The sequence below is a fragment of the Triticum aestivum genome, chromosome 6B (assembly GCF_018294505.1).
Source record: "Triticum aestivum cultivar Chinese Spring chromosome 6B, IWGSC CS RefSeq v2.1, whole genome shotgun sequence".
Lineage (NCBI taxonomy): Eukaryota > Viridiplantae > Streptophyta > Magnoliopsida > Poales > Poaceae > Triticum > Triticum aestivum.
The window spans coordinates 319,290,765-319,362,853 of NC_057810.1; the positions used below are offsets into that span (position 1 = coordinate 319,290,765).

Below are 72,089 nucleotides of genomic sequence, written 5' to 3' on the forward strand. Positions count from 1 at the left end.
GTTTTGAGGAAGGTATATGGTGGGTGTATGGTATCGGCGAAAGTTGCGCGACACAAGAGAGGCTAGCAATGGTGGAAGGGTGAGAGTGCGTATAATCCATGGACTCAACATTAGTCATAAAGAACTCACATACTTATTGCAAAAAATTATTAGTTATCGAAATGAAGTACTACGCGCATGCTCCTAGGGGGATAGATTGGCAGGAGAATACCATCGCTCGTCCCCGACCGCCACTCATAAGGAAGACAATCAATAAATAAATCATGCTCCAACTTCATCACATAACGGTTCACCATACATGCATGCTACGGGAATCACAAACTTTAACACAAGTATCTCTCAAATTCACAATTACTCTACTAGCATGACTCTAATATCACCATCTTCACATCTCAAAACATAAAGAATCAAACTTCTCATAGTATTCAATGCACTTTTTGTGAAAGTTTTTATTATACCCATCTTGGATGCCCATCATATTAGGACTAATTTTATAACCAAAGCAAATTACCATGATGTTCTAAAAGACTCTCAAAATAATATAAGTGAATCTTGAGAGTTCAACAATTTCTATAAAATAAAACCATCGCCATGCTCTAAAAAGATATAAGTGAAGCACTAGAGCAATATTGTCTAGCTCAAAAGATATAAGTGAAGCACAAAGAGTGTTCTAATAAATCACGATTCATGTGTGTCTCTCCCAAAAGGTGAGTACAGCAAGGATGATTGTGGTGAATTAAAAATCAAAGACTTAAATCATACAAGACGCTCCAAGCAAAACACATATCATGTGGTGAATAAAAATATATCCTCAAGTAAAGTTACCGATAGACGAAGATGAAAGAGGGGGTGCCTTCCGGGGCATCCCCAAGCTTAGGCTTTTGGTTGTCCTTAAATTTTACCTTGGGGTGCCTTGGGCATCCCCAAGCTTAGGCTCTTGCCAGTCCTTATTCCAAAGTCCATCAAATCCTTACCCAATACTTGAAAACTTCACAACACAAAACTTCAACAGAAAATCTTATGAGCTCCGTTAGTATAAGAAATAAATCACCACTTTAAGGTACTATTGTGAACTCATTATTTATTTATATTGGTGTAAAACCTACTGTATTCCAACTTCTATATGGTTCATACCCCCGATACTACTCATAGATTCATCAAAATAAGCAAACAACACGCGAAAAACAGAATCTGTAAAAACAGAATAGTCTGTAGTAATCTGTAACTTTCAAATACTTATGTAACTCCAATAATTCTTAAATAAATTGGTGGACGTGAGGAATTTGTCTATTAATCTTCTGCAAAACGAATAAACCTAAAATCACTCTTCTGTAAAAAATGACAGCTATTCTCGTGAGCGCAAAAGTTTCTGTTTTTTTACAGCAAGATCGCAATGACTTCACCCAAGTCTTCCCAAAGGTTCTACTTGACGCAAACACTAATTAAAACGTAAAACCACATCTAACCAGAGGCCAGATGAATTATTTATTACTAAACAGGATCAAAAAGTAAAGAACAAAAATAAACTTGGGTTGCCTCCCAACAAGCACTATCGTTTAACGCCCCTAGCTAGGCATAGAAACACGAATAGATCTAGGTATTGCCATCTTTGGTATGCAATCCATAAGTGGCTCTCATAATAGATTAATAAGGAAATTAAATTTTCTTCCTAGGAAAGTGTTCCATGCCCTTCCTTAACGAAAATCGTAATCTAATGTTTCCTTCTTTCATATCAATAATTGCACCAATCGTTCTAAGGAAAGGTATACCAAGAATAATAGGACATGTAGGATTGCAATATATATCAAGAACAATGAAATCTATGGGAACATAATTCCTATTTGCAGTAATAAGAACATCATTAATCCTTCCCATAGGTTTCTTAATGGTGGAATCCGCAAGATGTAAATTTAAAGAACAATCATCAAATTCACGGAAACCTAGCACATCACACAAAGTTTTTGGAATCATGGAAAACTAGCACCCAAATCACACAAAGCATAACATTCATAATCTTTAATCTTAATCTTAATAGTAGGTTCCCACTTACCATAAAGTTTTCTAGGGATAGAAACTTCTAGTTCAAGCTTTTCTTCAAAAGATTGCATCATAGCATCAACGATATGTTTAGGAAAAGCTTTGTTTTGATTATAAGCATGAGGAGAATTAACACGGATTGCAACAAGGAAATACAATCTATCAAAGAGCAATTATCATAATTAAATTCCTTGAAATCCAAAATAGCGGGTTCATTGCTACTTAAAGTTTTGACCTCTTCAATCCCACTTTTATCAATTTTTGCATCTAGATCTAAAAACTACAAATCATTGGGACGCCTTTTAACTATAGTTGACTCATCTCCAGTCCCATCTTTATCAAAATTCATATTGGAAAACAAAGATTTAATAGTAGTCACATCAATCACTTTTAGATCTTCATCATTATTATCATGAAAACTAGAAGAACACACTTTTACAAACCAATCTTTTTAGCACGCATCTTACCGGTTCTTTCTTTGCACTCGCCAATAGAAGTTCTCATGGCTTTGAGAGACTCATTTATATCATGCTTAGGTGGAATAGATCTAAGTTTCAAAGAATCAACATCAAGAGAAATTCTATCCATGCTCAATTAATCAATCTTAAGCAATTTTTCCACAATCAAAGCATTGAAATTCTTTTGCGAACACATAAATTCCTTAACACTATTCTCAAAATCAGAGGGCATCTTATTAAAATTTCGATAAGAGTTGTTGTAGGAATTACCATAATTATTAGAGGAATTACTAGGAAACGACCTAGAATTAAAATTGCCTCTATACGCGTTGTTACCAAAATTGTTCCTACCAACAAAATTCACATCCATAGATTCATTATTATTCTCAATCAAAGTGGACAAATGCATATCATTAGGATCAGAAGAAACACTTTTATTAGCAAATAATTCTATAAGTTCATCCATCTTTCCACTCAAAACATTAATCTCTTCAGTCGCATGAACTTTTTTACTAGTGGATCTTTCGGTGTGCCATTGAGAATAATTAACCATAATATTATCTAGGAGTTTAGTAGGCTCTCCTAAAGTGATTTCCATAAAAGTGCCTCCCGCGGCCGAATCTAAAAGATTTCTAGAAGCAAAATTCAATCCGGCATAATTTTTCTTGTAATCATCCACAAATTCAAACCATGTGTAGGGTAATTACGTATCATTAATTTCATCCTCTCCCAAGCTTGTGCAACATGCTCATTATCAAGTTGCTTAAAATTCATAATATCGTTCCTAAGGGAGATGATCTTAGCGGAAGGAAAATACTTAGAGATAAAAGCATCTTTGCACTTATTCCATGAATCAATACTATTTTTAGGCACAGATGAGAACCAAGTTCTAGCATGATCTCTAAGCGAAAACGGAAATAGCTTCAATTTAACAATATCATTATCAACATCTTTCTTCTTTTGCATATCGCACAAATCAACGAAATTGTTTAGATGGGATGCGGCATCTTCACTAGGAAGGCCAGAAAATTGATCTTTCATAACAAGATTCAACAAAGCGACATTAATTTCACAAGATTCAGCATTGGTAGTAGGAGCAATCGGAGTGCTAATAAAATCATTGTTGTTGGTGTTGGAAAAGTCAAACAATTTAGTATTATCTTGAGCCATCGTGACAAGCAATCAATCCAACACACAAGCACACAATAATCAAGCGGAAAGAGGTGAACGGAAGAGGGGCGAAGAAAAAGGCAAAAGTTTTCGAAAATTGTTTTAGAAGTGGGGGAGAGGAAAATGAGAGGCGAGTGGCAAATAATGTAATGCAAGGGAGAAAAGTTTATGGTGGGTACTTGGTATGACTTGACTTGGCGTAGATCTCCTCGGCAATGGCACCAGAAATCCTTCTTGCTACTTCTTGATCTTGCGTTGGTTTTCCCTTGAAGAGGAAAGGGTGATGTAGCAAAGTAGCATAAGTATTTCCCTCGGTTTTGAGAACCAAGGTATCAATCCAGTAGGAGACAACGCACAAGTCACCGAATACCTGCACAAATGATATGTCTCCAACGTATCTACTTTTCCAAACACTTTTGCCCTTGTTTTGGACTCTAACTTGCATGATTTGAATGAAACTAACCCGGACTGACGCTCTTTTCAGCAGAACTGCCATGATGTTGTTTTATGTGTAGAAAAGAAAAGTTCTCGGAATGTCCCCGAAATCCATGGAGGTAGTTTTCAGAATTAATAAGAATGTTTGGCGAAAGAATCAAGGCCAAGGGGCCCACAGGCTGTCCACGAGACAGGGGGCGCCCCCCCTAGGGCGCGCCCTCCTATCTCGTGGGCCCCCTGGACACCTCCCGACCTCAACTCCAACTCCATATATTCCGTCTCGGGGAGAAAAAAATCAAGGAGAGTTTCATCGCGTTTCACGACACGGAGCTGCCGCCAAGCCCTAATCTCTCTCGGGAGGGCTGATCTGGAGTCCGTTTGGGGCTCCGGAGAGGGGGATTCGTCGCCGTCGTCATCACCAACTATCCTCCATCACCAATTTCATGATGCTCACCGCCGTACGTGAGTAATTCCATCGTAGGCTTGCTGGACGGTGATGGGTTGGATGAGATTTACCATGTAATCAAGTTAGTTTTGTTAGGGTTTGATCCCTAGTATCCACTATGTTCTGAGATTGATGTTGCTATGACTTTGCTATGCTTAATGCTTGTCACTAGGGCCCGAGTGCCATGATTTCAGATCTGAACCTATTATGTTTTCATGAATATATGTGTGTTCTTGATCCTATCTTGCAAGTCTATAGTCACCTATTATGTGTTATGATCCGACAACCCCGAAGTGACAATAATCGGGATACTTCTTGGTGATGACCGTAGTTTGAGGAGTTCATGTATTCACTATGTGTTAATGCTTTGTTCCGGTTCTCTATTAAAAGGAGGCCTTAATATCCCTTAGTTTCCGTAAGGACCCCGCTGCAACGGGAGGGTAGGACAAGAGATGTCATACAAGTTCTTCTCCATAAGCACGTATGATTGTTTACGGAATACATGCCTACATTACATTGATGAACTGGAGCTAGTTCTATATCACCCTATGTTATAACTATTGCATGAGGAATCACATCCGGCATAATTATCCATCACTGATCCATTGCCTACGAGCTTTTCATATATTGTTCTTCGCTTATTTACTTTTCCGTTGCTACTGTTACAACTACTACAAAAACCCAAAAACATTTATCTTTACTTTTGCTACCATTACTATTACTATCATACCACTTTTGCTACTAAACACTTTGCTGCAGATACTAAGTTATCCAAGTGTGGTTGAATTGACAACTCAACTGCTAGTACGCAAGAATATTATTTGGCTCCCCTTGTGTCGAATCAATAAATTTGGGTTGAATAGTCCACCCTCGAAAGCTGTTGCGATCCCCTATACTTGTGGGTTATCAAGACTAATTTCTGGCACCATTGCCGAGGAGCATAGCTCTATTCTCTGAGTCACTTGGGATTTATATTTGTTGATCACTATGAAGAACTTGAAAGACGATCGAACTACTATTTTGCCCTCAACTACGAGGGGAGGTAAGGAACTGCCATCTAACCTTGTACTAGATTCTCCTTCTGTTATTAGTAGGCTTGCTACACCTAAACCTACTACTGCTATGAATTCTGATATGTCGCATGTTATTGATGATGCCACTTCGGCTATGCATGATGAAACTACTTCTGTGCGTGATACTACTTTGCCATTAGGTGAATTTCTTGATGAACAACTTGCTAGATTTAGGGGGAATGGAATTACTGAAGATCCTATTATTGATGATAGTGATGATGAAGGTCCCCCCAATGATTATGTATTGCCTGTTGTTCCTAAGGGTTATGTTATGCATGAAATAGCTACTATGGAAATTCTTGCTTGCAATGATAGAAATGATCTTAAGAAATTATTAGCTAAATGGAAGCACCAGTCTATTAATGCTAGAATGAAACCCGATCCTGCTTTTGCTACTTCACCTACCCGTGTTACTAATAAGGATTATGAATTCTCTGTTGATCCTGATATTATTACTTTAGTTGAATCTAATCCTTTTTATGGCCTTGAATCTGAAACTGTTGTGGCACATCTTACCAAGTTGAATGATATAGCCACCCTGTTTACTAATGATGAGAAGTCTTGCTATTTATATATCCTTAAGATATTTCCGTTCTCATTAAAGGGTGATGCTAAGACTTGGTATAATTCTCTTGCTCCTGGTTGTGTGCGTAGTCCCCAGGATATGATTTATTACTTCTCTGCTAAACATTTCCCTGCTCATAAGAAACAAGCTGCCTTGCGGGAAATATATAATTTTGTGCAAATCAAAGAAGAGAGTCTCCCACAAGCTTGGGGGAGGCTTCTCCGGTTACTTAATGCTTTGCCTGATCATCCTCTTAAGAAAAATGAAATACTCGATATCTTTTATAATGGACTAACCGATGCTTCCAAGGACTACTTGGATAGTTGTGTTGGTTGTGTTTTCAGGGAAAGAACAGTCGATGAAGCTGAAATACTATTGAATAATATGTTGACTAATGAAAATAATTGGACCCCTCCCCAGGCAGTTCCTGAAGTAATTCCTGAGCCAATTGAGCCAACTCCTGAGCCTATTCCTAAACCCACTCCAAAGAAGAGAGGTGTTTTATTTCCCAGTCCTGAAGATATGCAAGAGGCAAAGAAATCAATGAAAGAAAAAGGTATTAAAGCTGGAGATGTTAAGAATTTACCTCCTATTGAAGAAATACATGGTCTTAATTTACCGCCTGAAGAATTACATTGTCTTGATAACCCGTCACAGGTAGTAAAAGTAAATTCTCTCTATAGATATGATAAAGTTGAAGTACCCTCTACTAAATTTCCTAGCCCATGCTTAGATGAATTTGATGACTTTATGGCTAGACAAGAAAGTTTTAATGCTTATGTTGGTAGAGAGTTAAAGAATAATGCTTTCGAGATAGGACGCGTAGCTGATAATCTGGCTAGAGTTAAAGATGAACTTCACCGTGTTAGCAAATATGCTTCTATGGTTGCTACTCAAGCTGAGCAAGTACTTAAAGCTCAAAATGATTTGATTGATGAATTGAATAATAAAAATGACTTTGCTGTTAGAGTGGCTACTAGAACTGGTAGAATGACTCAGGAACCTTTGTATCCTGAAGGCCACCCTAAGAGAATCGAGCAAGATTCTCAGAGAAATAATTTAGAGGCGCCTAGCTCTTCTAAAAAGAAGAAGAAGAAAAATGATAGGACTTTGCATGCTTCTAGTGAACCTACTATAGACACACCTGAGAATCCCAATGATATTTCTATTTCTGATGCTGAAACCCAATCAGGTGATGAACATGAACCTAGTGATAATGTTAATGATAATGTTCATGTTGATGCTCAACCTAGCAAAGACAATGATGTAGAGATTGAACCTGTTGTTGATCTTGATAACCCACAATCAAAGAATCAACGTTATGATAAGAGAGATTTTGTTGCTAGGAAGCACAGTAAAGAAAGAGAACCATGGGTTCAGAAACCCATGCCCTTTCCTCCTAAACCATCCAAGTCAAAGGATGATGAGGATTTTGAGCGCTTTGCTTAAATGATTAGACCTATTTTCTTACGTATGCGCTTAACTGATATGCTTAAAGTAAATCCTTATGCTAAGTATATGAAGGATATCATCACAAATAAAAGAAAGATATCGGAAGCTGAAATTTCCACCATGCTTGCTAATTACACTTTTAAGGGTGGAATACCAAAGAAACTTGGAGATCCGGGTGTACCAACTATACCATGCTCTATTAAAAGAAATTATGTTAGAACTGCTTTATGTGATCTTGGAGCCGGTGTTACTGTTATGCCTCTCTCTTTATATCGTAGACTTGAATTGAATAAGTTGACACCTACTGAAATATCTTTACAAATGGCTGATAAATCAACTGCTATACCTGTCGGTATTTGTGAGGATGTGCCTGTTGTGGTTGCAAATGTCACTATCTTAACGGACTTTGTTATTCTTGATATTCCTGAGGACGATAGTATGTCTATTATCCTTGGTAGACCTTTTCTTAATACTGCAGGGGCTGTTATTGATTGCAACAAAGGCAGTGTCACTTTTCATGTTAATGGTAATGAGCATACGGTACATTTTCCGAGGAAACAATCTCAAGTTCATAGCATCAATTCTATTGAAAAAGTTCCAACTATTATTTTTGGAGGTTTTGAATTTCCTCTCCCTACTATCAAGAAAAAGTATGATATTCTTATTGTTGGGGATTTTCATATCCCCGTTGAGGTAACTTAGTGTTATTCAAAATTTCTCTGGTTCCGTGTTATTCGGAATGAGTTTGTTAACAAGACTTGATCAACCTTGTTAGTGGATTCGTTTTGATGATCACGAGATGGATGAAACTAGAAGGCACAACCTTCTGTACCCTCTTTTTACTTTCTGTTATTTAGAATAAATAAAGAAAAAATAGCACCATCCGTCTGTTTTCTGAATTATCCGTGCATTAAAAAATAGTCCGAAAATAAAAGTGCTCCAAATGCCCTGCAAATTTAGTATGATTTTTTCTGGAATATTTGAGGATTTTAGACACTGAAAGCACTGTAGGAGGGGCAAGCACCAGGCCACGAGAGAGGAGGGCGCCCCCTCCCCCTGTAGGGAGCGCCCCCTGTCTCGTGGGCCCCTGGTGGCCCCCCTCCACTTATGCCAGCACCCACACACTTCATCTTCTACCCAAAAAATCCCCATCCAGCTCAAGCCCGAGTTCTAGCTCGTTTTGCTGCGATTTTCGATCTCTTAGCTCAAAGCTCCATTCGCAAAACTGCTTTGGGAGATTGTTGCTTGGTATGTGACTCCTCCATTGGTCCAATTAGTTTTTGTTCTAGTGCTTTATTCATTGCAAATTTTTGCTGCATAGGTGACCATGTTCTTGAGCTTGCATGTTAAATTTTTGAGGTCCCAAGCAATTCCAATGCATGATATAGGCTCTAGGCACTTGTAGGAGTAGTTGCTATCAATCTTGTTTAGTTTTATTCACTTTTATTTTGAAGTTATTAAAATTTCAGAAATTTTCAGAAAAAGAAATATGCTTAGAAGAATGTACCAAGGTGGTTCCTCGGCAAAGAAAGGGCCAAGGATTGCTATACGAGAACAAGATGTTAATTTGCCAAGGGACGCAAATGTACGGGCTTGCGAGTGGCCATCCGATGATTTTATGGTCAAAGCAGGCTTCAAGGGAGAATTTGACGCGTATGTGTGTAATACCGAGCTGCAGGACTTTTACAAGATAAGTGTCCTCAATATTATCAATTGACTGATTCCTTTGTGCGGAGGTTCGAATATATTTCTTCGCATAATTCTCCTAGTGTTATGTTTGATATTTATGATACATCTTATACCATGGATTTAGAGGATTTCACAACTGCTTGCAAACTCCCGCAGTGGGGTAATATTAATGATCCTCCCAAATTTAAAGTTAGAGATTTTCTTGCTAGTATTACTGTGGGAGAATCTAGGGACGTAACACAAGCTACCATAGGGAGCATTCATTTTCCTGCTATACATTACTTTGCTTTCTTTATTGGTAGATGCATTAACAGTAAGGACGAAGTATGTCACATGTGTGCCCCTGATCTTTGTGTCCTCAAGAGTGCTGTGTCAGGTTATAGAAGTTATAACTTGGGGGCAATAGTTGCACGTAGGTTGCATAATAATAGTAGAAGGGGAGATTTCTTTGGAGGAATTTATGCAACCCGTGTGGCTAATTTTCTTAATATAGCTCCACGAGAGGGTGATCTGATTGTACCTCCTGTTTATTTGGATAAAGAAGCTATGTTTGATCATCATTTTCTTGAGAGGAATGAACAATTCCTCCATTATCGACTAACCTATAACAGACGCAACGTCGTCCCTGTTACTCTTCCTGCTCCCTACCTTTTTGATTATCAGACAAAAGGAAGATATGTTGTCACCAGGTAAGAAGCCACTGAATATGAGAGGGGAATGGAGGCAGCTCGCCAACACGCTGCTGCTCAGGAGGCGGTCGCCTCTTCATCCCAGTACTACCCCAGTTTCACTTATGGATATCAGCCAGGCGGTCGCTGGTATTAGACCAACTTAGGCCAAAAGCCTAAGCTTGGGGGAGTACGTGTTTCTCACCGACTTTACATTCATGTTCACACACTAGTCGTCGGTGCTCACACTCTTTCATTGTATTATCCATGCTAGTTTAAATTTCTTTTTCTAGTTTTCTTCTTGTGTGTTTGATAAACTTTAAGAAAAACCAAAAAAAAATTAGTTAGTTCAATTTCCTTGCCTGTAGTAGAAAGTAAAATGAAAACCCAAAAAGATTTCTTGTTCTTCTTTTACTTGTTGGGAGCTTTCCCGTGTAAATAGTTTTTTTTCTTTTCTTTCTTTTGGGGGTCGAGAAGACCATATTGAAAATGCCTAGTGGCTCTTATATGCATGATCGTTTATTTAATTTAGAGCCCATATTACTTGTCTTCTCTCTTTAGTTGAATGCTTGCAGATTCCAGCTTAGTCCAATGCACGTGCACTCTTATTATTATACATATCGTTCGGTCGTGCAAGTGAAAGGCAATAATGATGATATATGATGGACTTATTGGGATGAGAAAAGCTGGTATGAACTCGACCTCTCTTGTTTTTGTAAATATGATGAGTTCATCGTTCCTGAGTCAGCTATTATGAAGTAAACATATTTGCAATGACATTTAGAGATTATAGTTGCTTGTGCCATGCTTGATTAGCTATGAGTTATAATGGTCTACCTTGCGTGCCAACATGCTATTAGAATGATTATGATGTGATATGATGGGATGGTATCCTCCTTTGAATGTATTAAGTGACTAGACTTGGCACATGTTCACGCATGTAGTTGAATCAAACCAACATAGCCTTCATGATATTTATGTTCATGGTAGATTATATCCTAATCATGCTTGTACTCGGTGTAAATTAATTTTAATGCATGTTTACGACTGTTGTCGCTCTCTCAGTTGGTCGCTTCCCAGTCTTTTGCTAGCCTTCACCTGTACTAAGCGGGAATACTGCTTGTGCATCCCAACTCCTTAAACCCCAAAGTTGTTCCATATGAGTCCACTATACCTTCCTATATGCGGTATTTACCTGCCGTTCCAAGTAAATTTGTATGTGCCAAACTCCAAACCTTCAAATGAAATTATGTTTTGTATGCTCGAGCAGCTCATGTTTCAACTAGGGCTGCCTATATCTTCCATGCTAGGTGGGTTATTCTCAAGAGGAGTGGACTGCGCTCCTCATTCACGAGAAAGGGCCGGTAACCGGGATGCCCAGTCCCATGATCCAAAAAGATCAAAGCAAATCAAAATAATTAAACAAAACTCCCCCAGGGCTGTTGTATGTTGGAGGCACTCGTTGTTTCGAGCAAGCCATGGATTGATGCTTGTTGGTGGTTGGGGGAGTATAACCTTTACCATTCTGTTTGGGAACTGCCTATAATGCATGTAGTATGGAAGATACAGCCATCTCATAGTTGTTGCGTTGACAGCAAAGTATGCCGCTCAAAATGTTATTCAATCTCTATTTTAAAATCGAGCTTTGGCACCTCTACAAATCCCTGCTTCCCTCTGCGAAGGGCCTATCATTTACTTTTATGTTGAGTCATCACCCTTCTTATTAAAAAGCACCCGCTGGAGAGCACATTGTCATTTGCATTCATTATTATTGGTTTATATTGGGTATGACTTGACTGGATCTCTTTTACCATGAATTACAATGTTTAGTCAGTCCTTAATCTTTAAAGGTGCTCTGCATTTATGTTTTGCGGTCTCAGAAAGGGCTAGCGAGATACCATTTTGTTATATCATGTTATGATTATTTTGAGAAAGTGTTGTCATCTGAGTTTTATTATTATGGCTCGCTAGCTGATTATGCTATTGATATGAGTAATTGTGAGACCTATGTGTTATTATTAGTATGGTTAGTTCGTAATATTTGCTGAAACTTGAATGCTGGGTTTTCATGTTACAACAACAAGAGCAAACAAAGTTTGTAAAAGTTTTTCTTTATCACTTTCATTTTATCAACTGAATTGCTTGAGGACAAGCAAAGGTTTAAGCTTGGGGGAGTTGATACGTCTCCAACGTATCTACTTTTCCAAACACTTTTGCCCTTGTTTTGGACTCTAACTTGCTTGATTTGAATGAAACTAACCTGGATTGACGCTATTTTCAACAGAACTGCCATGATGTTGTTTTATGTGTAGAAAAGAAAAGTTCTCGGAATGTCCTGGAAATCCATGGAGGCACTTTTCAGAATTAATAAGATTTTTTGGTGAAAGAATCAAGGCCAGGGGGCCCACAGGCTGTCCACGAGCAGGGGGGCGCCCCCCCCCTAGGGCGTGCCCTCCTATCTCGTGGGCCCCCTGGACACCTCCCGACCTCAACTCCAACTCCATATATTCCGTCTCGGGGAGAAAAAAATCAAGGAGAAAGTTTCATCGTGTTTCACGATACGGAGCCGCTGCCAAGCCCTAATCTCTCTCGGGAGGGCTGATCTGGAGTCCGTTCGGGGCTCCGGAGAGGGGGATTCATCGCCGTCGTCATCACCAACCATCCTCCATCACCAATTTCATGATGCTCACTGCCGTATGTGAGTAATTCCATCATAGGCTTGCTGGACGGTGATGGGTTGGATGAGATTTACCATGTAATCAAGTTAGTTTTGTTAGGGTTTGATCCCTAGTATCCACTATGTTCTGAGATTGATGTTGCTATGACTTTGCTATGCTTAATGCTTGTCACTAGGGCCCTAGTGCCATGATTTCAGATCTGAACCTATTGTGTTTTCATGAATATATGTGTGTTCTTGATCCTATCTTGCAAGTTTATAGTCACCTATTATGTGTTATGATCTGACAACCCCGAAGTGACAATAATCGGGATACTTCTTGGTGATGACCGTAGTTTGAGGAGTTCATGTATTCACTATGTGTTAATGCTTTGTTCCAGTTCTCTATTAAAAGGAGGCCTTAATATCCCTTAGTTTCCGTAAGGACCCCGCTGCAACGGGAGGGTAGGACAAAAGATGTCATACAAGTTCTTCTCCATAAGCACGTATGATTGTTTATGGAATACATGCCTACATTACATTGATGAACTGAAGATAGTTCTATATCACCCTATGTTATAACTATTGCATGAGGAATCACATCCGGCATAATTATCCATCACTGATCCATTGCCTACGAGCTTTTCATATATTGTTCTTCGCTTATTTACTTTTCTGTTGCTACTGTTACAACTACTACAAAAACCCAAAAACATTTATCTTTACTTTTGCTACCGTTACTATTACTATCATACCACTTTTGCTACTAAACACTTTGCTGCAGATACTAAGTTATCCAGGTGTGGTTGAATTGTCAACTCAACTGCTAATACTCAAGAATATTCTTTGGCTCCCCTTATGTTGAATCAATAAATTTGGGTTGAATACTCTACCCTCGAAAGCTGTTGCGATCCCCTATACTTGTGGGTTATCAACAAACAATATGGAACTTGCAACCAACGTGATAAAGGGGTTGTCAATCCCTTCACGGTCACTCGCAAAAGTGAGATCTGATAGATTTAGATAAACGGTAAAGTAAATATTTTTGGCTTGTAGATTGGAAAGTAAAGATTGAAAAATAGTAGATCGGAAACTAGCAAGATGTAAACGAGATTCTATAATATGGAAAAGAGACCCGGGGGCCATAGGTTTCACTAGTGGCTTCTCTCGAGATAGCATGTATTACGGTGGGTGAACAAATTACTGCCGAGCAATTGATAGAAAAGCGCATAATTATGATGACATCTAAGGCAATGATTAGGAACATAGGCATCACGTCCGTGTCAAGTAGACCGATTCCTGCTTGCATCTGCTAATATTACTCCACACATCGACTGCTATCCAACATGCATCTAGAGTATTAAGTTCATAAAGAATGGAGTAACGCATTAAGCAAGATGAGATGATGTAGAGGAATTAACTCAAGCAATATGATGAAAACCCCATCTTGTTATCCTCGATGACAATAATACAATACGTGCTTTGCTGCCCCTACTGTCACTGGGAAAGGACACCGCGAGATTGAACCCAAAGCTTAGCACTTCTCCCATTGCAAGATAGATCAATCTAGTAGGCCAAACGAAACCGATAATTCGAAGAGACTTGCGAAGATATCAAATCATGCATACAAGAATTTAGAGAAGAACCAAATAATATTCATAGATAATCTTGATCATAAATCCACAATTCATCGGATCTCAGCAAACACACCACAAAAGAGTATTACATCGAATAGATCTCCAAGAACATCGAGGAGAACTTTGTATTGAGAATCAAAGAGAGAGAAGAATCCATCTAGCTAATAACTATGGACCCGAAGGTCTGTGGTAAACTACTCACGCTTCATCGGAGAGGTAATGGTGTTGATGTAGAAGCCCTCTGTGGTCGAATCCCCCTCCGGCAGATTGCCGGAAAAGGCCCCAAGATGGGATCTCACGGGTACAGAAGGTTGCGGCAGTGGAAAAGTGTTTTCGTGGCTCCCCCTGATGTTTGTAGGGTATAAGAGTATATATAGGCGAAGGAACTAGGTCAGGGGAGCTACGAGGGGCCCACGAGGGTGTGGGGCGCGCCTACCCCCCTAGGCACGCCCTCCTGCCTCGTGGCCGACTTGTTGCCTCTCCGACTTCATCTCCAAGTCTTCTGGTTTGCTTTCGGTCCAAGAAAGATCATAGCGAAGATTTCATTCCGTTTGGACTCCTTTTCTGCAAAACTCTAAAATAGGAAAAAAAAACAGAAACTAGCACTAGGCCCTGCTACGTCTTGAGCCTGCGTTGGTTTTCCTTGAAGAGGAAAGGGTGATGCAGCAATAGTAGCGTAAGTATTTCCCTCAGTTTTTGAGAACCAAGGTATCAATCCAGTAGGAGGCTCCTCAAAAGTCCAACACACCTACACAAACAAACAAAGAACTCGCAACCAACGCAATAAAGGGGATGTCAATCCCTTCACGGCCACTTGCGAAAGTGAGATCTGATAGAGATAGTATGATAAGATAAATATATTTTTGGTATTTTATAATATAGATTAGAAAAGTAAAGATGCAAATAAAAGTAGATGGAAAACTTATATGATAAAAGATAGACCCGGGGGCCATAGGTTTCACTAGTGGCTTCTCTCAAGATAGCATAAGTATTACGGTGGGTGAACAAATTACTGTCAAGTAATTCATAGAAAAGCGAATAATTATGAGATTATCTAGCTATGATCATGTATATAGGCATCACATCCGCGACAAGTAGACTGACTCCTGCCTGCATCTACTACATCACACCGCAAAAAGAGTTACATCGAATAGATCTCCACAAGAGAGGGGGAGAACATGGTATTGAGATCCAAAAACAGAGAAGAAGCCATCTAGCTAATAACTATGGACCCGAAGGTCTGTGGTAAACTACTCACAACTCATCAGAGGAGCTATGGTGTTGATGTAGAAGTCCTCCGTGGCCGATTCCCCCTCTGGCGGAACGCTGACGAAGGCTCCAAGATGGGATCTCGCGGATACAGAAGGTTACGGCGGTGGAAATTGTTTTTCGTTGGCTCCCGGATGTTTTCGGGGTACGTGGGTATATATAGGAGGAAGAAGTAGGTCGGTGGCCGCCCGAGGAGCCCACGAGATATGGGGCACGCCATGTAGGGGTGGGCGCGCCCTCCACCCTCGTGGCCGCCTCGACTGCTTCTTGGCTTGCACTCCAAGTCCTCTCTATCACGTTTGTTCCAAAGTTCACGCTCCCGAAGGTTTCATTCCGTTTGGACTCCGTTTGATATTCCTTTTCTTCGAAATACTGAAATAGTCAAAAAACAGCAATACGGGCTGGGCCTCCGATTAGTAGGTTAGTCCCAAAAATGATATAAATGTGTAGAATAAAGCCCATAAACATCCAAAAGGGGTAATATAATAGCATGGAACAATAAAAAATTATAGATACGTTGGAGACGTATCAGGCCCTCGGTTAATAGGTTAGTCCCAACAATAATATAAAAGAGCATATTAAAGCCCATTAAACATCCAAAACAGATAATATAATAGCATGGAACAATCAAACATTATAGATACGTTGGAGATGTATCAGTTCACGGGGTCGTCATTGATGTTCGAGGGACTCCAAGTACGGTCTACACAGACTCGTCTACTTTCGGTGCACCCCGGAGTTGGTAACGATCGTTGATCCAAAACCGATATGCACCTTCATATTATTCTTGGGTGTTCGTAGGGCGATTTTTTTGTTTTCTATTATGTTTCCCAATACCGACCTGCCTGGACATCCGGCCCCTCCTGGATATCTGGCTCGACGTATCTGGAGAAGCGAAGTTCGGGCCACCCCAGCTCGGACATCCGGCCATAGGCCCAAACATCCGTCTCTTCGCGAGCCGCCGAACATTCGGCACATGCCTATGCGTAGAGATCGGGCCAAAGGCCCATGTACCCCCTCACTTCGTCTCAACTTGTACTAGCACTATATATAGACTACCTCTCCTTCTCCTAGGGTTAGCAAAGTTTAGAGCTCATTGAGATAGAGCTTTGCTCATCCACTTACCACTCCCATGGAGTTCAAGACCTCCATGTGAGAAGATCCCCCAAGTGGATTCAAGACCCCTTCATGGGAAGATCCTCCTAGGATTCAAGACTTCTCTCCTTCAAGGATTAGGATGAACTATCTAATCTTTGTATCCTCTTGTGTTGGTTTTGGATATTTGTATTTCCTTATGTGTAAGTGGATTTAGCATATGTTTGATTGGATCTTGTCTACTTGAGAGTTCTTCTTGTGTTCCTCCCTCCAAGTTTGAACATATCGACCATTAGGGTTCCACCCTACATCACCAAGTTACCGTAATAAGACATACGCCAACCTGTATGCAATCCCCTCACTCGCGCTATGGTTGAGATAAAAGATGGTGGCCCGCACCCATCAAACCAAAGTTAAGACGGGGAGGCATAAAGGCTGTGGCGGCTTTGACCAGGCGACGTCCCCAGAAGGCAGGCATCCGACCTCCCTCAAGCCATCAAGACAATAACACTACAGCCGGGCTCCAGGAAGACAACACAACTAAGGAGCCCACTCGAGATCTCACGATCCTCACAGCGACCTCCGCCATGCTCTAGGGCTACTGACAGGGTCCTGTATCTGGGGTGGCTAATGCCAAGGAGCCTGGCCTCATCAATTACAAGGGGGGCCAACGGGCCCACGACATGGCACTAACCCTAGGAGGCCAGACGACCTTCTTGATGCCCAAGACTAGAGGCGGCAGCGCTCCCGAGATCGCATCCAACATGTAAACCCTAGGCCTCCCCTGTCTATATAAAGGGAGGTCTAGGGTTCCTCTTGATCATGTACCTTCAGATAGGAGAACTCTCGGTAGCAACATCATACACCATTGTAACCCCTCACACGAGGTATCCCTCCACTATGAATAACCAAAACCAGTAGGACTTAGGGTATTACTCTCCGGAGGCCCGAACCTAGATAAACCCCTCGTGTGACCTTTGGTCCATGACTTCCATCTACGCTTGGACCCCTACCGAGGGATCTGACGGAAATATGCTCCATCACTTGGAACGCACAAAAATGGAACATAAATGGGATTCGTGCAACGAAGGAATGAGCACAAAATGTGTTACCACGGGAAATGCTCATGTTGCACGAATACAAGAGAGACTCTAGTACGATTGCTCAATGGGTGAGATACGTACTTGTGCACAATCTATGAGAGACAAAACATGTCATTCTTCTATCCCAAGTATGATATGTATGTATGATCCGAGATGATCTATGTTATGCAATGTGGCCTGATGCTATTGCTTAGAAGCTCTTTGCATTCTTTTTTATTTTGCTTAAAACTTGTTCTCCTTCTTTTTTGTATGATGCTTTTCCACGTACGCGAAATGCAGAATCCAATATAGCAATGATGCATGCTCGGGGAACTTATGACACAATAGTGAAAAGGAGATATGAGCATGCTATGAAGCTATGCGGCGTATGTATCACTAAAGTGCACAAGTAACATAGCCCGACAATTCTCAAGTGGAGAGGCTACGGTTGTCTTCGAGCGCTCTAGCCGGACCGTTCGGGAGGGGGTCCGAATCGTCCGGGCTTCGTCCAGATCATCCAGGGGAAGGTCCGGATCATCCGGGTAAGTGCAGACTTGTCCCGTCCGCTCTCCGTCTTCACGTTCTTCTTTCTCCATCTCTTGGCCTTGATCCTTAGCTTCTCCATGGCTGGCTTCTTGATACCTGAGTACGCAAAATGTCTCCGATTGAGGTAGTAGCCATGTTCCATGTGATCCGAGAGGGAGTTGAACAAGGAGGGAGTTCACTTTGGTTTTGATAGCTCTTGCACAAGACCTTATCATCGGTCCACCTGGTGCCTTGTGTGATGATGACATGTCCATGGGGATGACTGGAGGAAGCTCCGCATCACACAGACTTTTGGCCAAGATATTTATTGTGCAATAAGATTTGCCAGACATCACCCTCAGTAAGTAGTTTGAACAACTATTTACTGATTAATGCATCATTTTTTACCCGAAGGCCATGAATACCTACACCACTTTGGTCTTTTGGCCTACAAAATCACACTCCATTTGGTTAAATTTTTATCGCTGTCTCTTTGCCAAAAGAATCTGCACCTGAAATAGTCCAACCTTTGCAGGTCCCCTTTTAAAAGTAAAAAAAACGAGAATATAGAAAACTATATTGTGAGGACAGAGTTGATAAAAAACCAACCGTCCTTCAACGGAGAGAAACTTGCATTTCCAACTACTCAGCCGCTTCTCTAAACGCTCTTTTACATGTTTTCATTCCGCATTACTGAGACACAGATAATTAACCGGAATTCCAAAGTACTTAACTGGCAATTGGCATGTGTGCAATTAAACGGGCCAGCGTATTCAACAGTCATCGTTCATGCAAGTTTATATAGCAAAAATGATATATAAATTCAATAATATAATTTTTGGTGACATGCATTAATATTTTCCGTATGTGGTTAAACTTTATAAAAAGAGGGATGATACGCGCCGGCGCGCCGGTCCATACTTTGGGCCGGTCGCATCCCAACCCTACAATGCGAGCTGCGCGGCCGTCAGATTTCACCTGAAAAAATGATTCATCCAACTCATCCTGCGCCCTTCTTGCACCTCCTGAATCTCACGAGCCGTTGACCAAAACTACAGACCGGTCCCCGCCGCGACGCCGCTCCTCGCCGGTGGCAGCGCTGCGCCTCCAGCTCGCGGTCGCCATGGTCGCCGTCGCTGGCCGGGTCGCCACTGCTCGCCGGCTTGCCGCCCTCGCTACCAGGTTGCATCAAACCTCCTCCCCACCCCCACCCCCTTCCCCCGGGACCGCCGTTCCAGCACCCCCGGTGACCTTGCAGCGTGTCTCACCGCCGTCGCCGTTGTAGCTGCAGCGGTGACCCGTCACGGCTCTAAAAAAACTTTCCTTTTCACAGCTTTGGAATTGCTAGTTCCAGCAAAACAAGATATTATTTGAAGCAAAATTTCTCACAGGCTGCATCAAAAATTGACTCACCGATACCAGCAAAAATGAAAAAAATGCTAACATCTCTAGAAAACACGGGCTCCAGCAAAAAAAGATGCTGGTTGAAGCAAAACTGCTCGCCGGTTGTATCAAAAATTTCTTGTCGATCCCAACGAAGAAAAAATGTTGCCGTACTCTCATCCATGGAAATCGCATGTTCCAGCAAAAATGGCTAATGGTTCCAGCAAAACAATGGCTGGTTGAAGCAAAAAGAAAAATGCTTGATGGTTCCAGCAAAATCACCGGCGTGGATGTAGCACCGCGGCGTCAGACGTAGTATCGTGCGGCGCCGGTTGTAGCTTCGGCGACCAATGGTTGTAGCATCCACAAATGCCAGTTCCAGCATCAGCCATGGTGGCCTATAGCAAACCGCCACCGCATGTCCCAGCACCCTACATGGCCGGTTCCAACAAATTGGGGCCGCCGTTCCAGCATCTGCTGGTGCCTGATGTAGCACCGCGGTGTCCGCGCATCTTCTTCAACACCGGTGGTGCCACCGCCGTGTCGCCGGTCGAGGTCGTTGCAGCTCCGGTGACCAGCAGTTGTCGCATCCGCCACCACCGGTTCCAACATCTTGCCGGCAGCGGCGCCAGCACACAGGGATCCCAGGCGGAAAAATTGCGGCAGTGAATGACGGGCATGCTACTGCCTGCAGCAAGGAGGAGGAGGAGATGGGCAGCCGCGTTGGTGAGCGGAGGAACAGAGGGGCAGCCATGCGATTGGTGAGCAGAGAAACGAGTGGGATGGTGTGTATCGAGAAATTGGGGGAGAAAAGGAAATCGTCCCTGGCTGGATAAGACCGACGTGTCGGTGCAAGGGCCCCATGTACGAGGACGTGATCCACACACGTGGGCACGACGTGCCGAGCGCGCGTTCGACCGGCGCAAAGAGTTGGCCGGTTCGCCGGCAGTAAACGCTTCCCTTATAAAAAAAGTACGATGGGGATTAAATAATACTCCCTCCGTTTTAAAATAGATGACCTGTTTTGTACTAGGTCATCTATTTTGAAAAGGAGGGAGTACTACTGTAGTACTCCCTCCGTTCCAAAATAGATGATCCAACTTTGTACTAACTTTAGTATAAAGTTGAGTTATCTATTTTGAAACGGAGGGAGTAGTACGCGTGGTCGCATCGTTAACCAATAGCGGCAAAAACGACACATTTGACCCATGAACAAAAAGAATTCACAAAGTAAACTCTCATTGAAAATCTTTCACACATCTGATCTTTTTGTGTAGCGTCTGACAACTAGGCGTCACACTACATTGTGCAACGCCTAACTGACAGGCGTTACACATCTGGCCAGCATCGCACTCCAAACTGCCTGAAAATTGCTAAGTCGTTGCAGAGCCTAAGAGCTAGGCGCTGCACAGTACAGTGCAGAGCCTAAGAGTTAGGCACTGCACTAGTAGCCGCTTGAAGATGTAGTGCAACGCCTAGACACTAGGCGCGACACTATATAGTGTAACGCCTAGGTCTTAGGAGTTACACACTGACTTAGCAATTTTCAGTCAGTCCGAAGTGCGACGCTGGCCAGACGTGTAACGTCTGTCAGTCAGGCGTTGCACAGTGTAGTATGATGTCTAGTTGTCGGACGCTACACAGAAGGGTCAGCTGTGTGAAATTTTTTCACGAACAGTTCAGTTTGTGAAATACTTTCTTCTCGAGGTCAAATGCGTATATTTTGCCACCAATAGCTCCCCTTTGACACTCCTCCCCACGCTATCCCATCCTGTGCTTGCACGGCTCGCCACTGGGAAGGAGGCGACCACGCGCCTCCGCCCACGCGCCTCCGCCCCCACCATGGACCCGCAGGAGGATGGCTTCTTCTACTCACACCATGGCGCGTGCCATGCCGATTCCAGGTTCTCATGCCCACGCCACTTCTTATTTATTTATTATTCTCCTGTTTATATACCTGAAATAAATTAGGTTCCGGTCCCGGACCTTCCGGTTAGAGGCCAGTTCAATCAAAACTGGTAACAGCTTTTTGCTCGATCTGAGGAGTTCTGGAGGGAAATGGGATTCGCCGATTCTGCAATGCTAATTTCATGATGCAAACCGGCAGCTTCAGTAGTCGAGTTCGGTGGATATCTGCAGCGTTGGCAATGCCACTATTTTGTTAGATGCCGCGTTGGGTTTATCCGAAGTTAAATTTTACACAACGCTTATACTCGAAGAAGTCATCTTTGTGCATAGGATTTATGGCCACTAGGATAAGACATGCTTGAGTGAAAATATTTTCCATTAGTAAAGTGATGATGGAGATCCACAGTACAAATTTCAACATATGTGAATGCTTCTCTTGTAGCCTTGACGTGTTGATGTGATTTTATAGAAAACAATTGCTACTCATACATCTAAATATTGTATCTGCTGACAACAACTGTTCCTTCTTTTGTTCACAGTCAAGGGACGGAATGTAAAGCCCAGAGTTCGGTTACCGCTCGCAAGGTTCACAAGGCTGACCGTGAGAGAATGCGACGAGACAAATTGAATGAGCAGTTTATGGAATTGGGAACCACACTTGGTATGATGCAGCAGCTTGTCTCATGCAGAAAACTTCATTATTGCCACTCATAGGACATTTAGGCATTTTTTCTTCGCTCTGGCTGCTTCTGTTTATTCTGATGGAACATATATAGTGTGAAGTTGCAGTTCGCATAGAGAAAGAAATATACTTTAAAACTATATTCTATGAGCAGTTACTTTAAAGCAGTTGAGTTGAAGGGTTTACATATTTATCCTTCTACTGCTAACAACAACACCAATGTTTCACGTAACTACCATCCAATTGCAGGTATGCAAAGCTCACGATCTCTGCAATTTTTTTTTTCAATTCTTAGCATTTCTACTATTCCAGCTCAGCAAGGAAAATGTGTTTGAAATTTGGGAAGCTACTTGACCTGATAAAACCTACGAGGCCCTAGTAATTGTGGACGACTGGAGATTCGTTTCTTCTTGACCGCTTTGAGGTTCAATCCCTTTTGACACATTCGACCTGATGACTGTTTGGGTTTATGTGATATAATTTCTTAGCAGGATGGGTTTGAGGGATGTCATGGTTGGTCTAGTATTTGTAATCCTGTCTTCCCCTAATTGTGTCACTCCCCTCCTTTGAAGAACTGGCCTGTTCCTTCTCCCGGCCAATCTTTTCTTAATTTTGGTTTTTTTATTCAACCATCTGTAGTAACTTTTACGTTTATAAAATATAGAATCATCAATAGTATCCATTTGATATCAGGAAAGGCCTCAATTCTTGTTTGGATGGAATACCAACACCTATTATCCTCTGGTTGCTATAAATTGGCTGCTTTCTGGCATGAACTTAACCCTGATTGGTGCAGCAGTTCTGTTATCCTAGCCAGCTGAATTCTTGGGTGTACCCTTGTACATACAATATAGATATTTACTCCCTCTGATGAGGAACAATAGATGAGAGAAAAAGAAGAAGAGAGAAAAACACATGCCAGATCTGTTTGGGTACTTCTAGATACTTCCACTCTAGTGTAGTATTTCTTTTCTTTTCTTTTCTATCCTACCTACTGTTTTCTAGAGTCTTCTAGTTGTGATTAGCTATGAGTAGAATAGTGAAACTTAAATAATGTTTTCTAGAGTATTCCAGCTATAAGTAGAAGTATGCGAAGGCTTCCGAAAGCCCTATAAATAGAGGTCCTCACCTCTACTTTGAACCGAGACTATGTACTCACTACCTATAATAGAACTTCTTGTTCTTATCTAAGATCTTGGAGTAGATCTTGTGCTCTAGGAGTTCTGGATTGAACTCTTGCTGCCATATGGGCCTACATTCGCCTCTAGAGCGATATCTAGCGCAGCACGTTGAAGTTGTTCCTTCAACACTTGTGCTGCACACATTGTAGCAGCAAGGTGGAGTTGCTCTTCCACAACCTTTGTGCTGCTTCAGGTGGCATCAGAGCCTCGTTGACCCATACTAGTTCTTGCTGTCCTCTTTGAGAGCAAGCTGCAGCAAGCAATGGAGCAATTGGAGAAGAGGATGGATGTTGCAGAACAACAAATCAAAGAGCTGCGTGAAGATCTTAATCAGAGATTTGACCAGCTGGTTGAGATGATAAGAAAGGGTGTCCCCCTGCTACAAATGAAGGAGATTCATCTAAAGAAGAAGATGTTCATCTAAGGAGAGGTAATCTTGGAGCAAGACCGCCACAACAACATGTTGTTCAACGTGCTTCAAGGAGGCCAATTTATGTTGAAGCTTTTGAAGGTGAAGAATATGATGATGCCTTTGAAGAACCAGATCTCTACGCATATCGGAGAGTACCCAACCCTACATATACAAGAGATACATACAAGGTGAAAGCTGAGATCTCAACTTTTAATGGAAATGTCGATATTGAAGGGTGCCTAGATTGGTTATATGAAGTGGAGACTTTCTAGGTCATGGAGGTTTCGGAAGGTCGTAGAGTTCCTTTGGTCGCATACAAGCTGAAAGGAGGAGCCGGTGCATGGTGGCATCGTGTTCAAGAAGAGCGCAGGCTGAGAGGAGAACCTCATGTGAGAACTTGGCGGCAAATGAAAAGTCTCTTGAAAGGGAGATTTTTGCCCGCTGATTATGACCAGATCCTGTTTATCCAATTTCAAAATTGTGCTCAAGGAAATAGGGCTGTTTCAGATTACACGGAGTTTCTAAGGCTACAAGTGAGGTGCAACCTTGCTGAAACTGAAGATCAACAAGTTGCAAGGTACATCAATGGTCTCAACCATGCTATTCAAGATCGATTGATGATACAACAAATCTGGTCCATTGATCAAGCACAAGCTCTAGCCTTAAAGGCCGAGAGGTTTGTGAGGACAAGAAAGGCAACTAAGGCTCCATATCCTCCATATCCTCATGCTGAAGGCTCGTCTAGGAGTCAGCCTAATAGAGTGGAAGAAAAGACTGCTCCACCAAAGGCAAAACGACCCATCCAGAAGCAAACTAGAAGCAAGGGTAAGTCCAATGAAGGCCCAAAATGCTATAAATGTGGTGAAGAGGGACACATATCCAGCGGTTGCCCACTAAGGAAATTTGTCAACACAACTATCCATGATGCTGAAGGCGATGAGGAAGAATACGAATCTGAAGATGTAGAGGGACAAGAGGTTTGTCAAGAAGAAGGTTGTCGTGGTATTTCCTCGACATATGCCAAGGGATGGCTTATCATGTGTGGGGACAGGAGTGCGTTGCCGGGCTCTAGAAGCGGGAGTAGGCAAGACCTCAAACGACGCCGGGTCTTACCCAGGTTCGGGGCTCTCCGTGGAGATAACACCCCTAATCCTGCTCTGCGGGGTCTCCGCATCACTATGATCAAATAGCGTGGCTACAAGGGCGCTCCTTGAGCTGTTTGGCTAGAGGAGGAAGAAGGCAAGCTAGCTCTACTCCTTCCCTAGCTATGTGGGTGTGTGGTGGCTAGAATGGTGAACCCTTTGCATGGGTGAGCCTGGGGGGTTTATATAGGCCTACCCCCCAGGGGTACGATGGTAATCCAGCTGGTTGTAGGACCCAGCCGTCAGTGTCTCTGGGCTCCGGCTTCTCCGCCGACAGCTGGGGCCCGCCGCCTGGTGGGTCCTGCCGACTGCCGTGAACTCGGCCAACAGGCAGGGCCCGTCGCCTGCGAGCCAGGAGGACTATGCCGCACTGTAGCCTCGCCTATGATGACAGTAGCTTGGTCGGGGAGCGTATGGCTATAGTGCCGCCGCCTGGCGGGCGATCACTGTAGCCACATCCCGTCACTTCTGGTTAATGGTGCACAGACTCCAAGGGGAGGGACGGCCGCCTGCTAGGAGTCGGCCTCCCCTTGTGGCCGCCTGCTCTGGCCTTGCCGCCTTCTGGTGATACGCGGACAGGTGGGGCCCGCCGTCTGCGGGCCACACCGCCCGCCCGTTGTGGGAGCATGGCCCTGTCTGACGTAGGCGACGTCATGGGCCGTGTGGCGACAGTGCCGTGGCAGGCGAGGGGTGTCCGCTTGGTACGCCCGCATTGTGGCCACGTTCCATCCTGGATTCGGGGGGGGGGGGCAGGTTGCACTGTTGCCATGCCTTGTCTTGTCGTAGCAAGTGGGTGCAAACTTTGAGGGGGCGAGGGGCCGCCTGGTAAGAGTCGGCCCATGCCCTCGCCGCCTTCTGGGGTGCGCCGCCTTCTTGGGGTCCGCCTCCTTCTAGGAGGCGGCCTGTTGGTACCAGTCGGCCCCGTGGGCCGGCCTTGCGACCAGTCGGGCCGAGGGGCTTGGCCAGCCCCGATGTCTTAAACTGTTGAGGTGTGGATGAGGCTACCCAGGGTCTATCCCCCCGTCAAAGGTGAAGAGGTGGTATGTGTGATTCAGCGTCTCCTATGTTTCATACCACAACCTGATGACACACAACAGAGAAAAATATTTGAGACCAAACACACAGTGAATGGCAAGGTATGCAAATTAGTGATTGATAGCTGCAGTTGCGAGAATCTTATCTCCCAGAAGTTGGTGAACCATTTAAAGCTTGATACTCATGATCATCCAAACCCCTACACTATTGGGTGGATCAAGAAAGGAGTGAATATGAGGATCATCAGACAATGCAATCTGCCACTTTCTTTGGGCAAGCATTTATCACTCAAATGTGTTGTGTGGCTTAGTTGATATGGACGCTAGCCATGTTCTTGTTGGGAGACCTTGGCAATTCGATGTGGATACTACATACAAGGGCAAGGAAAATTCTTACTATTTCATTTGGAACAAGAGAAAGATCATTATTTTACCAAACAAAACTGAAGATAATACCTCTAAGGAGGAGGGGAAAACTATGTGAACCATCTCTCATACCTCTCATGAGTTTATGGAAGACTTGAAGGAGGCAGATTATGCTGCACTTGTTGTAAAAGGAGAAGAGCACCTGACTGTTGAAATTCCAGCAAAGGTACATGGTTTATTGGCAGAATTTCAGAACATACTTGGAGAGCCACAAGGCCTACCACCGATGAGAGGAATTCAACATAGGATTGACTTAATTTCGGGAGCAAGTCTTCCTAATCTTCCACACTATCGAATGAGCCCAAAAGAGCATGATATATTGAAGGAGAAAGTGGAGGAATTGCTGCAAAAGGGGCACATTCGAGAAAGTATTAGCCCATGTGCTGTACCAGCCTTGCTCGCGCCAAAGAAAGATGAGTCTTGGCGCATGTGTACGGATAGTAGAGCCATTAACAAGATCAGCGTAAGGTATAGATTCCCTATTCCCCGTCTGGATGATATGTTGGATCAGCTTAGTGGAGCAAGAGTGTTCACAAAGCTGGATTTAGGAAGTGGATATCATCAAATCCGTATCAGACCCGGGGATGAATGAAAAACAGCCTTCAAGACAAAAGAAGTGTTGTTTGAATGGCTAGTCATGCCATTTGGGCTCTCAAATGCACCAAGTACCTTTATGCACTTGATGAATCAAGTCCTTCGACCCTTCTTATCCCACTGTTGTGGTCTATTTCGATGACATCTTGATCTATAGCAAAGATGAGGATGAACACTTTGATCACATTCGAAAGGTGCTAGAAGTACTAAGGGAAAATGAGCTCTAGTCAACTTAAAGAAATGTGTTTTCTTGCAAACACAACTTCTTTTCCTAGGATTCATCATAGCATGTGACGGTACTCGTGTTGATGATTCTAAGGTTGAAGCAATCCGAGAATGGCCAACTCCGAAGACCATTTCTGAGGTAAGTTTTCATGGCCTTGCAACTTTCTATAGGACATTTGTGAAGAATTTCAGCACTATCATGGCACCAATTACTGAGTGCCTGAAAGGAAAGTTTCAATGGACAGAGCGGCTGAAGCTAGTTTCACTGAGATTAAGCAAAAACTCCTACATGCTCCTGTCTTGGTGCTACCTAATTTCAACAAGACTTTTGAGTTGGAGTGTGATGCAAGTGGAGTAGGCATTGGAGCTATCCTATCTCAAGAAAGGAAGCCCATTGCTTTCTTTAGTGAGAAGTTAAGGGAAGCTAGGCATAAATGGAGTACCTATCAACAAGAATTGTATGCCGTTTTCAGTGATTGAAAACTTGGGAAGTCTATTTGCTGCCTAAAGAGTTCATTGTTTATAGTGACCATCAATCCTTGAAGCATTTTAGAAATCAAAAGCATGTTGACCGCATGTAGCAAGATGGGCAGCATATCTGGAGAGGTTTAACTATCTCATCGTGCATAAATCTGGAACAACTAACTGAGTGGCCGATGCTTTGAGTCGCCGTGCATGCCTCTTGACTTCTTTTGAGGCTGAACTTCCAGGCATGGATCAAATACAGGAGTTGTATGAGGATGACAAAGACTTTGGCCATGTTTGGGTAAAGCACACAAGGGGCCAACCATTAGGTGATGACTATTTGGTGCAAGATGGCTATCTCTTCAAAAATGATCGTTTGTGCATTCCAAGAAGTTCTCTACGTGACAAACTGGTTAGAGAACTCCATTCAAGTGATCTTAGTGGCCATGTTGGACGGGACAACACTATCGCTAACCTGGAAGCTCGCTACTTTTGGCCACAACTAATGAGAGATGCCGAAAAGTTTATTCAGCGATGCCCCATACGTCAAACCTGCAAAGGCCAAGTCCAGAACACGGGGTCATACATGCCTTTGCATGTTCCTGTTGCTCCATGGGAGGACATCTCTATGGACTTCGTCTTGGGCTTGCCAACAACAAGACGAGGAAGTGATGCTGTGTTTCTGGTTGTGGATAGATTTTCTAAGTCCCATGCCGCAAGACAACGGATGCTCATCATGTGGCAAACCTATTCTTTCGAGAAGTGGTCAAACTTGATGGAGTTCCAAGGTCCATCGTCTAGACCGTGATAGCAAGTTTCCTGCTGCATTTTGGCTCACTTTGTGGAAGCAATTCAACACTGAATTAAAATTTTCTAGCACTGCTCATCCACAAAGAGATGGGTAAACGGAAGTGGTGAACAAGTTTTTGGGTAATCTAATCCGTTGCATTTGTGGAGAAAGAAAGGGACAATGGGATATGGCTTTATCTCTTGCAGAGTTCTCCTACAATAACTCCAAAGCATAGATCCATAGGAAGGGGTCCTTTTTCCATTGTCTACACTAAAGTTCCAACACACGCTGTGGACCTGGTGAAGCTACAATCAAAGGGAAACTCAAAATCAGCATTGTCCTTTGCTGATAATTATACTGAGTTATTTGAAGAGATTCGTGGTGCTTTGGAAGCACAAAATCAGAAATATAAACAACTTGCTGATTGCAAAAGGAGGCCAAAATCATTCAAAGTTGGTGATAAGGTGATGGTCTACCTCCGAAAAGAGAGGTTGCCTTTAGGTGTTAAGGGGAAGCTTAGGCAACGAAGGTATGTGCCCTTCTCTATCGTAAGGAAGATAAATGATAATGCTTATGTGATAGATCTTCCGAGCGACATGGGCATATCCAACACTTTCAATGTTGCTGACTTGACTCTACCATCCAGAAGAAGCGTTCTATGACGATAACTTGAGGGCGAGTTCCAAACAACCAGGGGAGAATGATGATGAACAATAGATGAGAGAAAAAGAAGAGAGAAAAACACATGCCAGATCTGTTTGGGTACTTCTAGATACTTCCACTATAGTGTAGTATTTCTTTTCTTTTCTTTTCTATCCTACTTACTGATTTCTAGAGTCTTCTAGTTGTGAGTAGCTATGAGTAGAATGGTGAAACTTAAATAATGTTTTCTAGAGTATTCCAGCTATAAGTAGAAGTATGTGAAGGCTTCCCAAAGCCCTATAAATAGAGGTCCTCACCTCTATTTTGAACCGAGACTATGTACCCACTACCTATAATAGAACTTGCTGTTCTTATCTAAGATCTTGGAGTAGATCTTGTGCTCTAGGAGTTCTGGATTGAACTCGTGCTGCCATATGGGCCTACATTCGCCTCTAGAGCGATATCTAACGCATCACGTTGAAGTTGTTCCTTCAACACTTGTGCTGTACACATTGTAGCAGCAAGGTGGAGTTGCTCCTCCACAACCTTTGTGCTGCTTCACCTCCGTAAAGAAATATAAGAATGATCTAGATCACTAAAGTAGTGATCTAGATCACTAAAGTAGTGATCTAAATGCTCTTATATCTCTTTACAAAGGGAGTACTTACCGTGTTTCCTAGAAACTATGCAGTATTGCAGTCTAAAGTGTGGGCTATTTGATGAGCGCGAGTTATAGGTGGGTTGGACAAGACATTTAACTTCTGACTGGCATGTATGATCTACCCATGCATGCTTGAAATATCTTATGATATGTGGATGTTAATCAAGTATAATAATATAATCTAGCATGTTACAATTTGAGTTGTTACTTAGTGGAAAGGATCAAACTGTAGGCCACCCATAGAATTTCCTAGTCATATTTATATCATTAAATAGTAAGCAAAAACAAAGGACTGTGCAGGGTTGTTACATAATTTCACAGGGTGGGTAACACATGAGCCGTCTCAAGAAGGTGACGATGCTTGCGCTCAGCCACACAATTGAGCGTGAGCACCATGACAAGAGGACCATGCAAGAGTACTCTGCTCAGCAAGGACACAACGCAACATCTTGGAGATGTACTCGGAAGCAGACTGAGCAAGAAACACATGAATAAGCCTGGAGAATTGAGTGTGAAGCATGGCAGCAAAACACTTGTAGATAGATAGAACCTCACTATGAGAAGACAAAAAAGAAAGCCAAGTGTAGCGAGAGAAGTTATCTGTAAAAATAATATAGTATCGATGCCCCCCTTTCAAAGCGAAGGGAGCCTTACCCCATGCACCTTAATGAACTAAATCAAAAGGATGCCAAGACACCGACTCACTAGTATGATAATGTAATCGAACCTGTTTGCCAACCCTACAACCCTGACACTCTTAAGGGACATCTCCTGAGACAGACCCCAGAAGGCCTCGACGAACTAAAGACGACAAGCGAGAACAACAAAAATGACTGAGTCGATGATGCCAATGTTGGAAGGAGCCAGTAGCGGAAGTGACGAAAGCAAAGGGACTAGCGATAGTGCTAGCTGCGGAAGGAACATGAAGCCGGTCTAACTTCCAAAAACCTTGAGAGTCACCGGCGGCGAGGGCCAGCCCGAACCAAAGCATGAGTGGGACAATTCTGAACAGAACAAGAATCAACGTCAACAATGACGCGTCAACCAGAGTCAGTAAGCTGACCAACAGAAAACAAGTTCATGGCAGGGAACAGAAAAATAAGTGGTAAGAGCATCTTGACTAACAAACAAAAGACTAGGTGGACGAATCAGATGACATATGAAAGGAAGCTTCAGAAGCCAGAACCCATGGGGATGTACCTGACAGCTTAGATGGTGGTCGCTTAGTGCCAGAAGCAGCAGTCACATAACCTGTAGCACCCATCGAGAAACGAACCTGAAGTGGCAAGCATACGCTAAAGTCTCAATATTCTGCTCGGTCAATGAGACAATTGAGGGTGTCGGAGTAGGATCACGAGTCCTAGAAGATATGCACTCCTTGTTGTGCATGTGGTGCTTCTTCTTGAAACAATCAGACGAGCTGACCATGCCTGTTGCAGTAGCCGCAATGCGTATGAGCGTGACCCTCACCACCAATAGTAGGCATGGGCGGCGGAGCACTGGAGCGTGAAAGAGCCGGTGCAGCAGATGGCATAGCAAGAGCTCAAGCAGCGAGCACAGAGGGAACCTCAAGTAAACCAACACGATGAAGGCAAGTGTCCGCAACACGAATCTCAGAAAGCGCCTCCATAAGAGAAACACGACCATGAACTAACAACCACATCACGAGCATCATCATCAAACTACTAAGTGTAAGCAGACAGGTCATCACCGTAAGTGTGAAGAACCTCTTGATGGTTCAAGGCCTGCTGGTCATAAGCATCAACCGCAACATCACCAACAACCTTAGCTGCATTCTTATCAGCCTGAGAAGCAGACGCGACAAGAGACGTTGACGTCGGCGGGGTAGGAGACATAGGAAGAACCGGGAGCGGTGGACCGGAAACCTCACTAGAAAGAATGTGATACGGGGTAAGCCTTGTAGGTGGCTCATTCTTCACAAATTGGAGATGGATACACGAAGAACACGGAACAAAACCACAAGAAAACACAAGACACAAACACTAATTGGACAATATCCACACCGAGTATCCCCTAAATCACAAGCCAATACAAGAGATGCATCTAGATTCAAGAACAACAAAGGAAATAAAGATAGCTAGGGTAGTTCTTCCCCAATCTCTAAGAGATTGAAGGTCTTGATAATCCAAAGGGATTCTACTCCCTTAGGGGGTCTTGCTAACCATGGAAGGTTCCTCTAAGAGAAGATACAAGGAGAAAAGCTCTCTCAAGATCTAATTTATGCTTTGCTAACCCCGACGAGGAGGTTGGGGAGAGAGGGGATACATGGCCCAAGGCCTGATCTCCACGCAGGTAGGGGCGGCCGGATGTCCTGGTTGGTGGCGAGATAGTCCGGGTTGCTAGCCGGACAGTCCAGCTGTTGGCACGGTCTTTGCTTCGAGCTGGCTTAGGTTTTGGGCACCCAACAACCTCCAGGGGCCGAACGAAAGGTCAGAGGGCCTCGATGTCCGGCTTCGGTTTTTGGGTAGTGATGTTACAGGTGCTTCATGTCGGATGTCCGGGTTGGAAGCCGAACATCTGTTGAAGTTGGGGCAGCCTTTGTCCTTCTCTGTCGTGCGCTTCTGCCTCTGCTTCCACGCTTCTCTCGCAGATGATCCAGGCGTACTCTTGTGCTTGTGCTTCTCCTCGACTCGCGTGAAGCTCGGCTCAAACCTATGCATGCACGAGAGGAAGCGGTCAAGTAGTATATCATCCAAGAAGGAACCAAGTAGACACACATAAATGATGGAATTCATCTTAGGATATGTGATGCGTGGGTTCCTTGGCAATGGAGCCAAAGCCATGGTAATGACCCTAGGGTGCTCTGCCCTAGAGACGAAGGCCACTCATATGAACGCGCATAAAAGGCAACGAACTCAGTGTAGTTAGTACCATAAAAAATCACTGGACAACGAGGGATACCGACATAGCCCGTATTAGTCTAGTTTTACTTCCTTGTACCCCAAGTCCCTTGTACTATACATTCGTCCCTTGTGCTATGCAATACAGACAAGTTGCTCTTCTAATACTATCAACCCCTGGCGTTGTGGCAATACAACCAAGTTTAGGGAGCTATTCATCGCGTACAACTCTCGACTTGCCCGAATGTCTTGTCGTTGCGCTGGACCCAGGATGGCTAGTACACTTCCATGACTTGCTACAACAATCTCTTCCATGGAGCGATGGCATAGGTTTCTTGGAAATTTAGTTGGAAGTCTTGCCCTCTGCACCTAGGAAAAGTTCTTATTGGGCTCACCTGCTTACCGGGTGTTCCTTCTCGCAGACCCTTTGGTAGGAGGTGCTATCCTAGATCCAATCGACCCCTGCTGCCGTTGAGTCCTCAGATTGGTGGCAGCAGGCCGCTCTCTCCACCCCTACCACTGTGAGAAAGGGCACCTCCATGGTGGTCGATCATGTCTTGCTGGATTTGGAATCAGTCCTGTGCATTTCTATACAATTTCAGTGGCCTTTTTGATCATGGTTGTCTTATGTAGGATTTACTAGCACAAGTGCCCGTGCGTTGCAATGGGATAATAAGTATTGATGTATCATGTTGCGGAATAAACACTGTAAATGATCATTCCCTAAAATTAAGGCATGCACTGAAAAAAATATAGATTACAAACTAAAAAGAACCCAATTTTTTGGATTTTTGGTGCATACGAATGAGGGTATGGTAACCCTTCAAACTATGCCCAAATGTACTTCAAACTATGATAACCCAAATGTTTGGATTTTTGGTGCATATGGATGTGTTTTGGAAGAAGAGGGTGCCAATCCGAATTAAATCTTCAAGGCGATTGATAGCATGGGAAGATGCCACTTGGTAGTGTCTTCATCGTCCGTCTTCGACGTATAATCATGGTAGAGTAGTGAGATCATTAGATGGAGAGGATTACGACAGTGTGGCAGATGGAACAGGAGGATCCAGGGGAGGGGTGTTGCGGATGAAAAACATTATCCATTTGTCAGCTGCTGGAACCTCAATCTCTATGTATAAAATCAATAAATCTCAGATTAGATGTCTCCTCTATCTCTCTCTTAGTATAAATCGCAACAGGCAGTATATGTATCAAAGGGCAGTTCTCTCACCCAATCTCTTACTCTCTATTAAATCCCCACAAAGAGCTCTCTCTGTTAAAAACAAACAACCAGCAGCAAACTTTCTCTGTAAAAAGTCCCCATGTGATCTACCTGGTCACCGCCAATCCGTCCCTCGCAGATGCATGGATTCACCTCCTCCCATCGGATGGCTCTTCCCCATCAGCAGGTTAACTCCTCCCCACCAACCAAGATGCGTTTCTCCACCTCTTCTCCACCAAGCAATCCACGAACACAAGATAATGGCTAGTGGCGGCAGTCGGATGGACCCAGCTCGCGCCGCCCCGACGCATTGAACACGAGCAATGGCGCTGCGCTAGCCACACATGTTCCGACGTGCTTCCAATGACATCAAAGGATTATGGAGGTGGTGCTTCTCGGCCGATGGATCTGACGACTACGGCTGCCAGTCCTGGATGATACGCTGCTCATGTAAACGTCCTTCTGGTTGGTCATGCTGTACTTGTCGTTGATAAATTCCTTGGTCAGGATTGGAGAGCTCAACGCCCCGCGATGCATCGATGGCGCTGGCTCCGGGCGCAAGCTCACGGGCCTTCGACCTCATCCTGCACGTCCACAACGACCACGCCGGCGAGCCGTGCCATGGCGGGGGTGATGCCGTCCTCTCCTAAGTGGGCGTTCCCCTTGTGCATGGGCGCACGCCCAGCATCCAGCTTGCGGGCTCTATTTTTATTAGCGATATTTGAGAAAACGAGACGTAAAAATCTGAAGTAAACGTGCCGCGCACAAGAATCGATCCTTCTTTTAAATCTCATCCGTCAATCTTTATGGTTAACACAAAATTAACGGATATAAAGGGGTGACGGAAGGAGTACTAAGAAATCTTCCTACTTTTGTTATTATGTATAGATATAGATGTGGCCTTATTTTGCATTGTCGTTGATCTATGCCTATTCTCTTGCTGCCAAGCTTTTTTCGCCACCGGTTTCTTGTGCTATGATCTTTGCGATATGCTTCTTCTATTCCTCTTTTGGCTTGACTGAACAGGTATTTGAAGACTCCGTGCGTCGACGATACTATCAAGACGTGGATTATGGATCAGTGTTATACTTCTTCGAATGCAATGCTATTGCATAAGCTTTGCATTTGAGAGGGGTGTTAAGGAGTATTAGTATTGGTCTGGGTTTCCATATTAGTCTAGATTTCCTTGTAATATATATTCACCCCTTGGGCTATGCAGCACAAACAAGATGCTCCTCTAACACAATCAACCCCTGGAGTTGTGGCAATACATCCAAGTCTAGAGAGCTAATCGTCGGGTACAACTTTCGACTTCCCCATATGTCTTGTAGTGGCGGTGGACCCAGGACGGCCAGTACACTTCCGTGACTTGCTACAACAAATTCTTCCATGGAGCGGTGGCTTAGGTGTCTCGGGAATTTAGTTGGAAGTCTTGTCCCGCACACCAGGTGAAGTTCTTACCGGGATCACCTTTTACCCTGTGTTCCTTTTCGCGGACTCTTTATTATGAGGTGCTATCCTGGACGCCGGTGAGTCCTTCTCAGATTAGTGGCAGCAGGCCGTTCTATCCACCCCTACCGCTGTGAGAATGGGCACCTCCATGGTGGTCATAATCGCGGCTTGCTGGATTTGAAAGCAGCACAACGTGGTCATCTGCGACGGTGCACAACCCAACATCGCCAGTCTCTTCGACATGGTCCGGGCCGAAGCTCGATCGTGGGTGAACGTGGGGCCTCTAGGTCTTGCAGCTATTATTCCTTCAGAATCTAGCTCGTAGGGTGTTGTGTTGTAATCCTGGCTGTTGCCCTTCATTGAGACACAAAGCTCTTACGTTTTCTTGATTTTTTTTCAAGGGCTCCTTGCATCTATTTGATTACAATTACTGAAGCGTTTGCTTTCTTTCTGCGTGTTTGTGGGGATGGGGGTGCTGTGTTTTTCACATGATCTCATGTTTGCAACATGTTCAAATATGCAGACCCAGATCGGCCCAGGCATGATAAGGCTACTATTCTTGGTGATACAGTTCAGATGCTCAAGGATTTGACTTCTCAAGTAAACAAGCTTAAAGCTGAATACTCTTCTCTCTTTGAAGAAGAATGTGAGGTAACCTATGAAGCATATCAGCCGCAGAAAAGTTCAACTTCTAATTTGCCTTTCTTTTTCTGGTTATTGTAGTTGACTAAAGAAAAAAATGAGCTTTGGAGTGAAAAAGCTTCGCTGAAGTCTGATGTTGATAATTTGAACAACCACTATCAGCAACGTATTCAAATGTTATACCCGTGGACTACAATGGAGCCTTCTGTACTCATTGGGGCACCTCCATCATATCCCTTCTCGCTACAAGTTCCTATACCCGCTGGTGCTGTAACTATGCATCCACAGCTTCAGCCATGCCCTTTCTTCCAAAATCAAACTTTAGGAGCCATCTCGAATCCATGTACTCACATGGCATACAGTCAATCCTGTCATGCTCCTAGTGATCAACCATCTAGCCAGTTCAGTACTCCAGTTCCGCTTTCAAGTAGTAATCGATCTCACTCTCCTGCACAAGACTGTAGAAGCAAGTCACCTTCACTTCAGCAAGCAAGCTGTGGAGGGAGAAATGATGATTTTGGTGATGTTGCAACTGACTTGGAACTAAAAACTCCTGGTTCCTCAGCTCCTTCACATTCAGAGATCACTAACAAGGTAAGAGCCAACCATTACTCAGGTTCACCATACACAATTAGTGAAATCTTTTGTGACAGTTCAAATAATTGATTCATTGAATTTCTACAGAAAATAGAGTCCTACAAATAGATTCTTTTTTGTTTTACCCTTTTTGTGTAAATTAGATAAAAGAGCAAAAACACATAGTTTTCTAAAAGACACTTCTCGGTATTACAGGATTCCTCTTCTGACTTGAAAAGGAAGGAAAAGCAATGCATAAAGTTAATTAACGGTAGTACTCTTATTGAAGACCGCAGTTCAAGCAGATGTTCTTCTATTGCCCCCCCCCCCCCCCCCCCCCCCCCAATTCCTCTTCTGTACTTGCCGAAGACCAGTGATTGAGAGTACTGTACGTAGACAAGGATAGATGAAGTATAGTTGATACCATTTTTTTAGTCAAGATGCGTGCTGATATCTGTCCACATTACAAAGCTTATCTACATAGGAACATGGATCCTAGTTCCTATCAGGTTGAAATCATCTATGTGTACTGAAATGCTCTCCACGATAAGATTTCATGCATGGCTCATGTCTTTTGCGATTTGTCAAATAGATATCTGTAGCCACATGGGTTATGTTCGCACACGAACACAAGTCACCGTGTACCCTCTGACGCTGGGGTGATGCACCGCAGCTCACGTCGAAGGAGACCCGGCCGGAAGCGCGGTACACAAGCAGTCCGACGGGCGTTTTTGTAGACCCGAAACCCCACACACCCGGAAGAGACCCCATCAGGGCGTGCGGCTGCTATGGGCTGCCCTAGGTCGACCTGATCGCCCTTAGGGCCTCGTGGATCGTTGCCCTCCTTCACGAAGAACGAGGAAAAAGAAGAACAAGGAAGAGAGATAAAGGTAAAGGTAGAAGATGATAGATTGATTTGTTCGATTGTGTGCTGTTTAATTGTCCGTCACCTCTTGTCTATATAACATGCGGATGGACTTCCCGTACAAGAAAAGGATTTGCCTTGCCGTCCAAATCATCAAAATCTAACCAAATTCGGACTTCTCATGACCTTCGGCACAGATCATCCGGCCAAGCCCAGTTTTCTGACAGCAGGTCACTACTTGGGCTGTAACTTTTTCATACAAACTCGTACTAAGATGATTTTCATATCAAAATCAACTGTTTCGACAAGACGCACAACATTGCCGTTGAACACTTTTCGATTTGAAGTCATCTTGAGGGTGTTTTGAGCTGTTTTGTAACATCTGAAGCAGAAAAAAGTTGTCCGGACGTGCGGATCCTTGCTCGGATGGCCTTTACCCGGATCATCCGGGTCTACACCCAGATCATTTGGCTTCACCTTTTAGCTTATGTTGTTTGGGTTGTTTATTTGGCCTCCGGCCGGATGATCTGGCCATGCAGTGCTGCGGCGCACATTTTCGGCTGTAACTTTCACATACGGTCTCGGATGGGGACGATTTTTATATGAAAATTGTCCGTTTCGACAAGACAAAGAATTTTCATGTTTAAACCTTTTGCATCCGAGGCCATTTTTCATTATGTTTCATGCCATATCTCCAAAATCATCATATCTTTTGTATCTGAGCTCCGTTTTGGACCATCTTTATATCTATTTCGATCATCTTGAAAAGAGTCATCCAATGGTGACATGAAATCGTAATTTTAATCTCATCTTGTTACAACCTCAAATCACTCTTTGCGATCATGCCATTTTCGAGTGTCAACACATGCCCTCCTGTTTTCGGTAAAGCTAGCGTGCCAAAAAACAACTTGTACCGTGTTGGTTCTAAGGACGATGTCAACACTCCATCGATCACTTTGAATGTGCTTAGGGCAATAAATATATACCGGCCATTATTTGTTTGAATCCTTGATGCTAACTTGGGTGAAACCTTCTCAACTTCATTAACAATCCGATGATAAAGTTCCATAGATATGTATCTCAAGGTTATCCTTTGAACCATATTGTTCACTCTTTTGCTAGGGTTTTGCAGATAATGAACAATAAATTTTGCTACAATCCTTATTTTCGCCTGCATAAAAATTTTCATTAGTGGCCAAAGCGGCGGACTTTGGTTCGGCCTTACCTCTGTTGACTAGACTAAGCATCGGCTGTTGATAGAAATGCAATACACAATCATTAACATAATAGCCGGACGCTTGCTGTGCCAACTCTCTCGAATTGTCATGTCTAGACATATGAACAATTTTAAAGCAACCCAAGGTAAATTTTGCATCTAAATATACCTCAAGATAAACTATAAGTGATTCGTCAAAACATTGATAACCCTTGGATATTTGTTGCACTACTCATAATGGATCACCAAAATCCTCAATATGTATAGAACCTATGACAACCAAAAGCTCCAAACCGAATAAAAGTTCATATTCGACATTGATTATTGTGCAAACATATTTTAAGCGGCACGAGGCTTCACAAAATAGCACCATATGGAGGTATATAAACAACACTGACATCGTGGCCATTGTTATGAATTTAACCATTGAAAATAATCTTCGTAGTACTAGAAAGACAAGGATAATATCAATGAACATGTACCTTGTTTCGGTCTCTAATTGAACTAAGGACGATGTTAGGATACTACATCGGCAATGCTTTGACATATTCTTAGGGCGATAGATAAATATCGGCCATCACCATGAGGTCCATGTAGAATTCACCCAACAAAGTATGTACAACCGAAATAAACAAATGAAATAGCAATAAATATTTCGACCCCTTTGTATTAGCAACGAAAATATAACTAACCAGATGTATAATGATTTGGTAATACCCTCTCATGATATAGAAAATTATGTTGTATCCATGGATCAAAATAAATCCATGGAGGGTAATTGATCATACATAGGGATGAATTCCATGGCAAAGGCATCTGGCATGGTTGAAGAAAATGGATGATGTGCTAACCGAAGATTTTGATATTGTGATGCACACCTTCAGCTTGTTTGTTGCTTCCATCCTTATTGTACTTGTTGCAATAGAAGCATGCACATTATTTTTGTTTTGATTGATCCTCTTGAGAACCCATGCCACGTTCTTCTTTCTTAGCTCTTGTGCACTAAGATTTTGTAATTCCTTCTTTTGCCAATATGATAAGCCGGGTGGGCATCTTGGCTGTGATTCTGTTTTGACCAATGGCAATTTTTTTGGCCTTGTGCACTCTCAACTTCTTTTCTTCAGATTTGTCACTTTGATTCTCAACAGTTGATTGTTTCATCTCATTGCCTTTAGTAGCTAATGTCAACACTTTAATGTGCTCTTTTCATTTGATTTGTTGATTGCTTCATCTCATTGCCTTTAGTAGCTAATGTCAACACTTTAATGTGCTCTTTTTCATTTGATTTGTTGATTGCTTCATGTCATTGCCTTTAGTAGCTAATGTCAACACTTTAATGGGCTCTTTTTCATTTGATATCAAATCTGAAGTAGCACTCTTACGACCATATCTTTTAACGAGGTAAACTTGTTTGACCACCTCTTTCTTCTTCCTTGAGCTCCAGATCGATTCCTTATGATTGAAATGGTCTTTAACATGCGATTGTTCAAATGTTGATCTTCTCGGAGCTGCATAATATTTGTGAGATGGTCTAAAATAAAATGGAGAATGTGCCCTTGTATCATACCTGTCCCACGATGGATATGGATCTGCATGAGCATAGGGAGGCATCCACGACATTGGCATTAGCGGTCCATAATTAGGATATGAATATGTTGCATTAAAATTCCCACTTTGCCAATACCGATCCTCATATTTGCGCCTTGGGGGTGATCTTGGTTTCTTTGCATAATTTGGCCGATAAGCATTCTTCTCTGCACTCTTCTTTTGATATTTATCCAATAGTTCAGCAAAAGCTGATTTTTGAGCTCTTACACTTGCGCTTATTTCGGTCTTTGTTTTTTTTGGTTTGCTTTCATTGATCATTGGATTTTCTTGTTGCCCCCCAGTCCTCGGCGTCTTCATGGTAGCTTCGATGGAATTCCCGCCCTCAAGATTATGTTCATTATGCTCTTCAATAACTTCTTTACTTGAAAGCTTGATCCCGTCACATGCAGTTTTTACCTTCTTTTGGAATGGATCAACTTGAAGCAGTCGATGAAAAACTTTTTTTCCATCAAGACCAATCGGAATAGGCTCGTCATCTCTAGGTGTTTAAACAAATTTCAATTGTCATTTTCCAATGACCGATTTAACTATTTGATGAAACATGTTGCATTCCTCAAAACTATGCTTGAACGAATGCAACTTACAATACATTCGTCCTTGGATAGATGGCTTTTCATGGTGATCAAGAACTCTAATGTAATTATTTTTCAGCAACAAATCAAATATTTGATCACACATGCTTGAATTGAAGGTATGCTTCTCATTTTGTAGCCGATCTTGGTGTGAGAACGGCTTTCTAGGTAAGCAAACGAATGGTTTAGAATATCCTCATTCGGCTATGCATTGTGTTTTGCATTCTGTCCCTGATGTTTTTGGATAAGATATTATACTAGCATCAGTTTTCTTAATAAAATTTAACCTTGGCTTTGAATTTCTGAAATGAAAATAGTTAGAACACATATGTCTCAACTGAGACCAAGTGTAAGCCAAGTAAGAAACAAGCAAAGCTACCCACTTTGAATTTCTGAAATGAAAATAGTTAGAACACATATGTCTCAACCGAGACCAAGTGTAAGCCAAGTAAGAAACAAGCAAAGCTACCCACTTAGATATAAACTTCACATAAATCAATGGGAATTTTTTTGGCTGCAATAATAAGTCACTATCGATCTCTTCGAATGGTACAATGTGTTGATTGATATGCTTTGTAACAATTTTATTGCTAACAAGTAAATTACCCTTCATCATTGGTCCTTCCAAATTACTTATAAGATTTTTCCTAATAGATGCATCAACAATAAGTTGTGACCAAATCTGAAAATAGGTAAATCACTTGGTAGACATACCTTTTCAAACACGTTGGGAAAACATGATGGTTGCGTTACTTGAACGATATGTTGTTCCTCTTTCGAATAGCTCCCCAACACCTTGTCGTCCTCTTTTTTTAAAACATATTCGACATATGTAATATTTGATTTGGTCTTTTCAATAATCGAATTAACTTTGTTATTCGAATCACCACTTTTTTTGATAATTCTATCCACACCCAATGCTTTCTCTTTTTGACACAATCTAGCTTGTATTGCAGCAGAATTAATAGGCTTTCCCTCGTTTATTAATTCATGTAGAACAAATCGCATTCGTCCCAAAAAGACGTAAGATTTTTCTTAATGACCCAATTTTGATAGAATTGCCCCCTGACACTTTTGGACTCTTTCGGTAACGAGATGTCGTCGAAATTCTGTAATTGTGCAGGGAAAACATTGTATGCTATGATACTAGATAAATACACATGTGATCCTATAGAATTTTCACTTATTCAGCTATTAGCGTGAAGGTGCGAAGCCGAATTATGAATACGTATAGTTGCATATGGTGCCAAAAAATTAGTAGCATGAGGTGTAGCATATGATGATTGAGGGTAATTGGCTGCATAACTAGTAGTAGCATGGCCAATTCCCCTATCCACTGACATGTTTGGATTAACATATTGCAAGTTAGTTGCCGACGAATAAAAAAGTGAAACACTTTGTTGCATAATATCAGAAGTTCCATGTGAGGTGTTTCAACTTGATTAACCGAACTCATCATGTTGTTCATCGGCATATGGATTTGTGGGGTTGCCGATGCATGGGAGTTGGAATACATATGTTGCATGTTGCTAAAATTATATGAGGTAGAAGCATGAAGATTTTGTTGCATCGGCTCTTGCACATAATTAGATGCATGATTGATAAAGCTAAGGCTAGCTGATACATTATGCTCATTAGATAATCTAGCAACAACATATGCATTATTTGCATCTACATATGTGAACTGGGTATTCATATTACCTTTGTAGATTGCAAACCCTAGATGACGATCTCTTCGTAGCAAGAACGGGCTGGAGACCGTTCAAAGCTTCGCCCCCAATATAGTCGTAAAAAGTGTGTTTGCACACGAACACGTCACCGTGTACCCTCGACACCGGGGGTGATGCATCGCAACTCACATCGAAGGAGACCCGCCGGAAGCGCGATACACAAGCAATCTGGTTATGGGCTACCCTAAGTCGACCTGATCGCCCCTAGGACCTCGTGGATCGCTGCCCTCCTTCACAAAGAACGAGGAAGAAGAAGAACAAGTGAGAGAGATAAAGGTAAAGGTAAAAGATGATAGATTGATTTGTTCGATTGTGTGTTGTTTAATCGGCTATCACCTCTTGTCTATATAAGAGGCGGATGGACTTCCCGTACAAGAAAAGGACTTGCCATGTCGTTCAAATCATCAAAATCTAACCAAATTCATACTTGTCACGCCCTCCGGCCCGAATGATCCGGCCAAGCCCAGTTTTCTAACAGCAGGTCACTAATCGGGCTGTAACTTTTGCATACGAATTTGGATTAAGATGATTATATCAAAATGAACCGCTTCGACGAGACACACAGTTTTGCTATTGAACACTTTTCGATTTGAAGTCATCTTGAGGGTGTTTCGAGCTGTTTTCTAACATCTGCAGCGGAAAAAAGTTGTACGGACGTGGATCCTTGCCCAGATGGCCTTTACCCGGATCATCCGGGTCTACATCCAGATCATCCGGGTTCACCTTTTAGCTTCTGTTGTTTGGGTCGTTTATTCGGCCTCCGGCCGGATGATCCGGCCATGCAGTGCTGCGGCGCGTAGTTTTAGCTGTAACTTTCACTTACCATCTGATGGGGATGCTTTTTATATCAAAATCATCCGTTTCGACGAGATGAAGAACTTTCATGTTGAAACTTTGTCCATCGGAGGCCATTTTCACTATGTTTCATGCCATTTTATAATCTGATGTCAAACACCAGTTTCTCCAAAATTGTCATACCTTTTGCATCTGAGCTCCATTTTGGACCATCGTTATATCTATTTCGATCATCTTGAAATGATTCATCCAAACTTCATCTTGTTACAGCCTCAAATCACTATTTGCGATCATGCCATTTTCGAGCGTCAACAGGTTAGCATCATTCTCCAGTTTATACGCTTGTCGATTTTTATATGAATATCTATGCTGAATTACTTGTGATTTGTGTGAAGGACACCAATATAACGTATGGTCTGGGGACCTCCCAACCAGAATGAAACGTTCGCTCAAGGAGGGAGGTTCTAAGAGCATCTTCGATATAAGATACAGATTTAGAAATGTAAAACAGGAGATGTAAAAATTTACATCTTCAAAATGTGCTTTCTACACCTCCAAAAAGGAGGCAACTCTAACAGATGATGTATATTGAAGATGTAAAAGAGCAACTCCAATAGGTAATGCAAACCGAAAATATAAAAACCAGCCGCATGCCGCACAACATTCAAATAGCAATACAATTTCATAATTTTACCAACAAAAGTGCATCATCAATCAAAGTTTAAAATCCTACAACCAAAAGTGCATTGTCTCAAATAGAGTTCTTGGTCTAACAAATTAAAATGCACATAAACATCACTCAATTTTCGTCCTCTCCATTGTCACTAGTGACATTGTTGACGGTGGTATGACCATCATCATCAACGACTTCTTTGTCGATGTTTTCATCGTTGCCACGAACTCCAGCAGAAGCACCTTCATTGCCACCTACCATGCCACTTATGTTGCCGCCAAAGCCACCTCCCATGCCACTCATGTTGCCTCCAAAGCCACCTCCGATGCCCCTCATGTTGCCGCCGAAGCCACCTCCCATGCTTCTCATGTTGCTGCCAAAGCCACCTCCCATGCCGCTCATGTTACCACCGAAGCCACCTCCCATGCCGGCCATGTTGCCACCAAAGCCACCGCCCATGCCATCGAAGTCACCATCCATGTGGCCACCAAAGCCACCTCCCATGTTTCCACCAAATGCACCATTCATGGCAGCTCCCATCATGTTCATGTAGCCACCCATTCCATCTCCCATTCCTCCGCCCATGGCACCTCCATTCCTCCCATCATCATGCTTTTCATGAACATTTGCTTCTTCATGAGCATTTTATCGTGACAAAGTTCGACATACGCCTTTGCCTTGGGATCAAGAGTAGATGTGTCCATGAACATAAACTTGAGTGCCTTCTCCTCGACCATCTTCATCTCCTCGGTCGCCGCCTTTCTCTCCTCAACCGCCGCCAACCTCTCCTTGGATGCGCCCTTTTCTCCTTGGCCTCTGCCCTCCACCGCTCGGCTTCACCACCCTCCTCCATTTCTTTGAGCTTTAACAATTTTTTCTTTGGCATACTCTTTCCTCGCCGTGACAATGGCCAAATCCTTCCTTGAGATCATTGTCTCCAGCCTTATTTCCCTTCACTTTCTTAGTTCCATCGGGCCTATATATTTAGTCGCCGAGTGAGGAGTGGGGCTCTTAGTTCCACAACCATCCTTCGGTTGCTTATGCAAGCAAACAAGTTTGGACTGAGGGACCCTTAGAGAAATCCACTATATATAAATCACCCTTTATGTTTCCCTCGAAGACGAAGGAATTGTCAGTGGCCATAAAGACAATGCATTTGGATATAGAGAATAGAACTAGCATGCCTAGATCACAAAGCTTGCCAACTGACATGAGATTGAATCCAAGAGACTGAACAAGTAAAATATCATCAATGGACTTGTCTTTGGATAAAGCAATTTTACCTAACCCAATTACCTTTCCTTTATTGTTGTCGCCAAAAGTAATATACTTCAGAGATGAAGCAGTTAAGTTGAGGTCGATAAACAACGACTTGTCTCCGGTCATATGACTAGTGCATCCACTATCCATTATCCATTCGGTACACCCAGAGACATAGTCCTGCAAAAGAATTAGGCTTTCTTAACCACCCACATCTTTGCAGGTGGCTTCAAAACAAAAGAGCGAGCAGGACATGATTTCGTTCAGTAACCATAATTGTTACTCAAGGAAGTGCGAGCATAATCGAAAGAATAGGCATTGAAATTCTTCCCAGACGAATGAGTATAGTGGTTGAATGAGGTATGCATGTACTCATTCTGTCGAACTTCTCTACGGAAGTAACGAGCATTTTTTGCCTGCATGGTTAGTAAGGTAGTAACAGGTAATGCATCGATAGTTTTCCTGGGCACCCAGATAGCTTTCTTTGGGGGGCCATTCCTGTTGTTTGGTCCAACACAGCGAGCAATGGCCTCACCACATTGGAATTTGAACAACTTATAGTTATCCAGAGAATCATCATAAGAATATTCGGGGATGGGAGAGTCATATCCCGAAAGCAAAGATGGATCAAGCGTTTTGTTCTTGGCAGGCACCCACACAGTGCGAGGATATTGATCAGGTTCCTAGTAGGAGCCATTTTCATTCAATTTCCTTTTGAAACCGATACCTTCTTTCCTGGGATTCTTGTGAAGAATAGTTTTCTTCAGAACATCACAAAGGGTTTGATGCCCTTTGAGAGACTTAAACATTCTTGTCTGAATGAGATCCTTCAACCTAGCATTTTCATCAGACACAGAACCATTTTCCTCGATAGAGGGGTTAACATTCACAGAAGATTCAACATTTGACTTAGCATTACTACGCTCAAGGCATTTTAAGCAGGGTGGTACGAACACTTCAGGTTTATTTTTGAGTTGTTTGGTGAGATGAGAATTTTCTCTGGTTAAATCCTCATGAGCCTCTCTCAGCGACTCGAATTCCTATTTCCTTTTCAGGTAATCATAAGTCAATCTCTTGTGATCTGCCGAGAGAAAATCATGACGATTTGACAATTCATCCATTTGTGACATGAGAATGGAATGCTCTTCTGTCAACGACTGCTTTTTCTCCATCTCCTCAACCAACAACACTTCAGATTTCCTGAAGGTTTTCTCAATTTTGTCAAGAGTGTTTTGTTGAATATTAGCAATTTTGATCAATTTAGCATGGTCATCCTCACCCGAAGAATATTGATCACTCGAGTGAACCTTGTGATGTTTGGAGGATACCTTTTCTTTCGAGGCTTTGGCCATGAAGCAGTACATAGGAGATTCATCGTTGCTTGACGGATTCCCAAAAAGTTTGTCGCAGTGGAGGAGCCACATGCTATACCAGCCATGCCGGAGTCAGAATCTTCATCGGACTCATCAGCTTCTTCGGAGTCAGATGATTCTTCTTCATCGGAGTCCATTTCTTTGCCGATGTATGCCTTGGCCTTGCGAGAGGTATTCTTGCGGTTGGAGGAGGATTTGGAAGGATTCCTTGAGGAAGATCTTGATGAAGACTTGGAGGCGGAGCTGTCCTTCTTCTTGAAGAACTTCTTTGTTTTCTTCTCATCATCAGAGTCATAGTTCTTGCTCTTGCCTTTGCCATGGTCGTTTCCTGAATCATATCTTCCACTGGCACGGATTTCAGCTTATGAGAGAGGGTAGTCCGCCCTTGGCTTTTTGCACTTGAAGCAGGTGTAATCTTCGGTAGGTTTTGATGAAGTTCTTTAACCGCCAAAGTTGCTGGATCCTTTTTTTGCTGGAACTGGTTCTTCCTATGAAGGCGCTAGAATCTTTTCGTGATTAATGCGAGATCTTTGTTGATCCTTTCTGGGCCATCTGAATCTTCTTTGGCATTTCCTTCTGAGGAAGAATCAACTACAACCTTGAGAGCATGACTTTTGCGGTGACTTGAGCCATATAGATCTCTCTTCTCTTCTTGTTCCTCATGAGTGTTTAGTCTTTCCATGATATCAGCAGAGTCGAGATGTTTGAAATCAGCTCATTCCTTTATCATCAGAACTAGAGTGTCGAATCAACTGTCAAGAGATCGGAGCAGTTTCTTAACAACTTCATGAACAGTAATGTCTTTGGCGCCAAGACCTTGTAGCTCGTTTGCAAAGTCACTAAGACGATCGAAAGTTTGCTGGCAGCTTTCATTTCCTATGCACTTGAACCGATTGAACTTCACCCGAAGAGTATCAATGCGAGCTTCTTTTTGAGTTGAAACACTCTCATTGATCTTCTCGAGAATGTCCCACAATTCCTTTGCAGTTTCACACTGATGATAGTGAAGAAATTGAGCACGAGAGAGATGACCACCAATGTCATCTTTGGCTTGAGCATCTAACTGAATAAGTCTCTTCTCACGGTCAGTGGGGACCTGGGGTACTTCAATCGTGAGTCCATTCTACACCATATTCCACATATCATCATGATATGGGGCTAACCCAGTGTAGGCCGATCTTTCACGATTGGAGTGGGTTCCCTCGAAGAACATGATGAACATGGGGAAGAACAGAGAGAAATCACAAGGGGAAACACTCAAGAACAAGTCCAATCACACATCCACTAGACAATCAAACACACAAGACCCACAAGGTACATGAACAACAAAAGGAAAGATACAAGGTAAATTTCATCCCAAATCCAAAGGAGATGGGGGCTTGATGATCTAGATAGATCCTTCCCCGAAGGGGTCTTGATATCCCTCGGGATCTTCTCCTAGGAGGTCTTGGCCTCCAATGGAGTAGTCTCTCTTTCTCGAGAGGAGAAGGTAGGAGCAAAGCTCACATACAAATGAGCTATCATATTTGCTAACCCTAGAAAGGATGAGGGGGAGGTCTGTTTATAGTCTAAGCCACGAAGGGGTAAGTGGGAGAGGGATACAAGGCCAAAGGCCCGGCTGCGCACACAGGTAGCGGACGTCCGGTCCTTACCTGTAGTCCGGTCGCTCGCGGAGGTCCGGACGTCCGGTAGGGCTCGGGCTTCCGCTAATTACGTTCTGTTGAAGTGGCACCGGATGTCCGGAGACGTCGGACGTTCGGTGGCTGGAGGGTGTCGGACGTCCGGCGGCTAGCGGTCGCCCGGTAGCTATGGAGTTAGGGCTGGGCCTTCTGGCTGGTGCGGCTTCCAGGCGTCGAACGTCCGGTCCCGACCGGTTGTCCGGTGGCTTCCAGGTACCGGATGTCCGGTGGCGTCCGGACGTTCGGTGGCTGTAGCTTGTAGCAGCTCCGTTTCTTCCGTCTTCTCTTCCACGCTTCCCTCACGGATGGTGTAGGTGTTCCTTGGTGCTTGCTGTGATGCCCCCGATTCAATCATACACTAATCATACACGCAAACATGTACGATCAAGATCAAGGACCCACAGGAAGATATCACAACACAACTCTTAAAATAAAATAAGTCATACAAGCATCGTAATACAAGCCAGGGGCCTCGAGGGCTCGAATACAAGTGCTCGATCATAGACGAGTCAGCGGAAACAACAATATCTGAGTACAGACATAAGTTAAACAAGTTTGCCTTAAGAAGGCTAGCACAAACTGGGATACAGATCGAAAGAGGTGTAGGCCTCTTGCCTAGGATCCTCCTAAACTACTCCTGGTCGTCGACAGCGGCCTGCACGTAGTAGTAGGCACCTCCAATATAGTAGGAGTCGTCGTCGACGGTGGCGTCTGGATCCTGGGCTCCAATGTCTGGTTGCGGCAACCAGAAAGAAAGGAAAGAGGGAAAAGGGAGAGCAAAGCAACCGTGAGTACTCATCCAAAGTACTCGCAAGCAAGGATCTACACTACATATGCATGGGTATATGTGTAAACAGGCAATATCGATGGACTGAACTGCAGAATGCCAGAATAAGAGGAGGATAGCTAGTCCTATCGAAGACTACGCTTCTGGCAGCCTCCATCTTGCAGCATGTAGAAGAGAGTAGATTGAAGTCCTCCAAGTAGCATCACATAGCATAATCCTACTCCGCGATCCTCCCCTCGTCGTCCTGTGGGAAAGCGATCACCGGGTTGTCTCTGGAACTTGTCTGGGTGTGTTTTATTAAGTATCCGGTTCTAGTTGTCATAAGGTCAATGTACAACTCCGGGTCGTCCTTTTACCGAGGGACACGGCTATTCGAATAGATAAACTTCCCTGCAGGGGTGCACCACATAACCCAACACGCTCGATCCCCTTTGGCCGCACACACTTTCCTGGGTCATGCCCGGCCTTGGAAGATCAACACGTCGCAGCCCCACATAGGCACAACATAGAGGTCAGCACGCCGGTCTAAATCCTATGCGTGCAGGGGTCTGGGCCCATCGCCCATTGCACACCTGCATGTTGCAAGGGCGGCCGGAAGCAGACCTAGCCCCCTTAATACAAGAGCAGGCTTACGGTCCAATCCGGCACGCGCCGCTTAGTCGCTGACGTCACGAAGGCTTCGGCTGATACCACGACGTCGAGTGCCCATAACTGTTCCCGCGTAGTTGGTTAGTGCGTATAGGCTAGTGGCCAGACTCAGATCAAATACCAAGAACTTGTTAAGCATGTTATTTTAAAGTAACCGCGAACGCCGACCAGGGCCAGGCCCACCTCTCTCCTAGGTGGTCTCAACCTGCCCTGTCACTCCGCCACAAAGTAACAGTCGGGGGCCGTCGGGAACCCAGGCCCACCTCTATCGGGATGGAGCCACCTGCCCCTTCAGCCCCCATCCCCGAACAGTATCATAAGTAAAGTAACAGTATAAAGTACATAGCATATGCCCGTTATCACCTCCCGAAGTGATCACGGCCCAGTAGTATAGCATGGCAGACGAACAAGAGTGTAGGGCCACTGATGGAACACTAGCATCCTATACTAAGCATTAGGATAGCAGGTAAGGGTAACAACTGTAGCAACAATGACAGGCTATGCAGCAGAATATGATTAACCGAAGGCAGTAACATGCTACACTACTCTAATGCAAGCAGTAGAGAGAAGAATAGGCGATATCTGGTGATCAAGGGGGGGGGGGGGCTTGCCTGGTTGCTCTGGCAAGGAGGGGTCGTCAACTCCATAGTCGAACTGGGCAGCAGCAGTGCCGGTCTCGTAGTCTACTAGAGAGATGAGGGGGAAGAAATAATAAATACAATCAAAACTTAAGCATGACGATGCATGACATGACAAAGAGCGGTGCTAGGTATGCCCTAACGCGGTAGTAGGTGTTACCGACGAAAGGGGGAAACATCTGGGAAAGTATCCCCGGTGTTTCGCGTTTTCGTACAAATGAACCGGAGGTGAAATGTTGCAGGTTCTCTATGCTAGGGACGCGTGGCGGATGAACGGGCTGCGTAACCGGATTCGTCTCATCGTTCTGAGCAACTTTCATGTAGGAAGAATTTTCACCGAGTTACGGATTATTTTATATTAATTTTTAAAGTTTTAAATCATTTTCTAATTTATTATTAATTCAAAATTAAATAGTAAATTCTAAATGTACCCAGCCCTGTGTACACTGATGTGTACCAGAGGCTGACAGGTGGGCCAGGGGGTCCCAGTTGACCAGTCAACGTTTGACTGGTCAACAGGGGGCGGGCCCCCTGTCATTGGCTGTTACATTAACTAACTAGTTAATTTAGTCTAACTAGGTTATTAGGGTGATAGATTTTAATTAGTTTAACAAAACCTAATTAATTAAGTTAATTAATTTAATTAACTAATTAATTAATATTTTTAATTACTTATTATCATTTTTTATTCTTTTTTTATATAACATCGTTCTGGGGGGGGGGGGGGTTGGGCCCCGGCTGTCATTGGGCCAGGGGCCTTAACGGGCGCCAGGTGCTGGGTGCAGCCCGAACGCACGGGACGGGGCGGACCCGATTGCGGCCAGCGGGCGCGGTGGAGGTTCGCGGCCACGGCGAGGCCACGGAGGAGCGCGAGGCGCCGGCCGGCGACAGGGCCGTGGCCAGGGCCGCGAGCGCGGCCACGGCGCGGCTGGTCGTGGCCACAGGCGCGGCGGGTGCGGAGATGGCCGCTGTCGTCGCGGGTGCTCGGCGAGCGGGGTAGCGAGGAGCTGGGCGTGACCAGGCGGAGGCGAGCGGAGGCGTGGCCCTGGGCGCGAATGGGCGAGGCCGGCAGGAAGCAGGCCGGCGCGAGGGCGCGCACAAGCGCGGCCAGGGCACGGCCAGGAGCAGGGGAGAAGGGCAGGCCGAGGCCTCACCGCGGGTGTAGGGATTCGGGCAGCGGTGTGTGAGGACGATGCCGGGGACGACGTGCAACGGGGAAGCAGTCTGGTGGGGAGGTTCGTTCCGACGAGGCGGCTCCGACAGGGTCCGGGCGGCAGTGGTGGCGTACAGCGACGGCGTCGATGAAGGGGGCGTCGGGCTCGTTGCCCCATCCCGGTCCAGATCGGATCGGGGAAGAGAAGCGAGAGGGGAGGCGTGCCGGAGACGGCCGGCGAGGAGGAGGCCTGGCGACGCCGGCGTGGCGGCGCCGGCGATGGGTGCCGGGGTCGAGGTCGAGAGGCGGCGCGTCATGGGGAGGAGACGAGGTCGAGGCGGCATTGGGCGACGGGGGAGCGGTGGCGGCTCGGTGACGAGGGGGCGACGGAGTGGAGAAGAGGATGGGTCAGTCCGGCGGGGAGGCGGCGCCGTCGGGGTGGCTTCGGGCGGCGGCGTCGTGGTCGGGGCGGTTGCCCCGATCTGGATCGTGGGGGAGTGGGGAACGAGGGGGAAGGAAGAGCGAGTGTGGGGAGAGTGGGGGTGTCGGTGGGTTAGGGTTTGGCCTGGGAAGGCCATATAGGGGACGGGGTGGGCCGGCCTGGTAGGCCGATGGCTGGGCTGAGGCCTAGTTGGGGGGGGGGGTTGTTTTATTTTATATTTCCTATTGTTTTCTATTTGTTTCCTGTTTTAATTTTAGTTCCACATTATTATTATTATTATTAGTAAAATATGACAATAGCTCCTAAAATAACGCTTCAAATTAACCCTCTGCCACAAAAGTTTTAACCCAAAATAAAATAGTTTAGTATTTTATAAAATACCAAAGGCATTTAAATAATGTTTTGGCTACCGTTTAAATCATTTTAGTGCATTTATACATTATATAAAGATGTGGATTCTTCATCATAATCACCTATGCACTAACTGGCACAACTCGAACATTTTGGTTTTAATATTTGAAAACTTTTGATGTTTGGCTTTATTTCGAATTTGAATTTGTATCGGCTTCGAACTAATGCGAGATTAGCAATAGTAATCGAGGTGACGTGGCATCTTTTGCAGCGGTTCACTGTAGCTTAATTATCCGGGCATCACAATTCTTCTCCACTACAAGAAATCTTGTCCCGAGATTTAAGAGGTTGTGCATGGGGGAAAGTTCTGGTTACGAAATTCTAACGAGTCTTCTCGGTCTGGGTTGCTCTTCTCGAAGAGGTCGATCCATTACGTTGATGTCTTCATTTCTCTGCTTCAGGTCATCCTGATGAAGTCAACATCTTTTCTTCGGGAACTCCATCGTACTTACGAAAGAATAAAGGGTGGGTATTCCGGGAGAACGGACCTCTGCAAGATTGTCTATCTGGTAGATAACATCGGGGGAGGTGGCAGAAAGTAACTCTCAAATTGAAACTTAATAATATATTAAGAGCAAAGTATGAAGGTCACATGAGAAGTTCCGAGCGGTCACGCAATCGCTCGTTGCCTGAAACGGAGTGTGGAAAGGGGTTCAAAGCAACGAGAATAAGTATTGCATTTGATACCAGAATAGATCACTAGGAAGGTGACCCGTCAATTACATACGTAGTCAGGCTCGAGGAATTTTTTTGGCAACAGGGTGTACAGGAGAGTCAGGTTTTGATCCTGTGGAACTGTGGGTTATGGGCCCACCATGTGGGTTAAAATAAGGAAGGGCGTTGACATCTTGCACGGTCATGATAGCAAGGCATGCCAGAGAATAACCGGTCAGTTATGTTGACTGCATCGTTGGTACCAAGGGCGAGGGACAAAGAGAATCATCTTCCTGCTCGTCAAGGTTGTCAGAATCGCGATTTTGAATCGGATCGGAGCTCTGATGGTAGGATCACAAATCATAGAATCTTCACTATCAGGATCGTAAAAACGTAGATTCTATGAACTAAAATCGTAGAATCAGAGGGGTTAGTTTGGATCGTAAAGTCGCAGAATCGTATAACAGAATCGCGATTCTGACAACCTTGCTGCTCGTTGAATGAGGCGGACCAATAGGCAAAGTTCTCGTCCATCGGTGGTTACCCGAATGTCATCAACAATAGTAAGAGGGTCTTAATGACAAAATGACACAGTGAGGTGTTTACATAAGAAGTGAATTATTACTGCTTAGATCATATAGATCACAAGAAAGATTAAACAAAACAATGGAAAGGAAAAGGTGTTTAAACACATAATTCAGGGGTATATCCTTTCCAAGGTCAAACAGAGCATGATATCCATGGCAAGATATAAGTAGAAAACCCTTTAGATGAGGGGAGAGAAAATTTCATGACATTATCCATACAACGGTGTTTCGATAATTGATAAGGAAATTTTTGCATTGTGCTTCAAATGCTCTTATTGAAGATCGGAGTACCACAGACATGCTTCGAGATAGCATTGATATGGTCTTCAAGCAAGGTCGGACTTTGGATACACAAAGGATCCATCAGGAACAACTTGTAGAATAAGTCTTACAATTTCCTCATGGAAGAACGGCTAACCTTGCTAAAGAAATTATAATGATAGGTCCTCCAGCCAGGGGGTGCTAGGCATGACATCATATTACCGGGTCATCAAAGGACCAACATCATAACTCCTGGAAAGTTGTCCCAACCATCCTATCTGACCGAGATTCAGATCCGATTGGTGTCATGATACCTCAGACTCAGGATGCCTAAGAAGAAAAATGCGCGACACAAATTGACGAGAAAACATCGTAAAATTCTCGGAAATGAACTATGGAAGCGAGTTCCGAAACAAGAGTTCATCAGTAAACCAAGGAGAGGATGAGGAGGTGGCTGATGGTCTCAACGACAATTCATTGAGATTTCCAAAAGATGGATCTCCACAATTATGTGAACAAGGAGATAACATTTAATAGATCAAATGATATAATGATGTATGCTCGAGGGAAACATACACAATTAATCACTGGTTGAAAAGTGCACCCGAAATATGGGCTTAGGTAGCAGGATCAATGTTAGAATGGTGATTCAATAACCAATGGTCTAAGAATGAAATGTCGACCATTAACTTCAAAGCAATAGGGTTGCTAGAAGTACAGAATCCAAGCAGCATGGTTCACGTGTTGGTATCCCGGTTAGAATCAACACGGGGACGAAGAAAGAATGGTGAGGGTGAGAAGTATCACAATACCAAGAATTCCTTAAGAGGTGGAGCAGTCCTCACAACATCCTTGACATAAAAGATGGTAATACTCCAAGGTAAAGAAGAACAACACAAAACACGAACAAGTTTGTGTTGGAGGGAAGGCAGTAGAGTGGTCGATGATATCACTAATCATCGAGGGCAAGGATGGTATTTCTCATCCTGAATTCAATCAATATCCTGGAAGAGCTCATAAGGTTGATGATGATCACGACACATTTGTCGAGAGATTTCATGAAGATGTAATCAATCAGCGACGACATCAGGTCAAAGGAATGATGAAGCGAAGGGTTATTGGAACCATGGGTACGACACAAGCTCAGAATCTAGTTTGTGGTTCAAAGTGAAACGATAAGACGAGGAAATTGACGTAAGCTTAGCTTATTGTCGAAAGATGTGCTCCGGTAATAAGGAACAGGTGGCACAATTAAATTTTAGCACGATAATGATATAGCCAATCAGGTTAAGAATGACTTGAAGAATTATTAAACTCATATGCCACGAAAATTTCTTAGAGTTATTGAGTCGGAGTGCGGAAATGATGCACTTATCAGTGTTCTCGGTTGACAACAACCCAGAACCCGGGTAAATTGGAATCGGTGAGAAATAACAGTTGATGAAGAACCCATAAGAAGTTATGCAGTTCCATGATATTCTTGATATACCAGAATGTAATACTCGACGGTAGATCAAAGTAAAGGTTGGACAGGTGCAATGACATGCAGAAGACAATTGCTTAAACTTGTCCGAGAAATGGGATCAAAGAAGAACGATATGGTCGGAAACCATGATTGAAAAGGATCAATTCACAGATACCAGATGATGTTATCAAGGAAATAGTACAAGCAGTTTCCATGATAGGATCTACATCATGTCCATGGGCATGAACACAAAGTTCAAGGTCGACTCCCACTTCTTCAATGTATAACCTTCCATTCACCTCCCACTTTCGAAGAAGTTGTTGTGTTGAAATTTTATCTAGCAAAATACCAAAAGAGTATGACTCGCGAAAACTTTCGAGTTCATACATATTAAGGAAGGCATAGGTTCAACCTGTCAGGGTATTGTGGAAACGTATACCACAAGCTTCAATAGTAAATACCACCAGCTCGAAAACAGAGCATGGTTGAGAAAGTAGAGGATACAATTTACCAAAGGCTTTATATATCCATGGAAAGGCTCACAAGGTCATTTGAATATGAAGGACACTGCCGGATAATAATCCAACAAGAGGTCTGGTGGTCTACAACGGAGCTGATGTGAGTATCGGTACTCGCTCAGAGGAAGAAAGAATGCAGATGCATCAGATTCAAGAATCACCTGATTAGTCTGATGTTTAAATAGAAAGAAATTATGGTTTCCAAAACGAAGGATCAGAAGCAGACGCTCTGATCAAGGATGGATAAGTTGAAAACACTTAGTTGGACAATCAATAAAGATTTGAATTGCCGAGAACCAACTCATGTCCGGAATGACGTCTAAGTCTGAAGGATGAATTCTAGGATCTGATTGAGGATCGTGAGCATTCGAAACTTATTGAATCAATGGACTCAAAATGATAGTGACAAAGGATGCCAATAAGTTTACTTATGGGATTAACCATAATGCAGCAAGCGAGAATTTCAAGAGCAATAAGCTACTAAGGATTTTCGGAAGGTTGAATAGTATTTCGAAGACCTTTCTGAAACACATGAACAACTAGGAATGAGCGGATACTTGGTAAGTGTGAGGAATTATTTCCAGGTGTATTCATGAGGAAAAGGAGCTGCAAGCCAGCAGACACAAAGGATCCCCAGAATATCTGAAGTATTTCAGGGTATCTTGTAATAATAAGATCAAATTGGAAATGAAGTTATGGACGACAGGTGTATGTAGCTTTCCATAAGGATTTATTGGTGGTATGGAATTGCAACCGCAAAGGGCACAAGGGTCTCGGGGAAACATCGGAGAGTATCTTTAAAATTTTCTGGTGCAGCAGGCGATCATCTGGCCTGAAGGGGCTCTCCGGGAGCAAGTATTTTCGAGAACCTAAAGTTAGATTTTTAGAAAATCACTTAACCCGAATAGAAGAGAGTCCTAGAGTATAGACGAGGAGTAAAAGATCCTAATTCCACCCAATGGCGACGTGGGCCCGTAAGCCGCACAGCCAGGTTAGTAAAAGTTTTTCAATGACTAGACTCGACTTCGGCCAAGGAGTTGGAAAGGGGGATTCCTACAGGCAGTCGGCTCTGATACCAACTTGTGAGGCCCCCGATTCAATTGTACACTAATCATACACGCAAACGTGTACGATCAAGATCAAGGACTCACAGGAAGATATCACAACACAACTCTAAAAATAAAATAAGTCATACAAGCATCATAATACAAGCCAGGGGCCTCGAGGGCTCGAATACAAGTGCTCGATCATGGACGAGTCAGTGGAAGCAACAATATCTGAGTACAGACATAAGTTAAACAAGTTTGCCTTAAGAAGGATAGCACAAACTGGTATACAGATCGAAAGAGGCGCATGCCTCCTTCCTGGGATCCTCCTAAACTACTCCTGGTCGTCGTCAGTGGCCTGCACGTAGTAGTAGGCACCTCCAGTGTAGTAGGAGTCATCGTCGATGGTGGCGTCTGGATCCTGGGCTCCAACATCTGGTTGCGGCAACCAGAAAGAAAGGAAAGGGGGAAAAGGGAGAGCAAAGCCACCGTGAGTACTCATCCAAAGTACTCGCAAGCAAGGATCTATACTACATATGCATGGGTATATGTGTAAAGAGGCAATATCGGTGGACTGAAGTGCAGAATGCCAGAATAAGAGGGGGATAGCTAGACCTATCAAAGACTACGCTTCTGGCAGCCTCCATCTTGCAGCATGTAGAAGAGAGTAGATTGAAGTCCTCCAAGTAGCATCGCATAACATAATCCTACCCGGCGATCCTCCCCTCGTTGACCTGTGGGAAAGCGATCACCGGGTTGTCTCTGGAACTTGTCTAGGTGTGTTTCATTAAGTATCTGGTTCTAGTTGTCATAAGGTCAAGGTACAACTCCGGGTTGTCCTTTTACCGAGGGACACGGCTATTCGAATAGATAAACATCCCTGCAGGGGTGCACCACATAACCCAACACGCTCGATCCCCTTTGGCCGCACACACTTTCCTGGGTCATGCCCGGCCTCGAAAGATCAACACGTCGCAGCCCCACATAGGCACAACAGAGAGTCAGCACGCCGGTCTAAATCCTATGTGCGCAGGGGTCTGGGCCCATCGCCCATTGCACACCTGCATGTGGCGAGGGCGTCCGGAAGCAGACCTAGCCCCCTTAATACAAGAGCAGGCTTACAGTCCAATCCGGCGCGCGCCGCTCAGTCGCTGACGTCACGAAGGCTTCGGCTGATACCACGACATCGAGTGCCCACAACTGTTCCCACGTAGTTGGTTAGTGCGTATAGGCCAGTGGCAAAACTTAGATCAAATACCAAGAACTCGCTAAGCGTGTTATTTTAAAGTAACCGCGAACGCCGACCAGGGCCAGGACCACCTCTCTCCTAGGTGGTCTCAACCTACCCTGTCGCTCCGCCACAAAGTAACAGTTGGGGGCCGTCGGGAACCCAGGCCCACCTCTACCTGGATAGAGCCACCTTCCCCTTCAGCCCCCATCTCCGAACAGTATCATAAGTAAAGTAACAGTACAAAGTATATAGCATATGCCCGTGATCACCTCCCGAAGTGATCACGGCCCAGTAGTATAGCATGGCAGACGGACAAGAGTGTAGGGCCACTGATGGAACACTAGCATCCTATACTAAGTATTAGGATAGCAGGTCAGGGTAACAACTGTAGCAACAATGATAGGCTATGCAGCAGAATAGGATTAACCGAAGGCAGTAACATGCTACACTACTCTAATGCAAGCAGTAGAGAGAAGAATGGGCGATATCTGATGATCAAGGGGGGGGGGCTTGCCTGGTTGCTCTGGCAAGAAGGAGGGGTCGTCAACTCCGTAGTCGAACTAGGCAGCAGCAGCGTCGGTCTCGTAGTCTACCGGAGAGAAGAGGGGGAAGAAACAGTAAATACAATGCAAACATAAGCATGACGATGCATGACATGACAAAGAGCGGTGCTAGGTGTGCCCTAACGCGGTAGTAGGTGTTACCGACGAAAGGGGGAAACATCCGGGAAAGTATCCCCGGTGTTTCGCGTTTTCGGACAGATGAACCGGAGGTGAAATATTGCAGGTTCTCTATGCCAGGGACGCGTGGCAGATGAACGGGCTGCGTAACCGTATTCGTCTCGCCGTTCTGAGCAACTTTCATGTAGAAAGTATTTTCATCAGAGTTACGAATTATTTTATATCAATTTTTAAAGTTTTAAATCATTTTCTAATTTATTATTAATTCAAAATTAAATAGTAAATGCTAAATGTACCCAACCCTGTGTACACTGAAGTGTACCAGAGGCTGACAGGTGGGCCAGGGGGTCCCAGTTGACCAGTCAACGTTTGACTGGTCAACAAGGGGCGGGCCCCCCTGTCATTGGCTGTTACAGGGTGATAGATTTTAATTAGTTTAACAAAACCTAATTAATTAAGTTAATTAATTTAATTAACTAATTAATTAATATTTTAATTACTTATTATCATTTTTTATTCTTTTTTATATAACATCGTTCTGGGGGGTTGGGCCCCGGCTGTCATCGGGCCAGGGGCCTTAACGGGCGCGGGGTGCTGGGTGCAGCCCGAACGCACGGGGCGGGGCGGATCCGGCTGCGGCCAGCGGGCATGGTGGAGGTTCGCGGCCACGGCGAGGCCACGGAGGAGCGCGAGGCACCGACCGGCGACAGGGGTGTGGCCAGGGCCGCGAGCACGGCCACGGCGCGGCTGGTCAGGCGCGGGGGGTGCGGAGATGGCCGCGATCATCGTGGGTGCTCGGCGAGCGGGGTAGCGAGGAGCTGGGCGTGACCAGGCGGAGGCGAGTGGAGGCATGGCCCTGGCGCGAACGGGCGAGGCCGGCAGGGCGCAGGCCGGCGCGAGGGCGCGCACAAGCATGGCCAGGGCGCGACCAGGGGCAGGGGGAGAAGGGGAGGCTGGGGCCTCACCGCGGGCGTAGGGATTCGGGCAGGGGTGTGTGTGGAGGATGCCGGGGACGACTTGCGACGGGGAAGCAGTCCGGTGGGGAGGTCCGTTTCGACGAGGCGGCTTCGATGGGGTCCGGGCGACAGTGGTGGCGTACGGCGATGGCGTCGATGAAGGGGGCGTCGGGCTCGTTGCCCCTTCCGGTCCAGATCGGGTCGGGGAAGAGAAGCGAGAGGGAAGGCGAGCCGAAGACGGCCGGCGAGGAGGAGGCCTGGCGACGCTGGCGTGGCGGCGCCGGCGATGGGCGCCGGGGTCGTGGTCGAGAGGCGGCGCGGCGTGGGGAGGAGACGAGGTCAAGGCGGCATTGGGCGACGGGGGAGCGGTGGCGGCCCGGTGACAAGGGGGCGACAGAGAGGAGAAGATGATGGGGCAGTCCGGTGGGGAGGCGGCGCCGTCGGGGTGGCTTCGGGCGGCGGCGTCGAGGTCGGGGCGGTTGCCCCGATCTGGATCGTGGTTGAGTGGGGAACGAGGGGGGAAGGGAGAGCGAGTGTGGGGAGAGTGGGGGTGCCGGTGGGTTAGGGTTTGGCCTGGGAAGGCCATATAGGGGACGGGATGGGCCGGCCTGGTAGGCCGATGGCTGGGCTGAGGCCCAGTTGGGGGGGTTGTTTTATTTTATACTTCCTATTGTTTTCTATTTCTTTCCTGTTTTAATTTTAGTTCCACATTATTATTATTATTGTTAGTAAAATATGACAATAACTCTTAAAATAATGCTTCAAATTAACCCTCTGCCACGAAAGGTTTTAACCCAAAGTAAAATAGTTTAGTATTTTATAAAATACCAAAGGCATTTAAATAATGTTTTGGCTACCGTTTAAATCATTTTAGTGCATTTATACATTATATAAAGATGTGGATTCTTCATCATAATCACCTATGCACTAACTGGCACAATCCGAACATTTTGGTTTTAATATTTGAAAACTTTTGATGTTTGGCTTTATTTCGAATTTGAATTTGTATCGGCTTTGAACTAACGCGAGATTAGCAATAGTAATCGAGGTGACGTGGTATCTTTAGCGGCGGTTCACTGTAGCTTAATTATCCGGGCATCACACTTGCACTCCTCCTCATCGTCCGTGAAGCTCCGGCAATACCTATGCATGCACACAAGTGGAGTGTCAAGTAGCATACCATCCTCGAAGGGGTCAAGTGAACACGTGTAAAGGGGAAGATTCACCTTTATGTATGAGAAGTAGAGGTCGCACGTTTCACTTGCCAAATGGACTCTTGACATGGTGATGCCCGTTGGATGCTCCGCATCATCCCCTCCCCCTTGGAAAAGATCCGACCTCGGATCGGAAACCAAATCACCATAGGAAAGATATGGCGGTGCCGTGTCGAAGTGGTCGATCACCAAGCACTCATCATCTAGTAGCTCGAAATGGGCATTCTCCAATGTCGCACCGTCTTGTGATTCCTTCAAAAGGAGCAAATACAACAAACACTTGGAAAAACAGATGTGGTTAGCGTTAGTGCAAAACCAAGCATTCAAGAGGTGAGTCACCAAACAAGTGTTGTCATCAAGCATAGCATATGGTTTGACAAAGGATTGTGTCATGACATGTAAGCATATGAATTGAGAAAAATCAAGGTCATCATGGAAACAAGCATGTAAATGTGAGGTAGAGATGCAAATATGTGTAACAAGAGAATAAACATCTACCTCAAGTTCATTGCAGTCATGCTTAATGTGTTCAATGAAAGGTCTATGGTAGGCATAGGAAGGATTCACAACACCAAACAAAATGAAGTGTCTAAACACATGGGTTAAGTGCAAGACAATCCAAGCATAACGTGCATAGGGTGTAGTGAATATAGTGTGGCACTCAACACAATAGAAAGAGCAATTGTTCATCATGTATGAGGCAATCAAGTGAATCATGTGACAAGCAAAGGGACATGGCATATGTGAAGAAATGATATTGGTGCAACCAACCATATGATAGTAGCAAGTAGTCCAAGAATTGGATGCACCACACAAGGTGTATATGTCATGAAGCATGGAAATGTGGCAATCATGAGTGAAAGCAATATCTCGAACATGCGTGCAGATGGTGCAAGCAACACATGAAGTATGATCCGCAATATCCAAGCTCAAGAAGGATGTCACCTTGAAAGCGTGTCCTTGTGCATTCTTCACAATGCCGAAGTGGTAGGAAATGTGGTGTAGAAGAATATATGAGGCTCGCTCTCAAGAGCTCGAATAGTCAACTCAAGTGAAGTGGAAGTCAACACTATGTCCAAGTATCCTAGACATGCACAAAACAAAACAAAGAAAGTATGCGCATGGTAGACAAACACAACATCCATCATGATGGTTCTCTTCTTTTGCACATAACCGTTAGAAGAACAAGTGCATGAACAATATGATGCTACAATGGCTATATTCATGGCACTAGGTATATGGTGCAAAGAAGGAAGGAAATCATGCTTCACAAGAAATATGTCAAAATCTCCAAATATATGCGAGAATGCTATGGTGGCAATCTCATTAGTAAGACTAAAAGCATTGTTACACTCAATACATGTCAAATCATCTAGCATGAGAGAGGAAACACATGGAGATATATGACAAGAAGCAATAACAATCATGTGCAAAGCATGGAAATGGTTGTCATCAACCGCATGAAATGAGCAAGTATGAATCATGGGTGATGCAACACAAGCAAGCATATCAACCATGTCGTGCAAACTAGTGGAGCGAAGATGCAACACACTAGAGTAAAGCATGGCAATCATGTCATGTGAACAAATAATAGGCATAGACAATGCACATGACATGTCGCAAGAACGAACACAAAGCAAGGTCATAGTATCATCATAGGGGTGGGTCACAAATGGAACATGGCAACAACAAGCAATATCTCCACCAAGCTTGCAAATACACATACGAGTACTAGAATCAATCATCATGTGTAATGCAAAGCATGGGTCACAAATGCTTGGCAAAGGTATAGGAATGAGCATATCATGCAAAGTGAACATGGCAAGAAGGGCATAGAATATGTAATGGACAATAAGCCATAACGATGTGAGGGCCATGTAGAATAAGTGCGTGAAGTCTTTGCGTGAAGAGAGCGGTGGGAAACACAATCCATGGGATCCCAAATCATCGTTGCTATCTAGAGCTCGTTTTGTCAACTCATGGGATTGTGAGGTTGACAAGTATTCATGGGTACATACACAAAAGATACACAAACCAAAGAAATTGTGCGCGTGGTAAATGTACACATCAGCCATCATGATGTGTATGTGCACATTAGAGTTAGCACAAGATAAGCATCTCTCAAAGAAATTTGATGCATGGTATATGAACATGTCATCCATCATGAAAGAATAGTTGTTGTGTATGACACGATGGGGACACAAATTGAGAATGCAAGTATATGGCACATGAATAGCATGTTTGTTCATGGGGAGCATATGGTGCACAAAAGTATTGGGATCATGCAATGAATGGGATGGATCAAGATCTCCTAAAATGTATGAGGAAACTATGGGGGTCTCCTCATGAGCAATAGCGGAAATATCATATGGAGAAAATGGATAACATCCAAAACAATGCATATCGGAAGCTAGGTGGTCATGGCATGGCATATGAGATAAATGATGCAAAGGGAGCATATCAATATCATCACAAGAAAAACCAATGCCAATAACCATGGGTTTGTCATCTATGCCATATGTGCAAATTGGGTTTATTTTAATGGCATATGCATAGTCACTATGAAGAGATTGCAAATAAGACATATGGTTGATCTCATGCATAGCATATGACAAATCAAGCGGATTATCAAACATGATGTGACCTAAAGAATTGCCACAAGAAATCCTATGTAACATGGCATCACAACTAATAGACTCCACATGAGAATCATCATACTCATCATTAATGGGCAAGAAATCATCACATGGGGAAATCATACTAGCATGAAGCATGGTACTAGGTGGATCAACATCATGCGAGCAATCAATGTCAATAATGTCCACTAGTGGGACTAGAGCATCGCCGTCACCTATGTTACCTTTGTCATTCCACTCAAGTGGTGTAGGTGAGGTGGGAAAGACCAAATGGTGGTCATCTTCATCTTGATGGAACCATGTGTGTGTGTGTGTGTGGGGGGGGGGTGTGCATCATATTCCACCATGGCCATCGTCTTGTCCAAAGGTAGGACGAAGTCGTCGTGTATCGGCGCGTCATCGTATATGTGACCTAGCACCAAATGAGAAGACACAATAGAGATAGAGGTTAAGTCGTTAGAAATCATAGTGGTCTCACATGCCCTATCAACTATCACACTCTCTCTATGTGGTGGTTCACTCACTCCCTCAAAGTAGGTGCACTCAATGTCACATATGGTGGAGTCACTCATCTCACTCAAGTGGTGGGGGTTGTGGCTCTCCTCACATGGAAAGTGGGGCAACTCGTCATATATGGGGCTAGTGGTGAAGTCACTGTCACTCTCAATATGGTGGCAAAAGTCACTCAAGTCATCATACGTCACCGTGGTCGAAGGGAAAATCCCATGCTCAACCATCTCGTTGTCGTCGCCTTGGATGAAGGCCGAAGATGGCACATCATCACTCTCGTCTCCAAAGATGGAAGCATCATCCTTGCTCACCAGCTTGTCACTCGCCTTCAAAGCTTGGTCCTTGATGTTCTCCGTAGTCGTACTCTTCACCGCATCGTCTTAAAAAAGAGTGGAAGTCGACTCGACATCATCAATGCCATAAATAGGGATGGCGGTGAAGTCAAACTTGGGAGCATCGTCTTGGAGCTCATCGGGCTTGGACATCTTGGTAGTACTCTCCTCATGCTCGTTCTCATGCAGCTTGGTCATCGCGAAGTGAGCTTGGGGTGGAGAAGACTTGGCCTTCATGAGTTCTTGTTCCGCCTTGAGAGCACCAATGTAGTTGTCGTCAAGGGACTTGTAGTTCCCAAGGAAGATCGTCTTGGAGATGTCGTTGTGCAATCCCATCATGAAGTGGAACTTCATCGAAATGGGGTCATCCATGCCGGCTCGTCGCAAGGCATTCTTCATCTCCTTGAAGTATGCGTCGATGGACTTGGATCCTTGGTGTTCTCCAATTGGCGTAGAAGTTGTTCCATGTAGGTTGGAGGCACAAACTCTCGCTGCAAAGCTCTCTTCGTCTTGGGCCAACTCATGTCGTATCTCTCGGAAGGTGTGTGAAGCCACCATGCCGATGCGTAGTCGTGGAAGTTTCTTGTGGCACACTTGACTTGATCTTCGGGACGAACTTGATGTAGCTTGAGGTAGTCGTCCGTTAAGCGCTCCCACTCGAGATACTCCTCGGGTTCTTGAGTCCCATAGAAAGGAATGATGTGGTTGGTGTCGAGGTTGTAGTAGCTCGTGGAAGTCGCGGACTTGAGCTTGGGGAGCTTCTCTTGAGCATAGTCTTGGGGTGATTGTTGGCGAAGATGTCGTCTATCCTTAGACGAAGATGCCTTGAAGTCGCTTAGCAAAGATGCTAAGGGAGATGGTGAAGTCGTTGAGCGGTTGTTGGTGTTGAGCTCTTGACCTTCACGTTCTTGTCGGTGTTGGTGTCGATGCTGATGTGACCTTGCCAGAGATGGTAGCTCGGAAGCATGTCCTCTTGAGCGTCTTTTCGAAGATGAGGAAGACCTCTTGTAGGACTTGATGAGGGCTTTGATCTCCTCCATTTGAGCTTGAATCTTGGCATCAGAGTTGTTTTTCGTGGCATCGAACTTATCGTTGTTGTTGTAGACCGAAGGTGCAATGCCTTGCCTATCCATCACAAGACTCGAGTAGAGGTGAGTAGGAAATGAGATAAACAATACCAAGTTACCTTTTCCCAAAGTTGAGGATGTATCCCGTTTCACTCAATGTGAATGAAAGAATAGTGGAATTGGTACCGGACTTGTTCACTCACACCTATCAAGTAAAGCTTATGGTGGAGCTCGGTGAGGATAGTGGCACAAAAATTTGATGGAAAATGTTAGCAAGAGTCAATAATGTTGAAAGAGATTCACAAATTTGCAAATGTAACAAGTAGACCAATAGCAAAGAATGGCACATGGAAACACACACACGGATAGATAAATTGGGTCATGCAACCAAGGAATGAGCACAGAATGTGGAATCCACGGAAAACGCTCGTGTTGCACAACTCAAGAGAGACGCTAGAACGATTGCTCAATAGGCGGATACAACACTTGTGCACAACCTATAAGATGCAAAATTGATAAACTTTCTATCCCAAGTATGTTATGTATGTATGTTCTGGTGCTTTAGCACAAGATGATCCAAGATGATGGAGTATGATACCATATGATATATTGTGATGCTATGGCTATTGCTTACAAGCTTCTTTTCTTAAAATCTTATTCTTTTTTCTGATATGGCCACTTTTGCACAATGCACAAACCAAGATAGCAATTGTGTATATGCGGGAACAATCTTGTGACACAAGAGATGATATGATGATACCAATATGATATGGTATGTATGCAATGGGAGGTGTAGATCACTAATGTGCACAAGTAACATTGCCGTCAATACTCAATGGCTAGTCTTGATAGGCAAGTGACGCAAAATGGGCTAGGGGTTATCAATGCAATTGCAAGGGGAATATACAATGATGTCGTCGAGGTTACCGTCCGTGTCGATGATGAGTGGAGGTGTTCTTGATGTAGACCCATTCCTAGTTAGCCGAAACACCTTAGGAAACGGAAAAACCGCAAACTCAAAATCTCAAATGTCAAAATGGTGGTAGCCGAAAGCGGTGGTAGTTTGCACTTGGCAATGCGGAAGTGGGATGATGGGCTATGCGAGTCAAAGTTGAAGTTTTCATCCCTAAGTAGCCGAAACAGCTGAGGAGACACAAGCCACAACTCAAACAAGCTCAAACAAAATTGGGTTAAGTTGGGGTGGCGGAAGTGTATGGTGGACAAGGTTATGCGGAAGTGGTGGTGGTGGTTGATGAAGAAGCAACCGTCCCTAAGTAGCCTAAACACCTTAGGAGACTCAAATCACAACTCAAACAACCACTAATGCTATATGGATCACAATGGGTTAGGTTGCGGAAGTCTATGGTGGTAATGCGGATGATGTGGTTAAAGCCCTAGGCAAAGATGTTAGATCCACTTGAAACCAAGCAAATCCATGGATCAAATCAACAAAACATCATAAACCAACAAATCACAAAAAAAATTTGGGGCTATTTTTGGTGGGAATTTTCGAAATTGGGAACGAAATCAAGCAAAAGAAGGCTAGAAAACGGTGGGTGAGACTCCAAATTTGTGATAAACGTGGCTCATGATACCATATGATTCGGGGCTAACCCGGTGTAGGCTGATCTTTCACGATTGGAGTGGGTTCCCTCGAAGAACACGATGAACACGGGGAAGAACAGAGAGAAATCACAAGGGGAAACACTCAAGAACAGGTCCAATCACACATCCACTAGACAATCAAACACACAAGATCCACAAGGTACATGAACAACAAAAGGAAAGATAAAAGGTAAAGTTCATCCCAAATCCAAAGGAGATGGGTGTCGGTGTACTAGAGTAGGGGTACCCTAGTATCCCGAACTCGTGCACGGGCAGTCGCAGCGTCCCGCGGCAAGGCTTGCCGGGTGACCGCCAAGACCCTCCGTGGTTCCCTTGAAGACCATTCAAGAACAAAGTACTCAAACCAAGGCCCCGGCAAGAGGAGCTTGCCGGGAAGGCCAACCCAGGCCCCGACAAGAGGATCTTGCCGCGAAGAGACAAGACCCCGGCAAGAGGAGCTTGCCGGGAAGGCCACTCAAGGCATACCAAGAAAGCTTGCCGCGACGCGCCCTGCGTCCCGGCAAGGCCCGGTGAACGACAAGCTTCCGGGCGCGACAAGACAACGACTGCGGCAAGGAGCTTGCCGCGGGAAACCCCCACTTCGTGCCCGCGCTCCAGCACACCTGCTAACGTGTCGCTCTAGGACTCTCCCAAGCACACGTGGCAGGAGGCTGTGCAGCTAGGGGTGCGCGGTGGCAAGCGGAGATGAAGAGAAGGCCATCGTGGCAAACGGTGGCACTCCTAACGGTCACTTTTTGCACTGTTTAGGCAACTCAGACAGGCATTCAATGACCTTGTCCCCTGCCGTTAGAGTTAGGTAGGATGCAGTGTATCCACAGTAGCGGTAGCTGCACCTACCGCATCCTTTTCCATTTTTACCCTTCTAGTCTACGTTGCCACCTGTCGGTGACCCCTTGAAAGTATAAAAGGAGGCCCAGGCGCAACGTAGGGGGGAGAGAGGTTCGGCCGGTTCGGCTCATTCGAAACACCAGAAACACTCTCACGCTCAGTCTGGCAGCGTCCATCGCTCCTGAGAAAGAATTCAATACACACAAACAAGTAGCAGTAGGGTTTTACGCATCCGTGCGGCCCAAAGCTGGGTAAAAACCGCTCGCGTGTACCGCCTCGATCCGCTCTTTGTGCGGCCTCCGCCCCCCACCGAACTGAAAGGGGCACTGTCCCCATAGGTGTTGGTGGATCAGCGCTCCCCGACATCTCTGGCGCGCCAGGTTGGGGGCGTCGAGATCGTGCGAACCCGATCCGGCGTGCACGCGAGCTAAATCTTCATCGTCTTCATCGACATGCCACCGAAGAAGAAGGACTCGGAGGCAGCCGTTCCGTCCTCGTCAAGGCTCAGTTGTTTTTCATCGTCATGGCTCCTAAGAAGCAGGCGACCAAAAGAACGACGCCAGGGCGGCAACAGAAAAGCTAAGTCATGCGAAACTTTAGATATTTCCTTTCTATATAAGGTTATCCGCCTCGGAGATCTTGTTCTTTGTATGGAAAACCTGTGCGCGGAGGAACCAACTCGTAGCTAGTTGCGCCCTTACTTTGTTTCGAGTCCGCTCAACAGCTTAAGTGAGCTGCTAGCGCCCTTACTTTGCTTCGAGTCCGCTTAGCAACTTAAGTGAGCCGCTAGCGCCCTTACTTTGTTTCGAGTCCGCTTAGCAGCTTAAGTGAGCTGCTAGCGCCCTTACTTTGCTTCGAGTCCGCTCAGCAACTTAAGTGAGCCGCTAGCGCCCTTACTTTGTTTCGAGTCCGCTCAACAACTTAAGTGAGCTGCAACTAGTTGCGACAAGGTTGCTTGTCGGTAGTGACCCCGCCAGCAGGCTGCTGAAGTTCCGCACTCGGCGCTCGCGGCAAAGGTGCTTGCGCCGACAAGTTCCCTAAAAGCGTAGGGTGGACGTACAAAGAGAGGTTGAACAGGAAGATACCATGCACTATTTATTTGAGATTTCTGCATAGACTTGTATGCCAAGGAACCTTCTCGGGGCTAGTTGCGCTCCATGTTGCCTCGAGTCCGCTCGGCAACTTGTGCGATTGCGCTAGAGCCAAGAAGGTAAACCTTTCCGGGAGGCGACGTTCCCGAATAGCCGCTAAGGGCCCGTTCCCTTAAGCGCTGCTGGCTGGATCATACGCACCGGAAAGCATTCCAGCAGGCATAGGGAATATGTAGCAGAAGTCAAAATTTGCAAGTGAGTTAAGTGCATTTCAGATACTAATCACTTGTCATGTTTAAACGCAGTTATGGCCTGGGGGCTGGCAACGCCTTTAAGACCAATATTCTTGGCATCGAGAACATCAAAGTTCTCTGCTGAAGATAAAAGTCTTCTCGGCAACAAGCTTGCCGGAAGCCGGCATCGAGAACGTCAAAGTTCTCTGTTGAAGATAAAAGTCTTCTCGGCAACAAGCTTGCCGGAAGCCGGCATCGAGAACATCAAAGTTCTCTGCTGAAGATAAAAGTCTTCTCGGCAACAAGCTTGCCGGAAGCCGGCATCGAGAACGTCAAAGTTCTCTGCTGAAGATAAAAGTCTTCTCGGCAACAAGCTTGCCGGAAGCCGGCATCGAGAATGTCAAAGTTCTCTGCTGAAGATAAAAGTCTTCTCGGCAACAAGCTTGCCGGAAGCCGGCATCGAGAACGTCAAAGTTCTCTGCTGAAGATAAAAGTCTTCTCGGCAACAAGCTTGCCGGAAGCCGGCATCGAGAACATCAAAGTTCTCTGCTGAAGATAAAAGCCTTCTCGGCAACAAGCTTGCCAGAAGCCAATATCACTGGGGGCTGCGAGTGCCAAGAATCGTCCACGGCAAACCAGAGTTGCCGGGGGCTGCAATATCAGATAAGTCTTTCATCCCTCATCATGCATCCTCTTATGGACTGGGGAATGCGAAACCGCGTTTCTTCCCGAAAACTGCCGTGCTCCCTCAACTCTAGGCCCTGGGGCTCGTTCCTGGGGCCAAGTTTGGTCGTAGTCGCGGCAACAAAGGGATGAAACGAGGAGATCACACCCACCTCGTTCCAGCCTCTGTCAAAGGCGTGAGAAAGGTCGAGCGACGTGGGAAGGCGGCAGGGCCTGTTGCCGGGAGATGAAATGTCTGTCCGAGGGATACCAAGGATTTGCTCCTTGGCGTGGGTTTAACTCGCGAGACAAATAACCCGGCAAGCATCCCCTTTTCATTAAAAAACATCCCACTCAGGTACAGTCCATAGAGGATGAAAAACATGAAAGAGAGGATTACAAGTTTTAGATACAGCTAAGGCCTGAAGGCTTACAAATTAAAAAGATAAGATGCCCGTAATCCCTTTCCTGTCCCTCTCTTCAGGAGGCAGGTCAAGGAGGCGAAAAGGGCAAAAGGAGCGAGGTGGGGGCTCGGCCGCCCCGCTCAGCGAATCAAGGCACGGGAAGAGCAGGGAGTCGAGGCCAACCCGCTACCTCTGCTCGCGACGGCCCAGTTTCCCACTTCCACCGTCCGCGACCCCAGGCGCATGGGAGCCGCGTGGTGGAGATGCAGAACCAAGGCAAAGGATGAGGCGGCCTCGCTCCGCCCCGTGATCGCGGGGAGTGGACGTCCCGAAAACCGCGCATCGGCCCCGTCCAGTAAATGCACCACACCCCCACGCCTACCTCCGTTTAGGGAGGAGGGCGTGAACCGTCCCCATCATCGTGGCCTGACGCATGCTCGAGGGGCTTAGCCCCACGCACGCCGCCCGCGTCACCCACGACGCCGCGTTTGACGCGCCTCCATTCTGGGCGTGCGCGGTGGGAGCGGAGAGATATGCGGCGTGACCTAGGCCGCGCGTGCGCGTGCACTGTTTTGGGCCTGGACCAACAGCGCTCGGCACCGTGTATGGCCCAGGCCCGGGGGCTCCTGTCGGTGTACTAGAGTAGGGGTACCCTAGTATCCCGAACTCGTGCACGGGCAGTCGCAGCGTCTCGCGGCAAGGCTTGCCGGGTGACCGCCAAGACCCTCCGTGGTTCCCTTGAAGACCATTCAAGAACAAAGTACTCAAACCAAGGCCCCGGCAAGAGGAGCTTGCCGGGAAGGCCAACCCAGGCCCCGGCAAGAGGATCTTGCCGGGAAGAGACAAGACCCCGGCAAGAGGAGCTTGCCGGGAAGGCCACTCAAGGCATACCAAGAAAGCTTGCCGCGACGCGCCCTGCGTCCCGGCAAGGCCCGGTGAACGACAAGCTTCCGGGCGCGACAAGACGACGACTGCGGCAAGGAGCTTGCCGCGGGAAACCCCCACTTCGTGCCCGCGCTCCAGCACACCTGCTAACGTGTCGCTCTAGGACTCTCCCAAGCACACGTGGCAGGAGGCTGTGCAGCTAGGGGTGCGCGGTGGCAAGCGGAGATGAAGAGAAGGCCATCATGGCAAACGGTGGCGCTCCTAACGGTCACTTTTTGCACTGTTTAGGCAACTCAGACAGGCATTCAATGACCTTGTCCCCTGCCGTCAGAGTTAGGTAGGATGCACTGTATCCACAGTAGCGGTAGCTGCACCTACCGCATCCTTTTCCATTTTTACCCTTCTAGTCTATGTTGCCACCTGTCGGTGACCCCTTGAAAGTATAAAAGGAGGCCCAGGCGCAACGTAGGGGGGAGAGAGGTTCGGCCGGTTCGGCTCATTCGAAACACCAGAAACACTCTCACGCTCAGTCTGGCAGCGTCCATCGCTCCTGAGCAAGAATTCAATACACACAAACAAGCAACAGTAGGGTTTTACGCATCCGTGCGGCCCGAAGCTGGGTAAAAACCGCTCGCGTGTACCGCCTCGATCCGCTCTTTGTGCGGCCTCCGCCCCCCATCGAACCGAAAAGGGGCCCTGTCCCCATAGGTGTTGGTGGATCAGCGCTCCCCGACAATGGGGGCTTGATGATCTAGATAGATCCTTCCCCGAAGGGGTCTTGATATCCCTCGGGATCTT

At 44.9% G+C, this 72,089-nt stretch overlaps 1 protein-coding gene across 1 annotated transcript; it reads left to right on the plus strand.

Moving 5' to 3' along the window:
- Window positions 1-20,074: 20,074 nt before the first annotated feature.
- On the plus strand, window positions 20,075-43,795 carry LOC123139195 (transcription factor bHLH121). The gene is made up of 8 exons (XM_044558999.1): window positions 20,075-20,241; window positions 20,334-20,400; window positions 21,347-21,543; window positions 22,087-22,208; window positions 35,860-35,987; window positions 36,060-36,572; window positions 43,611-43,655; window positions 43,736-43,795. The coding sequence occupies exons 1-8, from the start codon at window positions 20,075-20,077 to the stop codon at window positions 43,778-43,780; spliced, it is 1,284 nt and encodes a 427-aa protein (XP_044414934.1). The 3' UTR covers window positions 43,781-43,795.
- The last annotated feature ends 28,294 nt before the right edge of the window (window positions 43,796-72,089 follow it).

Bases quoted from the DNA above. Each gene is read 5' to 3' on its own strand.
- LOC123139195 (XM_044558999.1), top strand. From the start codon at position 20,075: ATGGCCGGTTCCAACAAATTGGGGCCGCCGTTCCAGCATCTGCTGGTG. The intron at 20,242-20,333 runs GTTCCAACATCT...TACTGCCTGCAG, and splicing joins TGTCGCATCCGCCACCACCG to CAAGGAGGAGGAGGAGATGG. The intron at 20,401-21,346 runs GTGAGCAGAGAA...TTTCTTCTCGAG, and splicing joins GAGGGGCAGCCATGCGATTG to GTCAAATGCGTATATTTTGC.